Below are 72,089 nucleotides of genomic sequence, written 5' to 3' on the forward strand. Positions count from 1 at the left end.
GTGAAACCCCGTCTCTACTAAAAAATACAAAAAACTAGCCGGGCGAGGTGGCGGGCGCCTGTAGTCCCAGCTACTCGGGAGGCTGAGGCAGGAGAATGGCGTAAACCCGGGAGGCGGAGCTTGCAGTGAGCTGAGATCCGGCCACTGCTCTCCAGCCTGGGCGGCAGAGCGAGACTCTGTCTCAAAAAAAAAAAAAAAACGAAAAAGACAAAAAAAAAAGAAAAGTCTTCCAAGGGGTAAAGTTGATCATTTTAAAAGTAGCCAAGCAAGTAATCCTCCCAAGAGTAAAAGTATTAATTCCATCAAACTAGGATGGCGGGTGGGGTCGGGAGCATGGCTGGGGGGAAAGAAAATTAAAGAGTATTCTGTAAGGAATACATTATTACTAGTGATAACTATTTTCTTAGATACTGAGGGAAAGCCAACCAGACATGAACTAATCATTCTTTGTGAGAATAGAATAATGGGAAGGATTAGGTAGAATGTTAGTGAGTGATCTTTTCTTAGTGCATCCTTCTATCTAATATACTTCTCTCTTGATTCATACGGTAGTGATAGATTTCTATGAACAATGCCTTTGAGCAGGGTATAAATAACCTTAAGCTGACTTTCTGAATACATCTCCAAATTGATAACAAAAACCACAATCTTTGAAGCCCAGTTGTTTGCAAAACATGAGCATTTTGAGATACATACATGCCTGCAAACACATAATTATCTTTAAAATTTACCTATCTTTATCAAAATGTAATAATTTGTAAAGCCTTTTGTTTTCTATTACTATTGTAACAAATCACCTCAAACTTAATAGCTTAAAACAGCACAAATGTATGAATATTTGGGGCACCTTAGAGTTCTGGAGGTCAGAAGTCAGAATGGGTCTCACTGGGCTAAAATCAATGTGTCTCCGGGCTGTGTTCTTCCTGGGGGCCCTATGAGATGGTCTGTTTTCTTGCCTTTTCCAGCTTCTAGAGGCCGCCTACCTTCCTTAGCCTGCATTTGGATTTGAAGCATGTCTATCCCTAGTTCAACTGCTTGTAACAGTGTTTCAGTGTTTGCTTCACCTTCTGTTTCAGAATTAATCAAATTTATTTCATCACCTTTGATTTTCCATTCTTTACAGCTTTTATATTTTGATTTTTGCCTCTGTTATAAATATTTTATAGCTAAATGATAAACTCAAGGGAAAGAAAGACTATTTCACACCTACACTGCTGAAAATTAAACAGGCATTCTTTGCACACATTTCAGCATCTTTAGTGTGTGGCCTTGCATCTTTAATTTCCTATGAAAATCTCCTTTTATGAACTATAAGTAGTTATGATTACATAAACTAAAGTCAGAACATTTTAAATGAGTCAAAGCAACAGCAGGGCAAACCTATTTACATTTTGAAATATGTATATTATATATGTGTACATGCATACAAATATACACTCACACACACTTAAATTATAATGGTATTTACAAACATGATGGTTTAAGTGAAAGGATAATGTCTATTCTTTATGGATTAAATATAATTATGTATGATAGTAGAAATGTGAAAATGTCTATACTATAAGTTATTGACATTTACATAATGAATGTAAACAAAAATGGATTTGAAAGCCATAGAAATAAAATAGTCAAAAAATTATTTTCATAATATACATAATGAAGTATTTTCAGGAGATTATTCCTTTGTGTCTCTCTTAACCTTGGGTAAACAAAGGAATGGTGTTTGAGCAAATATAGCTCTCTTTATGGATTGTTTGTTACTCAAAGAATAAATGTTTGAGTGTATGGATACTCCATTGGCCATGATGTGCTTATTTCACATTGCATGTCTGTATCAAAATATGTTATGTACCCCATAAATATATACACTTACCATGTACCCACAAAAATTTAAAAAATAATTTAAAAATTAAAAATAGATAACGATGATATTCCTGAAGATAACTTAAGGCTGTAAGTCTGCCTCCACTAATATTATTATTTTATCTTATCTGGAAACTATTAATATATCTAGTTTAGAACCCAGACCCTTTTGTCTCACATGATCAATGATTGAAAAGGAATCTTTAAAAAAAATACAGATACTGAGTAATTTAGTAATTAACAGGCAGTTTTTATACACAATTATTTGTTATGGGCAAGATGAACATAAGTATTAGTGTACTTTGAAGGATTTATATTCCTATAAGTATATAAAATAATATAAATATAAAAAGAATATTAGAAAATGATTTAAATATATCCTTCTTATATTCCTTTTCTTATATTTTATCTTTCTTTTTTTATATTTTATCAAGCTTCTCTCAATTTTCATAAATCCAAAGCCATCACATTATATCTGGATCAGCTGTATTATTTCTTGTAACTAAATTCCTTTAATAGGATGAGTTTGCTTGGGAATGCAGAAGTCTGATTATGCATAGTGAAGCTGCCACTTTGACTACTACAAATAATTCACCTGTGTACCCCTGCCACATTAAGCAAATTAGATCAATTATGTCAAAAGTGCTTGATAGGTTAAGTCAGGTGAAAACTGAGACTTCATCATTGGAAATTACTACTAACAGTAAAATAAAATTTTCAGTAGCAATAGGTATGGCAAAGGCCTGATTGGATTGGTTTAAGTAAAAACAGAAAGCGAACAATAGGAGATGGTATGGATAGAAAATTATTTAAGATTATTTTTCTAAAAAGGGAGAAGAAAGTGGGGTTTAGCAGGAGGGGTAATACATGTTTAGGGTAAGTTTTGTGTGTCACCTTGTTAATTTATATAAACTCTGGAAATAGGAACTTTTTGTATGATAAAGGACTGATCCAATGAAGTATAGGTACCAAAACAAATAAAAATGGTGTTGTTGAAAAGATGAGAAGGTCCAGGTTTTCATGCACATAAGGAAAGACTGAATTTAGTGCATCCAAGAGGAAAAAAATTACATAGGAAATGGTTGTGATAAGGAAGTTTTACAGGATCTGTTTTTGTTGCTTCTGTTTTGCAAGTGAGTTAGGAAAAAAGACAATCAGCTGAGAGTATGGAAAGAGAAAATTTTGGAGGATTGGAAAGAGAAAAATAATGAAGTAGTTATCCAGTAGAGTAAGAGAATAAATAGAATAAAAGCATGTTGTAGTAATCCATGGCAGTCATCTGAGATCACGTAAGGTTAGTATCACAAAGTTGAAGGGAGTCCTGTCTGCATTGTTTTGTCTTTTCCTTCAGCTAAGTTCAGCTGAACTTAGTTTCAGAGGTCTATGTAGCAACAATGCAATTGGGGCTAAAAAAATGATTGTGAAGATGGACCCTGCAGAGAACAGGAAGGGAGACTGATTTAGACTGGAGGTAGGAAGCATGATCCCTAATTGGCTTTGAATTGTGAAAAATGCTTAGGAATTAGCTCTGAAAAGTGGGGGATATTCCAGGTTGATGGTTGTTGAGATGAAACAGATGAAGCAATTGGGAGCAATGAATTGGAAGGAAAGGAGGTTGTCAATAACAATCTAAAGAGTCTGGCCTTAGGAATAAATTAGAATTGAGGAGTTTTGGACCTAAGAGGCCAGGCGGTAGATGTGTCATCCTTAAGAACAACATAGAAAAATTATAGAACTTAGAGTGGAAAGGAAAAGCATGAACTGGCACTATAGCCCAGGCGGGAGTACAGTGGCACGATTATGGCTCACTGCAACTTCCATCTCCTGGGTTCAAGTGATTCTCCTGCCTCAGGCTACCTAGTTTATAGCTGGCATTACAGGCACGTGCCACCACACCTGGCTATTTTTGGAGTTTTAGTAGAGATGAAGTTTCACCATGTTGGTAAGACTGGTCTCTAACTCCTGACCTCAGGTGATTCACCTGCCTAGGCCCCCCAAAGAGCTGGGATTACAGACATGAGCCACCACTTCAGGCCAAGTCTTTAATGAAAAAGAGATTGAGTAGCTGGTAGAAAATACTTATAAACAGGGGGATTCTATAGTGTTACAGTACAAACCTCTACATTACTACCTCACAAAGGGTGAGTAGAATGTCAAGAGATGGCATTAAGTCTTTTGTTTTTTCACTGCATGCAATCAATTGCTGCTTGCTTTTCTACTTCCTAAATATTTGGAACTCCCCCTCACTTTTGTTCTTCCATTTCATACTTCTAATTTAAGATTTGGTCCTATTTATTTTACTCCATAATCACTGTAAAAACAACTATTTATTCCCTATCACTCCTTCTCTTTAGCAATTTTTTTATTCTTCCTACTCCAAATAATTCTATCACTCCCTAATACATGAAGTGAAATATTCCAAACTCCTTAATATATCTCATAAGACCCTTCATAATATGTCTTCAGCCTGTATTTCCAGTTTGATCTCATGTAATTCCTTGCTCTGTACTTTAAGCTTATGAAATAATAGTTCTAATATTCTTCATTAGACCATATAGGCTTATCTTGTAATACATTTGCTTATTGCTGCACTTGACATACAGAAGATCACATAGTTATTTACTTTTCTATCAATCTGTAAATTCATTGAAAGGAGATTATGTATGTATATGACTAGCATACTGCCTGGAATAGAATCACACTTAAAACAAGTTTATTTGATTGGGTTGGATCTAGTTTAAATCAAATTACTATAATTAATATAGATATATTATGTATTATAATTTATATAAATATATTGATACAAAATACCTGAGACTGGGTAGTTTAAAAAACAAACAAACAAACAAAAACAAGTTTCATTGGCTGATACTGTTTGGCTCTGTCCCAACACAAAATCTCATCTTGATTTGTAATCCCCTTGTATTAGGGTTCTCAGTAGGGACGGAGATAATATGATAGATATATACATATATAAAAAGGGAAACTTATTAAGTAGTATTAACTTAAACAATCACAAGAGCTGAGGAGCAAGGAAGCCACCTGAATTCCAAAGCTGAAGAACCTGGAGGTCGATGTTTGAGCACAGGAAGCATCCAGCACTGGAGAAAGATATAGGCTAGAAGGCTAAGCCAGTCTAGGCTTTTCATGTTTTTCTGCCTGCTTTGTATTCTCTGGCAGCTGATTAGATGGTGCCCACCCAGGTTAAGGGTGGTGATATTAAGGTCACTGCTGCTTCCTCAGAGAATGCAGGATTAATCTCCTCTGACAAAGGTGGAAAGGCTGATAGCAGCCTGGGTTGGGGAGGGGAGGTTGCCACCACCGGGGATAAGGAAGCCATTTCCTCTGGCAAAAAAGGCCAAACAGAATTTGGGAGCTTAGTGTCTCCAGCGTCATCAGGGTCCTCCCATACATCCCCACCACAGATTACAGGGTCCCACTTTTTTCCCCAAGCAATGTCCTCTTTTTAACAGTAGCCCCCTGGTGAGGCTGAGCATTCACCTGATACGGTTTGGCTGTGTCTCCACTCAAATCTCATCTTGAATTCCCATATGTTGTGGAAGGAAACCCGTGGGAGGTAATTAAATCATGGGGGTGAGTCTTTCCTATGTTGTTCTCATCATAGTGAACAAGTTTCATGAGATCTGAAGGCATCATAAGGGGGAGTTTCCCTGCCCAATCTTTCTCTTTGCCTGTTGCCATCCACGTAAGACATTACTTGCTCCTCCTTGCCTTCTGCCATGATTGTGAGGCTTCCCCAGACATGTAGAACTGTAAGTCAAATTAAACCTCTTTCTATTGTAAATTATCCAGTCTTGGGTATTATGTTTTTATAAGCAGCATGAAAATGAACTAACACAGTGAACTGGTACCAGTAGAGTGTGGCACTGCAGAAAGATACCCGAACACATGGAAGCAACTTTGGAACTGGGTGACAGGCAGATGTTAGAACAGCTTGGAGAGCTCAGAGGAAGACAGGAAAATGTGAGAAAGTTTGAAACTTCCTAGAAACTTGTTGAATTACTTTGACCAAAACCCTGATAGTGATATAGACAATAAGATCCAGGTTGAGGTGGTCTCAGATGGAGATGAGGAACTTGTTGGTAACTAAAGCAAAGGTGATTCTTGTTATGTTTTAGCAAAGAGGCTGGCAGCATTTTGCCCCTGCCCTAGAGATTTGTGGAGCTTCCAAGTTGAGAGAGATGATTTAGGGTATCTGGAGGAAGAAATTTATAAGCAGCAAATCATTGAAGAGATGACTTGGGTGCTGTTAAAGGCATTCAGTTTTATCAGGGAAGCACAGAGTAAAAGTTTGGACGATTTGCAGCCTGGCAATGCAATAGAAAAGAAAAAGCCATTTTCTGAGGAGTAATTCAAGCAGGCTATAAAAATTTGCATGAGAAATAAGGAGCCGAAGGTTAATCCCTAAGACAATGGGGAAAATGTCTCCAAAGCATGTCAGAGGTCTTCACAGCAGTTCCTCCCATTACAGTCCTGGAGGCCTAGAAGGAAATGGTTTCCTAAGCCAGGCCCAGGGTCCCGATGCTGTGTGTGGCCTAGGGATTTCATGCTCTGTGTCACAGCAATTCCAACTATGGCCGAAAAGGGACAACATAGAGCACGAGCCCTGGCTTCCAATAGTGCAAATCTCAAGCCTTGGCAGCTTCCACGTAGTGTGGAGCCTGAAAGTGCACGAAGTCAAGAATTGAGATTTGGCGACATCGGCTTAGATTTCACAGGATGTATGGAAACTCCTGAATGTCCAGGTAGAAGTTTGCTGCAGGGGTGGAGCTCTGAAGGAGAATCTCTGCTAGGGCAATGAAGAAGAGAAATGGGGGTTGCAGCACCCCCAACAGAGTCCCTACTGGGGCATCACCTAGTGGAGCTATGAGAAGAAGGCCACCATCATCCACACTTCAGAATGGTATATCCACCAACAGCTTGCACCACACACCTGTAAAAGCCACAGACTCTCAATGCCAGCTCGTGAAAGCAGCTGGGAAGGAGACTGTACCCTGCAAAGTCACAGGGGTAGGGCCACCCAAGACCATGAGAACCCACGTCTTGTTTCAGCATGACTTGGATGTGGGACATGGCATCAAAGGAGATTATTTGGGAGTTTTAAGATTTGACTGCCCTACTGAATTTTGAACTGCATGCTATGGCCTTAGTTGTGGCCAAATTCTCCTATTTGGAATGGCTATATTTACCCAATTCCTGTACCCCTACTGTATCTAGGAAGTAACTAACTTGGTTTTGATTGTCCAGACTCATAGGCGGAAGGGACTTGGCTTATTTCAGATGAGACATTGGACTGTGGAATTTTGAATAATTGCGGAATGAGTAAAGACTTTGGGGGGCTGTTGGGAAGGTATGATTAGTTTTGAAATATGAGGACAAGAGATTCAGAAGGGCCAGGAGTGGAATGATATGGTTCGGCTGTTTCCCCACCCAAATCTCATCGCGAATTCCCAAGTGTTGTGAGAGGAATCTGGTGGGAAGTAACTGAATCATGGGCCAGGTCTTTCCTGTGCTGTTCTCATGATAGCAAATAAGTCTCATGAGATCTAATGGTACCACAAGGGAGAGTTTCCCTACCCAACCTCTCTCTTTGCCTGCTGCCATCCACATAAGACGTTAATTGCTCCTTCTTGACTTCAGCCATGATTGTGAGTCTTCACCAGCCATGTGGAACTATAAGTCCAATTAAAGCTCTTTCTATAGTAAATTGCCCAGTCTGGGGCACACTTTTATCGGTAGTGTGAAAACAAATTAATACAGGTGGGTCTCCCTTCCCCAGCCCACTGACTCAAATGTTAATCACCTCTGGCAATACCCTCACAGACATATCCAGGATCAGTACTTTGCATCCTTCAATATAATCAAGTTGACACTCAGTATGAACCGTCATACTCCATAATCCCCGCATGTCAAGGGTGGACCAAGGGTGGAGGTATTTGGATCATGGGTGTGGTTTCCCCATGCTGTCCTCATGATAGTGAGTCTCAAGAGATCTGATGGTTTTGTAAGCATATGGCATTTCCCCTGCTTGCACTGACTCTTTCCTGCTGCCCTGTGAAGAAGGTACCTGCTTCTCCTTTGCCTTCTGCCATGATTGTAAGTTTCTTGAGGCCTCCCCAGCCACGCAGAACCGTGAGTCAATTAAACCTCTTTCCTTTGTAAATTACCCAGTCTCAGGTATTTTTTCATAGCAGCATGAGAATGGGCCAATACACTGGCTCACGGTTCTGCAGGCTGCACTGGAAACATGGCTTCTAGTGAGGCCTTAGGAAGCTTTTACTTATGGCAGAAGGTGAAGCAGAAGCTTGCATGTTCCATGGTGAAAACAGGAGCAAGAAAGAGTGAGTCCAGGAAGAGGTGCCACACACACTTTCAAATGACCGGAAGTCCCGAGAACTCACTATTATGAAGACAGCACCAAGCCATGAAGAATCTGCCCCCCATGATTCAAACACCTCCACCAGACCCCACCTCCAGAACTGTGGGTTACAATTCGACTTCAGACTTGGGCAGGAACAAATACCCTAGCTATATCAGTAGATATGAAATCGTTTGTGAGAACGGAAGAGGAAGACAACAACTCTGTCTTCAGAACTGAGGCTACCTGCAAGTAGCACTAATGTTTACAACCAGACCTTGAGGGACAGGCAGGATTTTATTTGTTGTACAGTTAAAAAGAGAGTATTCCAAAAATGAAAATCGCCTGAACAAAGGCATAGAAGTAAAGTAGGTGACACGGTGGCAGGACTATTTATGGTCTGTATTGCGGGAATATAGAGCCTAGAATTTCCCAGCAGTGTAGAGTAAAAGATACAGCTAGGTAAAATAAGATCATGAGGATAGATTTAGAGACAATAACAATTAAGTTTGCATTTATTTATATATATTTATGGATGAAGTTTAACTTATTTCTGGTAATTTTTTAAAAAGTTTCACTGCGGTCAAACATTTCTAACTACAGTAATGGCATTACCAGATGTGTGTCTGTTTTTAAGTACAATCATACAGGTAACCATGTGAAGTTTGCCATTAGATTTATAACCATAGTTGGCAAAGCCTGTATTTTGACCAGACAACTTTCATAAGTAATGTGATAGATACCTATATATCAAGAGATTTCTGACAATATTTTCAGTCTTTTTTTTCTTCCATGTGCTTGGTCAGATTGAGTTTTAGCAATTGTAGCATGCCAATGAGCCCTGGCATTTAAGTTAATAAGGTAAAAATGAAGACATAGCTTGCTCTCTGAATGGTTATAACAGCCTGCTGGATCATCAATCATGAAGCAGCTCATGCTAGGAATAAACAACAAAGAAAAATACAAACAACTGTTGGGAGGAAAGGGGTGTCACTGCATTGAAACAGGCATAAGAATATATTTGTAACACTAAAATATCAGAAAATAGCATATGTATACTCATAGAATGTTTGAAAGTCTCTGTTATAAATGTTTGTATTATAAGGGTAATAATATACAATATTTTAAAAAAATTATTTTCCTAGCTCACTAAAAAAGCTGAATAATTCTGTAAAATTATATTTAACAATTCCATTTATGTTCAAATGATTTCATTATTTTATGATGTCACCTGGCATGTTGAGCAATATTTCCATGAGACTCTTATTTCAAATTACGTTTTGTTTAAGAAAGAAAATTGTTTGATCTTATTTAACAGAAATACACTTAGTAGAAATGCCGTTTCAAATCCTTTCTAATATTAAAAATAGTTGAAAATGTATTTCCTTCCGATGATCCAAAATAATTATTTCATTAATAAGAAGTTTAAAATACAGTTAGCTTTCCCAGTAGAAAAAGATTATTTTTTATGCCATTACGTTAAGTACAGTTTCAAACTCTCACATCCTTAGAAAAATATTATCTTATTTTTCTGAAATATTTATCTAACATAGTAAAGAACTAGCCATTTCAAAAGGAAAACATTCAAGTAAAATAAGAGGAATCTAAAACACACATAATTTTAATTATCAAATAAGATATAGCACCTGAATTACATGTGAACATTGTAAGTTAATGATGGTAATACTGTAAGTTTTTTTTTCTTGTAATATTTCCCTACCAAGTCAAGAAATGTTCATTTGTTAATTTTTATTCATTAATTCATTCATTTATTCAACAAAACTTACCTTTGGGAAAATAGTAGGGATGTAACACACACAACAGTAAAGCAATTATAGGGGTTTCCGCTATAAATACAAAAATAAGGTAAATATGCTTTATTTACAAGATGGTGTTATTAGATTATGTTGGGGAAATGTCTCTCTTCTCCATTACTGCAAACACATAGCAATGGTTGATGAATTAAAACAACATAGTACTATATTTAAAAACGAGAATATCTGTGATTTAAAATTCACAGCATTGAACAAGGCAGAAAGTATAGGCTGCTGAGGTATGGCTACCAAAAGCAGATAGACATGGCAAGAAGTGTAGAACAATGGAAATTCGAATTTATTCATATCAGTGGCAGACAGACTAAAAGGGCTTGATACAGAATACCTGCATCCAGAAATGGGAAGGGATTCCCCTATTCAAGAACACGTCTAAAGAAAAATTCAAACTAAGGGCTATTTGAGCAATGACTTACTTGGAGCTACAAACATGGACAAGAGTACAACACATTACATCCAAAAGTTGGCAAATTTACTGATGGCTTGCTCATTGGGTCTAATTTATTTTCAGTATTCCCATCCCTATAAGAAAGGGGAGATAGTCAAAGTCCATCAATTCAGTTCAAAAGAGGCAACTCCCCAGAAACTAAAAATAAGCAAATACAAAACGATTAGACAAACAAATGTCAATGCAGAAAGACAGGAGAAAAAATAAGTGTTCCACCCCTAATAAAGCTGAAAATCAAAATTCATGAATATTTTGAGGAAACAGATGAATAAATATATTACCAAAACAAGAACTGAAATATAATTTTGACAAAATTAAAAAGGTATATATATGAAAATAAAACTTGAAATAAGTATGGTTAGTTTACTAAAACAAAAACATGACAACTAAAATAAGCAAAACAAACGGAATCAAACAACACCACAAAATTCCAAGATTTTATGAAACAATGCTAGGAAGTAATAAAAGAAATAAGAATGGATATAAAAACTATTGGCTGGGTGCTGTGGCTCAAGCTTGTAATCTCACCACTTTAGGAGACTGAGGTGGGTGGATCACCTGAGGTCAGGAGTTTGAGAGCAGTCTGACCAACATGGGGAAACCCCATCTCTACTAAAAAAAAAAAAAGAAGAAAAAAAAATAGCCAAGCATGGGTTCACACCTGTAATCCTGGCTACTTGGGAGGCTGAGGCAGGACAATCTCTTGAACCCGGGAGGCAGAGATTGTAGTGAGCTGAAATCACGCCATTGCACTCCAGCCTGGGTGACAGACAGAGCAAGACTCTGTCTAAAACAACAACAACAACAACAGCAATCAATTACTTATCATGGAAATGAAAATGAATCATCGAAAAACAAATAATATATCTGTGTGTGTGTGTATATATAGGTGTGTGTGTATGTATTATTTTTGTTTTTCAGTGATTGTTCATTTTAATTATATTTATATATTTGTATATATTTTACTCTGTTTAGGTATATGTGCATAACTAAAATTCAGTTGATAACAATGGGTAGGGAGGGGTAGAGGAGATTAGGATTAGGAGATAATAACGATGTCTGTAACACTGTGTTCCTCAATGAAAAGCAAATATGAAGCACATTTAGCAAAATGACAATATTTTTTGAAGTGTGTGAGTAGGGCCACAGGAGGTTTTATTTTATTAGGTTATCTTCTACACATATCTGTATTCTTGAAACTATAACATTGATAACAAAAAATGGAAAGACGGCACGCACGTTGTTAACAATTTGGATGATTACACTTTCCTAAAGTGGGACATCTGCATAACTGAACTTTGCAGACAATGAAATATTTGGTATTAAAACAAGCAGGAACAGTAAAAGTATAAAATTATTATGTGTGTGTTTGTGTCTGTGTGAGACTGTTAGTCTGTGAATTATAATATCTCATTAGTTTATAATATAAATGTATTATTACCAGTGTACGTATGTGTTGATGTATAAATGTATGCATGTTTTTTTGTTGTTTTTTTTTGTTTTTTTTTGTTTTTTTTGCGACGGAGTCTCGCTCTGCCTCCCAGGCTGGAGTGCAGTGGCCGGATCTCAGCTCACTGCAAGCTCCGCCTCCCGGGTTTACGCCATTCTCCTGCCTCAGCCTCCCCAGTAGCTGGGACTACAGGCGCCCGCCACCTCGCCCGGCTAGTTTTTTGTATTTTTTAGTAGAGACGGGGTTTCACCATGTTAGCCAGGATGGTCTCGATCTCCCGACCTCGTGATCCGCCCGTCTCGGCCTCCCAAAGTGCTGGGATTACAGGCTTGAGCCACCGCGCCCGGCAAATGTATGCATGTTTGTATACAAGTATAAATACAAATGTATTTGAGAAGTGGAGACAGAGACAGGTAATCAGTTGCAAATGGGAGAGCACAAAATCTGCTCTAGCATTAATCAGGCTGGAATGACAGGTGAAGATAAAGCTAGCTACTGAGTTAATAAGAAACTTTTTTTTTTTTTTTTTTTTTTGGCAAGATCAATCAGCAACTTTAAAGAATCATAGCAATACCTTCGAGTGACTACTTCTTTCTTATTTATAGCAAAATTGTGTTCTCTATTTCCAAAATGGAAGACTACCAGAAACTCTGTTGTTTAAAATTATATCAGTGTAAATGCACTATCTTAGTCTTACCTGGGGGATCTACTTGGGGCTTTGACACAGAGAAGCAGTCTTGATTTCCAGTCCTGTTGGAGAATGTCAGATAAGGGGTTTATGAACACAGCATTTCACGTTCATCATTAGTTTGTAGTTTTCAAAGGAATACAAGACTGGGTTCCCCTTGCAGTCCCATGTTCAGATTGACACCTTTACAAACAGCCCTACTTTGATTTGAACCAATTAAAACACTACATTTAAATCTTACATAAATTCAACTTTTCTCCAAAGTCTCATAATTACTTTATGTTTTCCAGTTTTTCGTGAGATGTCCATGGTGGGTTTAGACTTTGATTTCTTTTATAAGTCATCATCCCTGGCATTCTTAAACTACAGGTTTATCCTTGATTGTCCTAAGCTAATTAGGCCCCAAATAAATACAGAGATAGAGAGATAATCTCAATCTCATTCACTATTCAAATATAGACATTCTAAATAATAGTTCAAAAATATGGAATCAAAAAATGGAAACAAATATTGTTGATGGCATAGAAATATAGTTCAAAAATCCGACAATGTAATACATCAAATTAACTGACGTTAAAAAAGATTACCTCAATACATGCAGAAAAGCACCTAATATAATTCAGTACTCATTCATGGCATTAAAGACAGTTTCTTAGCAAACTGAATCAAAGGGAACTGTATTAACATAATTAAAACCATCTAATATATACAGAAACCATGACTAATAATAAAGATACTATGGAATAAATTCCTACTAAGTTTAAGAGCAAGACATGGAAGCCATATTTCAGGGTTTCTATGATGTACTGTTCTGAGCAATGCAATGAAATAATAGAAAAGTAAATGTTGAAAACATAAATATAAAAAGGAGAATAGGCCGGGCGCGGTGGCTCACGCTTGTAATCACAGCACTTTGGGAAGCCGAGAAGGGCGGATCGCGAGGTCAGGAAATCGAGACCATCTGGGCTAACACGGGCTAACACGGTGAAACCCCATCTCTACTAAAAATACAAAAACAGCCGGGCATGGTGGCGGGCGGGCGCATGTAGTCCCAGCTACTCCAGAGGCTGAGGCAGGAGCATGGTGTGAACCCCGGAGGCGGAGCTTGCAGTGAGCCGAGATCCAGCCACTGCACTCCACCCTGTGCTACTGAGCCAGACTCCATCTCAACAAAACAAAACAAAACAAAAACCAAAAAAAAAAAAAAAAAAAAAAAAAAAGAAAAGAAAAAAGAAAAAGGAGAATAAACTCTAATTTTTATATGAGAACTTTTAAAATGTTAGTATAAGATGAACAAGTGAACTAGATACAAGATCAACATTTAAAATTTGATAATTTCTATTTAGCAGGAATTTAAAATGTATCATCAACAAAATGTTTTATTCTCATTTTTGTGTTTGTGTTTTTAACATTTACTTTTCAATTGTCTCATTGCCTTGGTCATCACAATACATAATAGAAACCATGAAATGCAGCTCCCATGTGTTCTTTTTAAAGGAACTCAAGAAGCGTATCCTAAATGTAACATAAAAGTAAACGGCTAAGAATAGGCAAGATGATTTGCAAAATAAAATATGCAAATTTTTCTGTCAAATTTAGAGACATGCTATAAAGCTTAGGAATTAAAACTATGTTATTATGAAATAAACATAGAGAAATAGATCAAAGATACAGAAGAAAGAACCTAGAGGCAGACCCACACATTCAGAGGAATTTCATCTATGACAGAGATGATTTTACAAATCAGTAGAGATTAGCTTATCTAATAAATGGTTCTGAAACAATGGGTTATTAAGATAAAAGGCCGGGCGCGGTGGCTCACGCCTGTAATCCCAGCGCTTTGGGAGGCCGAGGCGGGCGGATCACAAGGTCAGGAAATCGAGACCACGGTGAAACCCCGTCTCTACTAAAAATACAAAAAATTAGCCGGGCGCGGTTGTGGGTGCTTGTAGTCCCAGCTACTCGGGAGGCTGAGGCAGGAGAATGGCGTGAACCCGGGAGGCGGAGCTTGCAGTGAGCCGAGATCGCGCCACTGCACTCCAGCCTGGGCGACAGAGCGAGACTCCGTCTCAAAAAAAAAAAAAAAAAAAAAAAATAAAATAAAAAAAAAATAAAAAGATAAAAGATGATATACTGCTGAGCCCTGTTAATATGTACCTGGTTTTGTTTAGAAAGAAAATATTTCACTTTTGTTTTCATTTATGAACAACTTTCTTAAGCCTTATAATATAGTTTCAATGCATCTTTAATGAAGGAAGTACAGTGACTGGGACATCTGAAGTCTATATTTAATACCCAGAACCTTTTTGAATTATTCTAAGTTCGGAATCGTGTCTGTGTTTCAAGTTGCCAAGAGTCTGATCTCCAGATGGTGAGATCGTAGGACATTACTATATTTTGCATTAGGATTTTAGAACTTTTTACAGTAGCTCTTTATTAAATCAATAAGCTGTAACTTTTTCTGTCACAGAATATTGTAAACAATATTTTTTTTTTCAAAAGAATGACCTGAAGCCTAGGCAGGTATAATTATTTGCACTATTTGACTCAAGTGTGTGTGTGAGAGAGAGTAAATAGTTCTCTGTCTTCTGGATCTATTTCATTATTTTCCAACCTAAATTACACATACTATTTTTGTATCAGTTTGTACCTAAAATTTGAAAAGAAAAAAATAAGTATGTCCTACACATTTTGCGAGGGTAGATAAAAGGTAAAGTGGGTAAGGAAAGAAGACTGTCTTTTGAATTTAAGGTTAGAATTGCTGAAAATAGGGCTATGTCTTAAGGAATTGCAGGGTAAGTGTCTGGATGCAGATCAGCAGCCATTCTGCCATCTGGAAGCTTTAATTCCCTGCAGTTAGACACTTTGAAAAAGCTGCTCATCCCTTACGGTAAACTTAGCATTTCTGCTGTCCTGGCATCTATTTGGTGTGCAGGCTGCCTCTGGCTATTAAGTTATTCTTGTCAGATTATCTCCTCCCCCAGGCTGGAGCCCATGGAGTGTCAGGCCAGGTACAGCATGCAGCAAACCTGCATCAAGGTCAGATATAGCTGAACAACTCACTGGCTGCCTTTCCTGAAGATGTGGGGAGCAAAGTAGAACTAGCGGCTTGGGGGGAAAACCACAGTTATGCTCAGGAAAACCTTACAATCAAGCTTTCATATGCAAAGAACAGGGGAAAGGGGAGAGGGCAGAGGTACAGAGATTGAAAACCTAATTATCAAAGAAAGAAATTGAGGCTGGGAAACAAAAACAAAAAAGAATTTAGTGCTTAAACACAAATTGTAGGATAAAATCTTAAGCTTAAAACCATAGTATTAGGTGTCTTAAATAAAGTACCCATGGTGTTAGGCATGGAGAAAAAGTGAACTATTTATAAAGTAGAGGCATTGTCTGGATAATTCAATTCATTCCTCAAGATACTTGACTTGAAAAATATTTAAAGAGCCTCTTTCCTTTATTTTACTTTTTAAAAAGTCCTCTCTTTATAGACAGCAAGATAGATGTTGATATAGATATATCAAATGTATACAGTCATCTCTAAGAGGGAATTGGTTACAGGACTCCTATGGATAACAAAATGTATGAAATGTCCATGTTTTTTACATAAACCTTAAATCATCTCTAGATTACTTGTAGCACCCAATACAATGTAAATGCTATGTACATTTATTTTATAACATTTAGTTTTTTATATTTTTATTGTTGTTTTATATTTTTTATAAAGATTTTTCATCTGTGGTTAAAGTTGTGAGTGCAAAACCTGCAAATACAGAAAGCAGACTGTGTACATAAATGGATGCTAACAATGGCAAACTCACTGGTTATTGATATAATGATATAATGAAATATATCAATTATGAAATAAACAACAGATAAAGAGAGAATTTTACAAAGATGTTTTTATAACAGCTTTGACTTGAAATAAAGCTGGTCCCTTTAGGGAGTCACATGAGAAAATGCTTTCCAGTTGTCAATAAGCAGTTAGAATCTAGTTAAAAATAAAAGAATAACTACAATAAAGCATGAGAATCAAGGTACTTCAAAAATTGTTATCTCTACCATAGAAAGTCACATATAATAAGTGTATATCCCATTTGTTTATATAATTAAGGACATAAAAAGTTTTGAACTATGGGAAAGTTTTATTTTTAGAAGACAGTGTTTTAAGTATTTTAATTAATCTGTGTCCTACATTCATCAGGATTATTAATTGCAAGCATCAGATATTGGTTTTGGCTAATTTAAGCAGAAAGGATATTCAGATAAAAATCTTGATAGCTCATACAAGTTATGGGGGATCTCTGGAATCAACTTCAGAGTCGATGTAGCCAAGGGTAATGTCAAAAGTTGGTTATATCACATAATAAATGCACAAATGCTCCTTTGCTAATAATGTTCTTGTGTTAGTCCATTTTGTTCTGTTATAATAGACTATCATAGATTGGGTAATTTATTAAAAAAAATACTTCTTACAGTTGTGTAGCATGATAATTCCAAAATAGGGATGCCCAAATTTGATGAGGGCCTTCTTGATGCATCATCCCATGGTACAAGGCTAAAGGCTAAGAGAGCCAGAGAGCAAGAGGAAGCCAAACTTCCTTTTAGAAAAAGCCCACTACTGTGATGACTACACTCATGAGACAACAACATAAATTCATTCATGAGGGCAGACCCCTCATGACCTATTCACCCCTTATTAGACCCCACCTCCCAACACTGTTGCGTTGGGCATTAAGTTTCCAATGCATGAATTTTGGGGGATACATTCAGACCGTAGCTGTCATTCAGTACAGACACTTCAATATGCATCTCTGATTCCACCAGCTCTGCATACTAAGAGCATTGCTCAAATCATTTCCAGTACTGCCACCTGAATGTAGATATAGCTGCCTTCCCTGGTACAGACCTCAGGAGAATAGCTTCCTCACACTTACTACTTTTTGTATCTTCAACTCCAAAAGGCATAAGTGATTGCAGAGGTTTATGTCATATGCCAGCACCTTGACTGCTGGTGTGCCTAAGAAAGCAAGTAACAGACAATTTATTCTTCAATATTGGGAAATGGACTATGCCTTATTACTTGTGGTAATTCATGGTCAATGGCTCTACAGCCTCTTAATTGTATACATGGATATGATTTAGAGTAAACTTTTGTTTATAGGATGTATCAGTTTTACTCAAAAAACATTCTTACCTTGTAAGAGTTTAATGTTCTCAAATTTGATTCAATATTCTCAGAGATTCTGTTTACCTTCTAGTTCCAATTTTCTTGCTGGCCTTTTACATATTACTAGTATGCCCAGGAATATTTTAACACATAGCTCAAGTATTCACAATGGATTTGTGCCATACACTTTTAATTAAAATGAATATATTTTACTGGAGCCAAATATTTCACTTTGGTTTGATGGAAACATTTACAACCCTCAGTCAAGTCGTTTACTAAAATATCATCTTATAAGCCAGCCACTGCAGCCCAGCTACTTGTGAAGCTGAGACAGGTGGGGGGATTTCATGAGCCCCATATTCAAGTCCAGCCTAAGCAATATAGCAAGACCTCTGTAAAAAACAAGCAAACAAACAAACAAACAAAACAAAAAAAAAACCTTCTGTGACTAGATAACGATGAAGTTTTGGAGTGATATAAACATTATTTTTGATTTACAATTTAAAAATAACCATCCTGGCTAACACTGTGAAACCCTGTCTCTACTAAAAATACAAAAAAAAAAAAAAATTAGCCAGGCGTGGTGGCGGGCGCCTGTAGTACCAGCTACTTGGGAGGGTGAGGCAGGAGAATGGCATGAACTCGGGAGGCAGAGCTTGCAGTGAGTCGAGATCGCCCACTGCACTCCAGCCTGGGTGACAGAGCGAGACTCCATCTCAAAAAAAAAAAAAAAAAAAAAAAAAAAAAAAAAAAAAGTTAGTTTCTCATTTCTGAGTTTGATCTTTTTCTCTTCTTTGATTCCATTCCTAATATTTTTAGCCTGTGAAAAACAGCAGCATTATTCTAACAAATATTAGCATTTCTATCAAGTACACAGTCTCACTAAGTAGAAATTGGCTGATAGATATGAATTATTGCAATGAAACATTCATTGGAACATGCTATTTGTCTTAATTGTATAGGTCAAAGAATGCTATGTGGATTTGATAAAGGTATAAACCAAATGTAGACAGATTAATGCTTTTATTTCTCTACATTCAGGTAATTGAACATAGTATCCCATACATTTGTGTTAGATCCACACAAGTTTTTAATTCATTGTTATTATCAAAACTACAGTATCATTAGAACAAAGTTCAGGCAAATGTTTAAAGTTTTAATAAAAAATTAAGAGTGTACCGTGATAGTGATTCTATACCTCGTAGAATTTAGTCTGGGATGAACTCTCTGCATAGATACTGGTAAGAGGAACCACTATCGTGGCCCTCACACTCTAAAGAAACCTGTATATCACAAGCACATATATGAAATAAATACATTGAAGAAAATATAGATGACACTTAAATTCAGTGCTGAGCTCAAGGACATCATATTTTGGAAACATTTTCTGTCATTACCAACATGCAGATTCACACCCTGAAAGCCAAAGGTGATAATCCCAAAGCATGAAAATCTGTGGGTTGTGCTGCTACTGAGCGTGGAATCAGACACTGCTTGTGAATGTGGAGGATCTGAATTACAGAAACAAGTAAAAGATATTACTTTTGTGTTCCAGTTTGTCTGAAGGAATTGAGAATCCTTTGTACAAAATGGCTGAGGAACATTTTTCCCTATTTTATAAATCACAATATTCTGAAAGTTGGATGGATAGATCTGGATAAAACATTCAAGAAACATGGTCCCAATTCTTAACATAGCCTTCTATAGAGACATTGAACATTAGAATAGTAAGTAAAGCCATTTCATTTTTATCAAGATATTTTAAAAGATACGTAGTTATGTTTTTATAAATTCACTTTTAAATATTCAATTTCAATTATTTAGATAAAAAAGTATGACTCAACTATAACATGTATTTTCCTTTTAATATTAATATAACATTTGAAGAAAAACATATATAATAGTTTATTTTTAATTTTAAATTTATTTTACATTCAATTTGTATATTTCAAACACAGTTATATCTTGTTTTTGGCTTTTTTAAAGAGCATTATTTTTAATATTGATTTTGACTAAATAAATTAAAAAATGTAATATTTTATAAATAATGCATATTTTTATTTTATTACTTATCGAAGTAACAAAAATAAGCATTCTGTTTTCCTCAGCTTGACTAAACTATGGTCACATTTCTTCCCGTCTCTAGACCTTGTTCTCACCCTGACCATTACAAAATCTAAATCCAAATAAAATAATCTCAGATGTCTCTTCCTTCTCTTTTCTTGAAGTATTTACTTTAAAAAACTTGTTATTATAAATTTTCTCTGCCCCTATGAGATGTAAATCTTTGTGAAAAGCCTCTGGCCAATTTTATAATCCAGGACTGTCTTATTCAAGAACATGACAGCCATGCCTTTGAAATATAATTATGAAAGAAGATAGAACGCTTATCTCTTATTCTCTGTGAGTAGGAGCCTATCTTCTGTGGATACTTTCTTTTACTAATAAGACTATTTTCTATTATGACAATATGAGAAAGTTTACGTTTAATAAACACACATGTCCTACAATCCTTCCCTATTCCCCATCCTACCTTAGGTCTTTAAAACTCTCCAGGCCTCTGTTTCAGTGGAGTGGAATTCAGGTTGCAGTCTCTCTCTCTCTTAATGCATTAGCCTTGAATACATTTTTCCTTGCCTGTTTAACTTTGCCCAGTGTAATTTTTGCTTTGACATGGGTGTCAGCAGAATCAAAATAATTAAATATACTTAACTTTGATAAATTCATGTTTTAAGTCATAGTACATGTACATATTTTTAAATTTTGTATAATTAACATATTTACCAAGGCAGAATGAATGTTTTAATAACTTGTTAGCATTACTTACATATTGAAATATATGGATATATGGTATGAAGTCCTCCTCAGTCCTGCAAATACTTAAATGTGGTTGAATCCTAAAATCTCTATGAGCTCTTAAGTTAGCCTGTGGATGTCTTTATAACATTGGCCATTAGGAAAGAAAAAAAATATATACACACACACGTATACATATATGTACATATATGTACATACACATACCTATATGTACACACACACATACACATACACATATATGTATATGTGTATACACACACACATACACATACACATATATGTATATGTGTATACACACACACATACACATACACATATATGTATATGTGTATACACACACACACACATACACATATACGTATATGTGTATACACACACACACACATATATGTATATGTGTATACACACACACACACATATACGTATATGTGTATACACACACACACACACACATATACGTATATGTGTATACACACACACACATACACATATATGTATATGTGTATACACACACACACACATATATGTATATGTGTATACACACACACACATACACATATATGTATATGTGTATACACACACACACATATGTATATGTGTATACACACACACATACACATATATGTATATGTGTATACACACACACACACATACACATATATGTATCTGTGTATACACACACACACATACACATATATGTATCTGTGTATACACACACACACACACATATATGTATCTGTGTATACACACACACACACATACACACATATGTATCTGTGTATACACACACACATACACATACACACATATGTATCTGTGTATACACACACACATACACATACACACATATGTATCTGTGTATACGCACACACATACACACATATGTATATATGTGTACACACACATACACATATATGTATATGTGTACACACACATACACACACATGTATATGTGTGTACACACACATACACATACACACATATGTATATATGTGTACACACACATACACACACACGTATATATGTGTACACACACACGTATATATGTGTACACACACATATGTATATATGTATACACGCACACACATATATGTATATATGTAGACACACACGCACACACATATATGTATATATGTAGACACATGCACGCGCATACACACACATATGTATATATGTAGACACACACGTGCACACACACATATATGTATATATGTAGACACACACGCGCACACACACATATGTATATATGTGTACACACACGCACACACATGCACACACACGTATATATGTGTACACACACATATATGTATATATGTAGACATGCACACACGCACACACACATATATGTATATATGTAGACACACACACACACATATGTATGTGTGTAGACACACACACACACGCACACATATATGTATATATGTGTACACACACACACACACACACACACATATACGTATATATGTGACACACACACGCACACACACATATATGTATATATGTAGACATGCACACACGCACACACACATATATGTATATATGTAGACACACACACACATATATGTGTGTATACACACACACATACACATATATGTATATATGTGTGTATATATACCCAAAAGCCCCCTCAATTTCATGACCATTTGAGCATGAAGATTGCTTAAAAATGTTTATCATTTCAAGTGAATAGATTTCACTCAGGGATGTAAATCGAGGCCCAGGGGAGCTTAAAGTATATAGTGTATATATATACATATGTATATATACACATATATATACATATATATGTGTATGTATATATGTATAGGAGCACAATTTAAGATAAATATGAGCAATTTATGTGTGGAAGTAAATTTTGTATGAAGATGTTTTGGGAAATGATGCCTACTAATCTTGATTAAATTCTCATTTATCCAAGGGCCATGGATAGTTGTACAGACTTTCATAGCTGATGAGGAGACCTATTATGACGTTTCTCTTGTCTTCACATAAAAACACCTTCAAAAATAAAGCATTTTGTTTTGTTCTAAAAACTTAATGGTTTCAATTTAAAAAAGTATTCCTGAAAACACCATATTAACCAGTTTGAATAATTTGAATGGTGCCTTGTCCTAATAAGTCATTATGCTCTTATCAACACTGAAATATTCTTGTGTCAAAGTCAATTCTCCTCATATCCAACATCTACTAATATTACCAGTATTTGCTCTTAAAATAGTATTACTATCACCCAAATATTCAATCTTCAAACATCTTTCAACTATCAAAATGGAATGTGATATGTTATATAACAGAGAGAGTTATTAGTAGTTTCTTTCATATAAATTGCCTTTAAAATTGCACATAATCAACCAGGTGCAGTAGCTCAAGGCTATAATCACAGCTTTTTTGGAGACTGAGGCAGGAGGATTACTTGAGCTCAGGAGTCTAAGACCAGCCTGGGCAACACAGTGAGACCCCCTTTTCTACACAACATCATTTTAAAGATAAAGTTATTCATAATAATCATTGCTTAATATGCATTTTTTTAATTAAAATTGAAGCACATTAGTGTAGTTTACAAATGTAAGATATGAAATTGTACATAACTTGGACTTCATCTGGACTTCATCATTTCATATCTGTAAACTATTAAGAGAAACCTGGAAATCAAGTTATCTTATACTGTTTTGTTAAAAAAAGGACTCCAAGCAGATATTATTACTTACATATTGTTTCCCTACAAAAACAGTTTTTGCACTATTATTGATTATACTTATTGAATATTGTTATGTGTATGTGATATTGCACATTTGTATAGAGCCTTCTGGTCCATAAATAATTTATGAAGCTATATAACGTGTTGTATTTCAGATATTATCTACTTGGGTAATGTATTTTAGAGACAATGTTAATAGGAAAATGATGCATCATATAAACATTTCTTGAGTAACCATTTAAAAAATGATTTAGGAGTTCAAAACACTTTCCTAAAAGTTGTATTCCTGTAGGATTCTAACATAATGTACCAGATTAGAGACTTCAATGGCTTGAGTAAATCTTGCAAAATTTATCATCAAACATAAGAGGCCTGATGACATTATAAAAATGGTATTAACCTTATCCAAGCCTTACACACAGAGATACATTTTTTTGTAAAACCTTTTTTAAAAACAAATATGATTCTGGAAACATTACAATAGTATCTTCAACTTTCTCCTAATTTTATTCTCTTCCCATAAATCAGTCTCATGAAGTCTCTCTTTGTCATAGTCCTGACTGGTCCACAGAAAAATCGCAAAATAAATATATTTTTATCATGCATTATGATTAGCTGAATTTCATTTAGAATATGTGACCTCTCTATGTTTAATATAACATCATTGCATCATTAAACCTCGATAAAGTGTAGAATTCACACTATTTGTATTCACAACACATGCAAAAAAAAGTGAAAATCAATGCACATGTTACAGTTTAATAATCTTAAATAAAAACATATAATGACAAATATATGTGTAGGAATATTAACCAATTTTGAATAAAATTTTAACATAGACAATAAATAGCTGATATCATGTCCTGATTGATCTATTTTGAAGGAAATATGTAAGAAGAGAAGACAAAATATAGTGTGAGAATTAAGCACACTTAATCCAGAATTGGTGAAGGTTGTATGACTTCTCTAAATTTTTTCCCAAATCTGTAATATATAAATAATAATGATTTTGCTTTGGTATGTTTTTTGTGAGAATAAAAAAAAAGTAATACATGAAAAGCAGTAGGAAACAGCATGATGAGGCTATTAATATGTTATAGGAATTTAATAATGTTTTAATGTTAACAAAAGCATGACAGGCAATATAAAATAGAAAAGAGTGACATAATAGTGTCTATTATTTATAGTTTCTTTTGTTGGATTAATACTAATTATTGTCTTTGATCTCAAAATGAAGCAATGAAAATTTTTATTCTATATGTTTTTAATGGTGATGTTTTGATATAAGCTTTATATTTCATGGCATTTTGAATTGTTCTTCATTTCCTTTTAGTAAAGCTGAAAATAATTTAACATAAAATTCTTCCTAATGGTACCCACTTGCCAAAAGGATTCCCCTTAGTAACATAGGAACACATGCCACGTCTGCACAAAGAAAAGTGAGTTAAGGAGAACAGGAAATGTATACGACTTGCTGAACCTGAAAGCCCCCTCAATTTCATGACCATTTGAGCATGAAAATTGCTTAAAAATATTTATCGTTTCAAGTGAATAGATTTCACTCAGGGATGCAAATCGAGGGGAGCTTAAAACTTATGAAAGTTCATAACTTACAGATTCTGGGCTAGAATTGAAAAATACATTTTCTGTGAACATTTATTTTCTAATGTATAATTCAATAAAAAATCAAGAAATTTGGGCATGGTCATTTTTTTTAAAAAAACCCTTAAATAACAACCTTACAGTCATGTTTATATATACCATCTATCAGATTAATTATGCAAGGTTCATTCTTCATGTCACTGACACTTAAAATTTGTATGCACATGTGTGAACATATAAGCAAACATATACTCATCATTAAGTAATTACCATGTACATAGCTAGAGTTAATAGTAATGAAATCGAATAGAGGAAAATTACGGGATGCAGGGAATATGAACTCAAAATATCTTGGATTTGTTCTCAAAATATGAAGTCAGTTATTAGGAAAAAGGTAATGGGCAGCCTCATTACCAGTGATAATTACCAAAAATAATAGTGTCACTTGGCAAGGCGCGGTGGCTCACACCTGTAATCACAGCACTTTGGGAGGTCCAGGCGAGAGGATCACCCGAGATCAGTAGTTCGACAAAAAACTGACCAACATGGTGAAACCCCGTCTCTACTAAAAATACAAAATTAGGCGGGCTTGGTGGTGCATCCCTGTAATCTCAGCTACTGGGAAGGCTGAGGCAGGAGAATCGCCTGAACCCAGGAGGCGGAGTTTACAGTGAGCCGAGATGGCGCCATTGCACTCCAGCATGAGCAACAAGAGCAAAACTCCGTCAATAAGCAAATTAAAAATAATCCATAGCTCAACAGACAGATATCTTGAGGACTATCTCATAGTCTTTTTCAAAAAAAATAGAAACAGAGAGGGTAAAATATGTACATAAAATGTTCATCCAAGGTAAACATGGAAGAACTTTACTTGTGTATCAAGTAGTTCCCAAATTACAAAGATTATGATAGTGGTGGTTGTGGGGAGACTTCAATAAGTTTCTTCTGGTTATTAACTTCTAATTAAGAGTTAACATTGATGTAATAAGCAACTCTGTAGTGCTAGACATGGAAGAAATCCAGGCAATGGACTTTGCCTCCACTAATGAAACCATAGTGGGGAAAATCAAGAGTGGCACATGGAATTCATGGATATAATTCTTCAAACGATAAACACATTTACTTTATGTTTCTTATGAAATTCTTAGGAAGCCAAGATCATTAATAACAAACCATATTGGTAAATATCAAGACTATTTACATCTAACTGCAGAAAAGACAGTGTTTTCCTGTGATTAGATCAAGATACATGTTTATTTGGTGATATATTTTGTATATGAAGAGCCCTGCTAAATAAAGAGTAAAAGTAAAAGGGCCTCATTTTCTTATATAATAATAACTCACTGCTTCTAGATTAGGGAGCAAATGGAATCCAGAATAGTAAATTCCATGACAATAATGAAATATATGAATGATTCTCTCCTTTAAATGTCAGCAATGAAGTTTGAAGAGTTATAGTTGTCTCAATTTCTGATCATGTGTTACTGGCCAGAAAGTTGTTAAAAGAATAAGAAATATAAAGAGATCATCCCCAAACCCATGGTGACCCAACAGTGACCTCTGCTATCTAATATTGCCACTGCCAAATCTATTGACTTAGAAAGATAAACCCACTATATTGCACAAATCTTGATTAGTTGTATTTTCATTTTACTTAGTTCAAAATATTATTTAAATTTCCCTTCAGATGTATTGTTCAAACCATGGGTTACTTAGATTTATGTTGTTTACTTTCCAGATATTTGGGGATTTTTTTCAGCTATTTTTCTGATTTCCCATTCTATTTGATGCCTCTGTGATATGAGAAGATACTTTGTATAATTGCTATCATATTAGATGTGTTACTTTGTGTTTTATGACAAAGAATATGGTCTTTTTTGATGAATGTCCAAATTCATCTTGATGATCCTTTGAATTGCAGTTGAATCGTTTGTAATGTCTCATGTTTCATTTCTGATTTATTTGAATCTTCTCTCTTTTTGTTTTCGTCAGTTTTCTTTGTCTTTTAAAATAGTGATTTTTCCTTCTGTTCACCTTTGTGTTGTTTTCTTTTATTCAATATCATTTATTTTTGCTCTTTTGTCATTTCTTTTTCCTATAAATTTTGTGTTTGGTTTGCTCTTGTTTTGCTCTTGCTTAGGTTTTTCTAGAAAAACCTAATATACATCAATAGGTTGTTTATTTGAAGTTTTCTACTTTTTTATTCCTTTAGCATTATGAATTATCTTCTTTAACCATTATTATATTCCTTGTTCAAAAGTCAACTTTGCCTGAAATTAATATAGTAACCCCAGCTTTCTTTTGATTAGTGTTACCATGGTTTCCTTTGCCCTTGATTTTAACTCTCTTAGTATGTAGGTTTAAAGTGAGTTTCTTATACAAAATATATAACCGAGTCTGTCTTGTTTTATTATTTTACCTACTCTGACAATCTCTTGCTCTTCATTTGTATATTTAGGCAGTTCAGATTTAAAGCAATTATCGATCTACTATGATTGTGTTTTCTATTTGTCACATTTTATTAGTTGTTTCTTTCATTTTCTCCCTCTCTTTATACATTCTCTCGTGCAAAAATCACAAGCATTCTTATAGACCAATAATAGATAAATAGAAAGCCAAATCATGAGTGAACTCCCATTCACAATTGCTACAAAGAGAATGAAATACCTAGGAATACAACTTACAAGGTAGTGAGGGACCTCTTCAAGGAGAACTGCAAACCAGGACTCAAGGAAATAAGAGTGGACACAAATAAATGGAAAAACACTCCATGTTCATCGATAGGAAGAATCAATATCATGAAAATGGCCATACTGCTCAAAGTATTTATAGATTCAATGCAATCCCCATCAAGCTACCATTTACTTTCTCCATAGAATTAGAAAAAAACTACTTAAAATTTCATATGGAACCAAAAAAAAGCCCGTATAGTGAAGAAAATCCTAAGCAAAAAGAACAAAGCTGGGGGCATCATGCTACCTGACTTCAAATTGTACTACAAGGCTACAGTAACCAAAACAGCATGATACTGGTACCAAAATAGATATATAGGCCAAAGGAACAGAATAGAGGCCTCAGAGATAATACCACACATATACAACCATCTGATCTTTGACAAACCTGACAAAAACAAGCAGTGGGGAAATGATTCCCTATTTAATAAATGGTGTTGAGAAAACTGGCTAGCCATATGCAGAAAACTGAAACTGGACCCCTTCTTTACACCTTATACAAAAATTAACTCAAGATGGATTTAAGACTTAAATGTAAGACCTAAAACCATAAAAATCCTGGAAGAAAACCTAGGCAATACCATTCAGGATATAGGCATGGGAAAAGACTTCATGACTAAAACACCAAAAGCAATGACAATAAAAGCCAAAATTGACAAATGGGATCTAATTAAACTAAAGAGCTTCTGAACAGCAAAAGAAACCATCATCAGAGTGAATAGGCAACCTACAGAAAAGGAAAAAAATTTTGCAATCTATCCATCTGACAAAGAACTAATATCCAGAATCTACAAGGAACTTAAACAAATTTATAAGAAAAAAATGAACAACGTCATCAGAATGTGGGCAAAGGATATGTACAAACACTTCTCAAAAGAAGACATTTATGTGGCCAGAAAACATATGAAAACAATGTTATCGTCTCTTGTCATTAGAGAAATGGAAATCAAAACCACAATGAGATACCATCTCATTCCAGTTAGAATGGCAATCATTAAGAAGTCAGGAAAAAACAGATGCTGGAGAGGATGTGGAGAAACAGGAACACTTTTACACTGTTGGTGGGAATGTAAATTAGTTCAACCATTGTGGAAGGGAGCGTGGCAATTCCTCAAGGATCTAGAACCAGAAATACCATTTGACCCAGCAATCCCATTACTGGGTATATACCCACAGGATTATAAATCATTCTACTATAAAGACACATGCACACAAATGTTTATTATGGCACTGTTCACAATAGCAAAGACTTGAAAACAACCCAAATGCCCCTCAAAGATAGACCAGATAAAGAAAATATAGCACATATACACCATGGAATACTATTCAGCCATCAAAAAGGATGAGTTCATGTCCTTTGCAAGGGCATGGATGACACTGGAAACCATCATTCTCAGCAAACTAACACAGGAACAGAAAACCAAACACTGCATGTTCTCACTCAGAAGTGGGAGTTGAACAATGAGAACACACGGACACAGGGAGGGAGACATCACACACTGGCGCCTGTCAGGGGGTGGGAGACTAGCGGAGGGATAGCATTTGGAGAAATACCTAATGTAGATGATGTGTTGATGGGTGCAGCAAACCACCATGGCATGTGTATACCTATGGAATGAGCCTTTACGTTCTGCAAATGTATCCCAGGACTTAAAGTATATTAAAAATATTAATTAACTGACCATTTCATGTGATTTTATGTTATTACTTTAATCAGTTTTGTTTCCTTATTAAATTTTTTGGTATTTGCCATCAAATCTATAATGTACATTTGGTACATTTTTAACAAATATAAGCCTACCTTCGAATAACGGAATATCCATTTATGTGTAGTGCAGATGCCTTATAGCAGAGTATGATGGCTAATTTAATGGGTCAATTTGACTGGGCTAAGGGATGCTCAGATCGCTGGTAAAATGTTATTTCTTGGTGTGTCTCTGATAGTATTTCCAGAAGAGATTTAGTAGACTGAGTAAAGATTACTCTCACCAATGATCTACCAATGCAGGTAGGCGTTATCCATTTTTTTCAGGGCCTTAATAGAACAACAATAACAACAAATCAAAAGAGTGAATTTTTTCTCTCTACTTGAGCTGGCACATTCATTTTCTTTTACCCTTGGAAATCAGGACCTTCAGGTTCTCAGACCTTCAGATTCAGACTGGATCTCACACCATTAACTCTTCTGATTCTCTAGCCTTTGGTCTTGTACTGAAACTATATCAACAACTTTCTTGGGCCTCCAGCTTGTGGACAGCGTATCATGAGACTTCTCCGTCTTGATAATACATGAGTCAATCCTTCATAATAAATCTATTTCTCTCTCTCTTCCTCTCTCTCTATGCATATCTAGGTAGATAGATAGATATGCATATTTTATTGTTTTCCCCCTAGAGAACTTTCAGTGATACAGAGTATTTTTACTTTTCCCCCATCTTTTGTGATACTGCTGTCATTCACTTCATTTTGCCATGTGCTATAATCACAGTACACATATTTTATTAGTAAATATTACTTTAAACATATATTTTTAGATCAATTATGAATAAAAACAATAAATGATGTTATTGTACCCACATTTTTTCTATCTCTGATGCTCTTCTTTTTAAATGTAGATCCAAAGTACTAATTATACCATTTTACTTCTGCTAGAACACTGTTTGTTAGCATTTATTGCAATGCAGTTCTGCTGGTGATTAATTCTGTCAGTTTAATTTATCTAAGAAAGTCCTTATATCTCCTTCATGTTTTAAGAATAGTTTAGCTTGATATAGAATTCTAGATTGTGTTGTTTCTTCTTTCAATAGTTTAAATAATTTATTCCACTCACTTTTGGCTTGCATGGCTTCTGACAACAATTGAGGTATGATATGTATACTGCTTCATTGTTAGTCGAGTTGTTCTCATCCCTCTGAATTCTTTCAGGATTTTCTCTTTGATTTTATGTTTTTCAGGTTGAGTATTATATGCCAAAATTTTTTTGTTTTCATTTTTATTTGTGTGTGTGTTTATTCTTCTCATGTGCTCCACTCTGTTCTCTATTCTTTTTAGATTTGAATTGTGCATATGTTACATCTTTTGAAATTGTCCTGTATTTCTTGAATGTTTTATTCTGGGTTTTTTTTTTTTTTTTTTTTTTTTTTTTTTTTTTTTTTTTGGTGGTGGTTGTTGTTTTTGCAATGCAGTTGGAGAAATTTTGGTTGAACTATTTTTAAGCTCACCAATTATTTGTTTGACTGTGTTATGTCCAATAATGAGGACATTGAAACCTTCTTCACTTTACTGTGTTTTTCAATTCTTGCATTTCCTTAGGATTTTTTCTTAGAGATTGCATTTCTCAGCTTAAATTGCACATCTTGTCTTACTTTTTATCCACTTTTTTTGTTATAGTCCTTAACATGTTCATCATAGCTATTTTATAATCTTTGTCCGATAAGTCCAACATATGTCAGGTTCTGATCATTTCTATATTATAGATAGACTGTGTTTTTGTTGCTTTTTGTCATGTCTTGTATTTTTTTTTTCTTAAAATCTGAGTATGTTACATTGGGGACTAAGAACAAACATGAGGTAAAAAGGTCTTTAGCATGAGGATTTACAGTAACCTTAGTAGGGGTCAGACTGTGTTTAATGTTTCCTATATGTAGTTATAAGTGCTTGAACTTTCAGATTCCTCTTGTGTCCTTATTTGTGTTTCCTTTCTTGAATTTAGACTTCGCTAACCAATTCTACTCAGCAAGAATCTGTGCTTTAGATCATATTTGGCTGGTATTAGACTAGAACCAGTTAGTGTGATGATAAAGTGTGAAGAAAGGGAATATTCTTTCATCTTCTGTTTAAATTTCAGTGTTTTATAAACCTCTGTCTCGGGCTATGACTGTCACAAATATTTTCTGAGTTGTAAAGCTTTGTTTCTCATGCCCATTAGCTCCTTCCTTAGCTGCAACATTCTCAATCTATTTCCTTATTCTCAAACTCTTTTTGACTATGTTTCTCCACTCCCTTAGATGAAATGATATAAATATAAGTGACTGAATTGGAAAAATACATTTTCCCCCACTGGGATAAAGCTCTGGAAAATTATTTTTAACCTGGAGTACAAGTCTTTAAAAACAAACAAATAACAACAAAAAAAAAGTTTTAGGTGTATTTTACAATGACTACTTTCCCCTTATTCCTGACAAAGACATCACATTTTTCTTAAATTTTCAGTGAAAAAATGTTAAGGTTCTTGGAGGTAAAACTCACAAAAGTGAAAGCAACTCCAAAGAGCAAGTTCCCCACAAATTTCTCACTCTCACACAAGTTTAAATTCAGCCTCCAATAATTCATCAAAACTACCATTTAAGTGCTCTTTGTACCTTCTGCTCCAGGTAAGCAGATCTTGATTATGTCCCTGTGAGAGTTTGTGTCTCCAGATTTTATAATGCTAGTTTACCTGACAATTTAAACAAAATTGATTTTCAATTTGTCTCCCCTTCTTGGTTGTAAGGATGGGAATGACAATGTCCAAGTTCTTTGTCAGAGCTGATTCTGGACATTCTCTTTAAGTTCCGGTTTTCTTTTAGTTTCTTGGGCTTTGAAATAACATGTAACAGTATGAATTTTACATTCATTAAGACATCCTACTTGTTCAATGTCAAAAAATTCTAATACTATATAGATGATCATGTTACTCAAATTAGAACCCCCCATTATTGAATGTTTAGCTCATTTGTCCACAGTAGAGTTTGATCCTCTTCTTTCCCAGCAGGGGACCCTGCATTATTATTGAAGAAGAAACACTCCACCTTGCCTTCATACTTTCATTTCATCAGTAAGTCAGTAATAAAAAATCATCTACTTCTTTTTCTTTGCAAAGATGAATGTCTGTGTATAAAGGATATTGCAGGAGTTCTAATTCAACTTATAGAAAAGTCTGAATGTGACCCTTGAATTCTGTTTTTGGAAAAAACTATATGTTTAATTTATCCACACCTTCAATTAATTACTAGTGATTTTGTATGGAAACAGAAAGTTTAAAATTTAAAATATGGCAGCTAAATTTAAAAATTCCTTTGCAGTTATAAACACTCTACTGAATAATAATAATAGTAATAACATTAATTAATTTATTCATTAATAAATGATATTTATTTATTCACCAATAAATAATAAATATCAAAATTTATAATTTACTCCCATGTAATAAAGATAATAAAAATTTGATTTTAAAATATTATAAATACAGAAGATATAACTATTAAATTAAGAAAGAAGAGGGTCCGGCGCCGTGGCTCACGCCTGTAATCCCAGCACTTTGGGAGGCCAAGGCGGGCAAATCATGAGGTCAGGAGATCGAGACCATCCTAGCTAACATGTTGAAACCCTGTCTCTACTAGAAATACAAAAAAATTAGCCAGGCATGGTGGCATGCGCCTGTAGTCCCAGCTACTCGGGAGACTGAGGCAGGAGAATTGCTTGAACCTGGGAGACAGAGCTTCCAAGGAGCCAAGATCTGGCCACTGCACTTCAGCCTGGGCGACAGAGCCACACTCTGACTCAAAATAAATAAATAAATAAAATGATAAAATAAATAAAAATAAAAAACAAAAGGCATTTTTAGAAGAAGGAACAGAATACCAATGAGATAAAAGTTATTAAAAATATAACATAAGCCGGGCGCGGTGGCTCAAGCCTGTAATCCCAGCACTTTGGGAGGCCGAGATGGGCGGATCACAAGGTCAGGAGATCAAGACCATCCTGGCTAACACGGTGAAACCCCGTCTCTACTAAAAAATACAAAAATCTAGCCGGGCGAGGTGGCGGGCGCCTGTAGTCCCAGCTACTCGGGAGGCTGAGGCAGGAGAATGTCATAAACCTGGGAGGCGGAGCTTGCAGTGAGCTGAGATCCGGCCACTGCACTCCAGCCTGGGCGACAGAGGGAGACTCCGCCTCAAAAAAAAAAAAAAAAAAAAAAAAAAAAATATATATATATATATATATATATATATATAAAACATAAGAAAGTTTTTTGAGATAAAAATGATGAATATTTTTAAATTTATCAAGCTAATTGAGAAATACGTTTCAGGCAAAATTATTATTATTATTATTATTAGTAGTAGTAGTAGTAGTAGTATTTTATTTTTTATTTATTTATATATTTTTTTGGGGGGGGTGAGACGGAGTCTGACTCTGTTGCCCAGGCTGGAGTGCAGTGGCCGGATCTCAGCTCACTGCAAGCTCCGCCTACTGGGTTCACGCCATTCTCCTGCCTCAGCCTCCCGAGTAGCTGGGACTACAGGCGCCCGCCACCTCGCCCGGCTAGTTTTTTGTATTTTTTTTTAGTAGAGACGGGGTTTCACCGTGTTAGCCAGGATGGTCTCGATCTCCTGACCTCGTGATCCGCCCATCTCAGCCTCCCAAAGTGCTGGGATTACAGGCTTGAGCCACCGCACCCTGCCCAGGCAAAATTATTAATAAAAGGTATCTACTTTTATATATAGCCGAATTTAATGGTCAAGTTTTAGAGTAAAAATACAATCATAGAAGAAAAATCCATTTTTATTTTATCTACAAAATAATAATTATCCTACTTGCCCTTGTTCTTCTCGCCCATCAGGAGAATAACAGCCTAAACTAAAGCTGTATTTACTGAGATTTAAGAGAGAAAGTTTGGCATTAAGACATTTATATCTTTACTAGTTACTAATTCATTTGTGAAGAAACAGAAAAAATATTTGTAGATATTTCAATATGCAGAAAGAGATGCGGCAGAAACTTACGTAGTCGCTGACAGGTTCTCTCTGCATACTGCACCGACAAGAATCACCTCACTGAGACCATGGCGTTGCAGTAAAGGAAGAGTTTAATTCCAAATTTTGTTTACTCAAAAGTAATGTTATCCATGGACTGAATCACAAGGGGCCAGATCCTTTGTTGAAATAAAAAAAGCAAAAGACAGAGAAAGAAGGAAAGTTCCGTGTGTATCTTGCCTATCAATCAACCAAGCAGAGTTCCCTGTCTTTTATTATTTTTGAGTAATTTTGCAATTCTGTAAGTTGTAGATTATTGATAGCAGTGCCAGCTGAATTGTTCCTTCACGAAGATATGCAAACTAATGATTTATATTGGGAGGAAATATAATTCCGGACCCTCAACGCAGTTTTGCATTTATTTGTAAATTCATATTAGCAATGTTTACTTTCCACTCTCCAACCTGCCCCAACTCCTCTCCGTGTCTTTGGGTGTAGATGTAAAACTGAATTATTTTTGGAAACCATTGTAACATCTTGCTAGTTTTCTAACTAATTAGTGAAATAAAATATTTGGTATTTTTTTTTAAATTTGTGTCAGAGCCATAATTATATTTTCTTTTAAAATTTACTCTTTCAGAGTTTACCCCTAGGGAGATGTTTCCTGTTGAAATAGTAGACAACCAAACTTATGTATATTCAAAAAGCTTCCTATGAAGCATAGGAATAAAAATATTATATGAGAATAAAAATTATGAGTCTTAAAATACTAGAATTCAAAGGATACAGCATAAAATTTTGGGAAAAGTAATGAATATAAGTTATTTAATCTGACAAAAACATTCTTTTATTTAAAAATGGGTGTTTTTATGAACATTAATTAACAATGTTAGTTAACATTATCAGTTGTAGAAAAATCTTCAATGTAGAAAGCTCAAACTAACCCCACACAAAGAATAAAAATTTTAAGTTATGTATTAACTTAAAAGTATGAGAAAAAGAAAATATAGATAAATTTGGGTCTTATAAAAGTTTTTGTTTAATCCTAAATTTTTAGATAGGTTTTCTTTGTATTTTTAATCTTTTCATTCTGATTATACTGTTTCTATTAAGAATGTAAATGTGGGCAAAGTAATTTTTCCAAAAAAAAACTTAAATAGAATTTTTAAGTAAATTGCTATATAAAACAAAAATTATGCTCATTACGCTTTATAAACCTGTCAAACCCTCAATAAAATACTTGCTATGCAAGTTCAAACTACAGTTTATGATAAGATAACTCTATCTGGTTTGGCCAGATGTCCACCTTTGACAAAAGAACAACAAAGGAAATAATCTAAAAATTATGAAAAATTATAATTAAATAATATGGGTTAGAAGTAATGGTAGCATAGCAACAGAGAGATATTGCTCTTAGAAACATTCTTAAATCTTGAAGTACCATTTTATTCAGTAAGCTGATAATTATAAAATGCTTCATGTAGTGACAATCTGAAAGAATTATTTTTGGAAAAAGTAACGTGTAGCTAATATATTCTTGAAGTGTCCTTAGTTATACGATTTTCAACTAAATTCAGCAAATTAAAATCATAATGAGCTCTAACTACATTCTAATTAGAATAGCTAAAATTGTGTGTGGGGGCGGGGGTGTGTGGGTGTGTGTGTATACGAAAGTTACACCAAATGCTGGCAAGAACTCAGAAGACTTCAGTAGCAAAGAACATACATAGTACCTGGTCTTGATTTCTTCATACCACTCTTCAATAAAAGGACAAAATATCCTTGGGAAAATGGCTTATTTTAGGGCCCTGAAGCACATTATAGGGCCAAAAAGTGATAAATTGCTAAAATAAATAACATGTAATTAAAAAATACAAGCAGCAACTTGAGTGTCCCCGGTGATAAAAGCTGAAACAATTTAAGTAATAAAATACATATAGTGTTGGATTCAAACCCTAAGAAAGTAAGAAAGATTCATAAGTCCACAATGATATAAACGATTGAATAAATGTATAAATTCAGGAGAAATCAAAAAATTCCTACAGATGAATTCCAAATAATAATTGTAGGAGGAATGAAGACAATAGAAATTCACCACTATAGGTCCATAATAATAGTTGCTGCAGGCAGGACCCACCGATAACTGTTGAGAAGAAATAGGATATTTGCATATTCTCAGACTCTCTGTCTGTATCAGCAAAATAATTAATTAATGTGATAATTTTAGCATATATCCACAAATTCTTTGATAATTCTTCCCCATGAAGATAGAAGTTAATTCTTATCTTCTTGAATGTACACTGGATTTGGTGACTCACTGTTTATGAACAGAGTGTGGAAAGGAAAACAAAACTAACTAAAATGGTGAAGAAACCTGGCAGACAATACCTTAACCAAATGATCAAATTTAACATTTCCAGTACTAATAGTGATCATGTAACTTCTGATATGGTCGCAAGAAAGGCACTTTACCTGTTTTACATTATTTTCCAAAATCTATATGCCTAGTTCAATCTTGACAAAACATTAGGCAAACTCAAATTGAAAGACATTCTACAAGATAGCTGACCAGTAATCTTCAGTTATAAAAGGCAAGACTGAGAAATTCTCAAAAATTGGAGGACAATAAGAAGATATCATGATTAAATACAGTATTGTGTCCTGGATTGGATCACAGGTCTATCAAAGGATAGCAGTGGGAAAACTGGTGAGATCTAAATGAAGTTTTAGTTTGTACCTTAACATTGCACATTATTAGTTTCCTGTTTTGATAAAGAATCCATGGTTATGCAAGATATTAACCTCAGGAAAATACTAGGTGAAGTGTGTAGAGAAATTCTCTGTAATCTCTTTGCAACTCTTCTTTAAACCAACCAAATGTTATTTCAAAATAAAAAGTTCAAATGTGAAAAGAAGTCTACTTACATCCTCACAAAATAAATAGGCCTTTTTCTTGCATTTGCCTGTCACCCCTCTTTATAGCCAAATAGCATTTTAGTCATTAACTCTCATCATAAACATAAATATTTTCTTAAATTACTTGGTCCAAAGGCATTTGTTTATAGAATGCATGATGTCTATATAGGGATAGATAGTGTTCCCTCCATTATTATTATTATTATTATTATTATTTTTGCCATTTCCTAGCTTGTATAAACGTGAAGCCTGGAAAACAAATCATTTGGGTAAGCAACATAACCTGCTCTCTTTCTGTGCATAAGAGAAAGCAGTATCAAGTACAGAACACTAATACTGGTTTACTTAAATGTTGATACTTTAATGCATGCTGTGGAATAACTTGTTACTTCAAAATTTCATTTATTATTCAGTATGGAATGTGCAAATCTAGAATAAAACAATGTGCATGTAATTTACATGAAGACATGTGGGTATTAACAATATTTTTAAAGTAATTTCAGTAATGTCTACTTACGAAGTTAAAGAGATCTTTCATGGTGATTGGTGGGATTACAAATATTTCTTATTCAACAGTTACACCTGACTGTAACATAAACAGAAAAGCATTGGAGTGGCTAAACATTAGTTTTACTAATACTATATTGTTTAGCATATACTGAGAAGAAATGAAAAGGAAAATTTCTATTTAATTTGTTAGAAAGTTTAATATTAATAATTGAGTATGTTTGCACAGTAAATGAAGAGAAATGCTGTTTTAGGTAATGAATTTCCTATCTCTGATGTTCAATGTAGAATGAAAAACTAAATTATGTACTCAAAAACACAGAACTCTTAAATGTACACGTTTCATCTCTGATCACTGTGATAAAACAATGAGGCCTTTATTTCCACTAAATAACTTTAGGGAGAGGAAAAAGGATGAGAATATATTTAGTAAACATTAAGATGAGTCGTTAAAAGAAAAACACTTCAAAATCATTTGGAATGGAGAGTGGTTGAGAAGTACGGTTTGTTTACTAGTAATAAGGGCCTGAGAGAGAGAACCACGGAAAGACACATAACGACACCTGTGTGGATCAAGACTTAAATTTTTGTGGATTTGGTAGTGGAAAAATCTCCAATCAGCTACAAGAGACTTTGAATTAACTGTAGGACTTAGTGTGAAACTAGCATCTGTGGAAAAACTGGGCATGTTTCATATATACGCTGCTTTCTTATAAACAATTCCTGTACTAAAATGTTAGATTTTTGCAGGGGGAGTAATGTGAAATTTAATAAGTTGTATTTCTCAAATATTTCATTGTTTTATTGTGCTTTTTAAAATCTTACTGGTTCAGTCAAAGTATTATTGCCTAATAGTCATGAACCACCGTGTTTATCACTGAGAATTCAATTGTGCCCAAAAGAGACATGATCTCAGCCACTGCAGAACTCACAGTCTAATGAAAAACATAAATTAAAAAGAAATACAAATTAATTCTGTGTTTATAAAATTAATACAGTTTTTGAAAGAGACAAGCAGAAAATTAGGTCTACAACACTGAAGAGGTTGAGCTGGAAAGTCTTCTCTGTGAAGTGTTAATTAAACTAAGACAAGAAAAGCGAAAAGAAGTCATAATTCAAAAATTTCTGCAGAGACAATGGCATGTTCAAAAGCTCCATAGTAAAAAAGCCTAGAAATTGTCAGAAAAAAAAATGCATATAAATTGTGGTAGGCAAGGGGAGAGAAATGGAAAGGAATTCCACTAATAAATTCATTAATTAGTTATTTAATCCAATGAATAAATAATAATTTACTAGTAAAACAATTTTGGAGAAAAATGTATGTACCATGCACCTTTGAAAAACTTAGAATCAGTGAGAAAGAAAGAGTAACATTTCATCATGCACACAAATATAAACGCATCTGGTCCCAGGCAAGCACTATGAAGCTTTGGTCTTTATGATAAGAATATTGACCTAGTCAGGGGTGTTAAAGAAGATGACTGGGGAAGTGAAATTTATGCTGAAATCTTAAAATGAATACAAGTTAGCTTGATCAAGAGAGAATGAAAATATTTTCTAAATAAAAAATATCGCTGTATAATTATTTTTTACCAGAGGAAGTATAAGCTCAAAGAAGTGAAAAGAGGCCAATGTGGCTACAAAGAAAAGAGCAAAGGGAGCTTGTGTGACCAGGATGAAGAGGAAGGCTGTGACTAGAGCATCATGGCTTATAGTCCCTGCAAAAGAGTTGCATCCTGATCATAAGAACAAGGGGTCATCTTTAAACAGGAGAGATTCACATGCACTGATTAAAGTTCAATAAAATTCAGTACAAAGTACAGAGAGGAGATAAGAGGGGCCCATCCTGGGTGTTCTTGCAGCCTCAATTCTCCAAAAAGATGATGTACTGTGGTGGAGTTGCAACAGTGGACTTGGAGAAAGGTGGTAGGATTCAAGGTAAATATATATGAGGATGGAATAGGTAGGCATAAAACATGACATACATGATTCTAACTTGCATTGGTTAATGATAGTGGTATCCACTGAGATGGCCAAGTGCAGTGGTTGGGCAGCATGTCTGAAAAGAGAAATTAAAAGTTCCATTTTGAGTTGCCTGTGAGAAATACAATTGGAAACATTTCAGCTCACTTATTCAGTTCATATATGTGCCTGGCTGAATGCCACCTCCTCAGAAAGTCCTTCCCTGATGATTATCTAAACTTACCCTCGTAGCTAGTAGTTCTATCACTCCAACTACTCTATGGCAGTTTCTGAATTCACATTATAAATTTACTTCTGATTGTAATTTTCCTCCAGTAGAGGTTAAGCTCCATGTGGGTAAAGAAATCGTATGACTTTTAAATGTTAAAGTACCTAGTAGAGTGATGGGTACATGGTAGGTAATAAATATGCCAGTTAATAGATGAACGTATGGATGAATAAAGGAATGAAAAGAAAGAGCAATCAGACATATAAATCTACCACTCCTGTATAGAGCAATATCCTCTTCTATGAAGCGGTAGAAAAATAATTGACAGAACTAAACCACACAACGATTGCAATGTCTGGAGATGCTTACATCAAGAGAATAAATAAAGGAGATGCATGTTGTTACTCTACCTATGAATTTCTTATAAAAAGAAATACTGGTTTAGTCCTAACTGAAATAGCACCATTATTTCTAAAATGTGGGTGTATATTTTATGATATAGTAATATTTACGAGTTGATCTCAAATGACTTTCTTAAACTCCAGGTGTGAGTCAAATAACTCTCTTAAACTCCAGATGGTGGATTTCTATTTAGGGAGAATATTATAAGGGGAATGTAATTCCTTATTTCTATAAGTGTCTTAAAATTGAAGACTAAAATGTGATACAAATACAATCAATACTAATGTTTTACTGAATAAACAATAAATTTGGTACAGACATTTTGGGACAAAATTCTGTCATTTGATTGTAAGAAAATGTATTTTATTAGTGCTAATAAAGTTGAAATAGGATAGCTATCGTCACAATGATAATTAAGGACTGTGTAGCTGAAATAGTTGATTCAACTGTGTTGTTGCACTACACACTATTGGCCAATTTTTTGCACTTATTTCCAGTAAGCAAGAATTATAACAAAATGACATAGGTGCTATAACTGAATTTTCTATGACAAAAACATCAGAGGAAACAAGAAGAGGTCACACTGGCCCTACTTAGTCGAGTACAAAAGTGTTAATGTGAGCAGAGTATTGGGAAATCAATAGGAATCTACTAAAATGAAAAAGTGTAAAGAGAGAACAAAAGGAAACAGAAAAGAGCTTGTGAAAACTCAGGGAGATATAAAACACCTGAAACACTCAGAATGTCTTCACATATTTACCACCGTATAGGTCTGTTTGGAGGAATGGTTGGTCATGTGTCTAAGCAAATGGAAAGGAACTGCTTAGGGAGGGACTGGCACAGTCTGCAAAGTACCACGGACTTTACACTTTATTAGATGTAGTGCCATTTAGGATTTTAAATGTCTTGACAGCATTTGTGTTTTAGAAAGGTCACCTCTAATTTGATTTGAAGAAAGGTCTCTAGATGAATAAAGAAAGATACTGTTTAAACCTCTCTTTAAATATTACCACAGAATCATTAGTAAGAGCAGAGGAAAGTAAATCATGCCTGCGGGAACTGGTATGGGAATCCAAAAGTCCCCACTGGTTGTGAAAAAAAATGGGGAGTTCAGCACTTAAAAAAATAAATGTGGCCGGGCGCGGTGGCTCAAGCCTGTAATCCCAGCACTTTGGGAGGCCGAGACGGGCGGATCACGAGGTCAGGAGATCGAGACCATCCTGGCTAACACAGTGAAACCCCGTCTCTACTAAAAAAAATACAAAAAAATAGCCGGGCGAGGTGGCGTGCGCCTGTAGTCCCAGCTACTTGGGAGGCTGAGGCAGGAGAATGGCGTAAACCCGGGAGGCGGAGCTTGCAGTGAGCTGAGATCCGGCCACTGCACTCCAGCCCGGGCGACAGCGAGAGACTTCGTCTCAAAAAATAAATAAATAAATAAATAAATAAATAAATAAAAATAAATAAATGTAGGTAAATATACTAATCTACTTTGTGAAAATTATATTTGTAATTATTCACTAATTATACTACTTCATTCTCCTCTATAAAAAAATTATTTTGAGAAAAGTAGACTCAGAAAAAAATCTCAGTTCTCACTTGGCACCCCAGTGTGTAACCACTGGAGAGCAGACCATTCAGTTTAAAAAGCAGAACCACAAACATAATTTTACAAATAGAAGAGCTATGCTTAACAGAAAAGTTTTGTATGGCATATGCAAATAATTGAAACAAAACAACACAAAATAAAGCAAAAGAGCAAAAGCAAAAATGTTTGTTACCCAATTAGAATATGAAAAATTGTACAATAAAACTTTATGTAACTTGAACCCTGTATTAATAAATCCTTATGCTATATGTGGAAAAATTATATTTAAGAGATACTTTCCTTGAAGTTTTTAATTTGCCCATATTTTTAAAGTCATCTTTAAAAAATTCACATGTAAAACAATCTTTCTCTCTGCTGATTGTGTATTATATAATAAAACATTCTTGAATTTTAATTTACATCACAAGAAATGTTAATTTTTTAACACTAAAGAGGATACAATCCCAGCTCCATACCTCTGCTTCCAGTGTTATTCTAAATATTAAAGTGTGCTTAGCAAAAACAATTATTATATTCCATTTTGTCAACAAAACTTCTCTTTTCTAAAAATTACAAAATATATTGAAATTTAGTAATAAATATAGTTTCATTTTTTGCCATACTCTTCTTCTATACTACCAGGAATTTTTAACTCCTCCATGAGATTTAATCAAAAAATTCATGCACTATCTGATTTATCAGACCTGAAATCTTATAATGTTATGATATATCTATATGTATTTCATGTATTAAAATACACTTAGGTAAATATCTGCTTGGCTGAGAAAGACAGCCCCAATACAGAGTAGTGTAAATAAATATCACCAAGTATAAATTGATGCTATCTCTGTCATCAAAACTGTTCTTCAGAATTATTCTGGTATTCTTGAGGAATACCATGCCTTTTGCTTTCTAAATACCAAATGCTCTACACTCCAAATATCTTATACTCTGTAATCTTTAGGTCTGTGGACAACTGTGGAAGGGGTGGAAATTGCACAGTCAGGTAGTATGAAGTTCGGCTTCACATTTATGCTGAAAGCAGTGTCTAGGTCAAGGTTTATTCCAGAACATATCCAAGGATTCAGTTTCCTAAAAGAGATGTATTAAAATCTAACAGGAAATGAGAGTTATGTACATAAATAATTGTAATAAGAAATAACGACTAATTATGTCACAGGTAGTTGTCAAAGTGTTGTAGAAAAAAAGAACTTATTTATTATGATAACAAAGAAAGTAGAAACAAAATTTTTCCAAAAAAATTGAGATTCTTTTTAAGAAAATGCCATTTGACTCCTTTTTAATTAAAAAAGGAAAGAAAAGCAATCCAGGCAAAGAGAACAGCAAGACCAAACCTTTTTTTTTTTTTTTTTTTTTTAAGATAAATGTTTGGAAGAATGTTCAGAGAGATGGCTCTCAAATTGTGCTACTAAGTATAGATTATCAGCATCACATAGGAACTTATTAGAAATGCAAATCTTGAGCCCAGTCTAGACCAATGAGGTAAAACAATTGGGGGATCATAGGGTAGTAATCTCTGCATTAACATGGTCCCCAGATAATTCTGAAGCATATGAAAATTTGAAAACTAGAAAGTAAGCCTTAGGAAACACAAAAAGTAACTTTCATGTAGCTCAAATGTATAAAGATAAGTGTTAAAAACAAGTTTCAGTTTTATTTAAGAAGCTAGATGACATGTTCATAACAGTTTTGTAAAGATAACTTTGGTGCCATTATAGAGGTTTAATCAGGTTGGTGAAGAAATGAGACCACCCATAAGGGGAAGAATAAAGCTTCAGCATGAATAATAGTAGCAAGGATGGATAGTAGGAGTTAATCAAAAGATAAAATGGAGATTTAGAATTTCCCAGGTAATGTGTAATCTTTCAAAAGGATTTCCTGGTATCAAAGTTTTACACCAAAGAAAATACAGTACAGAAAATTGTAAGCATTTGAACATATTAATGATGTATGTTGCAGAATGGGAAGGATTATATTTTCTTGAAGAAAATATGTGCTACCCTATAAAGCACCTACTAATAGCAACGTGCATTATGCAATGTGGAGAAAATGAATCAGTTACTGTCTTGTGTTCTTTGTCTTCTTCCAGTCTGGATAGATGGAATATGGAGGTTCTTCACTATAGCATCATATTTCATGTCTGTACCTATAATACTAACTGTGACATCAGTCTTCTTTTAGTAGAAACTAACGCTTGCCTATCTATTAACCAATAAAGTATTTATGTTAAAATACATATATTTGAAATTTATATATAGTATATAATATATACAAATTTATATAATATTAAGTGTAAATTAAATTCAATAATATATATGTATATATTAAAACATGCTCTCCAATGCAGAAATGGGAGTGCCAACTGGTAAGATGAAGTAGGTGAGATAAAGAAAATAAAGCAATAAACCACTCTGCCATCTAAAATGATATAATTTTTAAAATATATTTTTATAAAACTGACTTTTTTTAAATCACTATTTAATCTCAAACAAAACAAGTCAGTCTGTTTCTTGAGCTCATTTTTATTTTTTATTGCAATATCAGTCCTTGACAGAGCATTTTGGTGCCATCCAAATATTTTCATTTTCAGTGTTTTGATAACATAATATAAAGAGATATTTACATCTCATAAGTATAACAATTCTGATCACAAAAATATTGACACTTTATTTAATTTTTCTTATACGCTTCACATACATTTATAAAGAACTTTAGAAAAACCCTTTAAAGATGGCTGCTTTAGCTGCAAGGTATGTTCTTTTTGCCCTTCCTCTTCAGTTCCTACTGAAAATGTAGACAAGATTGCTGGAGCTTCAGCAACCATCTGAAAAATGAGATCACATTGGAGGCAAAAACCATGGTGGCAAAAAGTAAAGATAGAAATTAGCTGGCCTGTAATGTTATGGTGCTTCCTTACAAGCCTTAGATTGTCTATGTGAGACTCTAACAAGAAAAAGAAAATTGTATTTATATCACTGTTATTGACTTATTTCACTTATCACAGTGTTCTCTAGATTCATCTATATTGTCACAAATGGCAGCATTTTTCCTTCTTTTTTAAAGACTAAATAACATTCCACTGTGTATATACACTACAATTTCTTTAACCATCTATCTGTTTATGGACATTTGGTTTGTTTCCATATTATTGCCACTGTGAATACTGCTTCAATAAACACGGGGATGCGGATATCTCTTCCAGAGTCTCATTTCAATTATTTTATAATAGAAATGTATTCAGTAGCTGGATCACATGGCAAGTCTATTTTTAATATGCAAAGAAACTCAGATACTGTCTTTTACAGTGGCTGTATCATCCTACATTTTCACCAAGAGTGTACAAGAGTTTTAATTTCTCTACATCCTTGTCACATTTATTTGTTTTTATTATAGTAATCCTACCGGATGAATATAGTTAACAATACAAACTTATTTACTGAAAAATGTGTTAAGAGAATAGATTTCATGTTAGGTGTTCTTACCATACACACACATGTACACAAAAAGAACAGAAGAAAAATTTTGAAGGTGATGCATATGTTTAGTTCCTTGACTGTGGTAATGGTGTCATGGGTGTATGCATAGGTCCAGAATCATTAAAATGCATATATTGTAATATGTGTAATTTTTGTATATTAATTACACTTCCAAAAGGCTTAACATTTTCAAGAAAATTGAAACCTAACACCCAAAATTCCAAAACACTGTTAGCAGGGTTTTCTATTACATGAAGCCATACAATTCTGTGATATATTAAGATTAACCATCAAATTTCTGGACCATGTATTTGTTTCCATTTTTTTTCTCATTTCAATCATACTCAGTGGGATATTCTTATATTTAAGTATAATATAGTATTGTTCTTTTTCATTAACTTTTATATTGTAAATCTTTCTATGCCATATTATTCCATACCTTTGTTTTCAGTCTCATACATTTGCTGTAATTTATTAAACCAATCACGCATTGTAGAATAGTCATTTTTTCTCATTTTTCCTCCACTGTAAACAAGAAGATGTAAAAACACTAGATTTTCAAACTCTAGTCAGCATTATGTACTATTGAAAAATAATAATTAATTGAAATTCATTTGACCAAATAAGGTTTAATGCCAGGCAACTTTGTCCCCCACAAGAATGCAGTGTTTGTGAAGGATTCTCTAAGGTCAGGTCCAGTCATATTAGGGGGCAGTGAGTGCCAGGCATGAGTAACTGATAATCATGGTCACATGTTATGAAGGCTCAATCATGTGCATGACTATACAAAGACTCATTTTGTTCTTACAGAGCTCCACGAAACATAGAAGAAACAAATGCATATTTAGATGGGAACGTTGAGACACAGAAATTTGTTATTTCCTCTCTAATTGCTTACAATATCAAGTGTCTTTTGCAGCCAAAGTAGCCATATTTTGCATAGGACATATGACATCTTCTGTTTGTTTTGATAGTTTGAGTGTAATGAATAAACCACTTTGCCTATCTTTCAGAAAAGAACCAGTTTTAGATTCTTCCAACACTACATTTGCTGTCTCATACATTTAATATGATGCTCCAAAATGAGAAAATTGACAAGCAAGCAGAATAGATATAATTGCCTGAGATTTAACTTCAGAAAGCAAACATAAGTTTCCAAAATATCAAAAATATTTTGTGTTGTTTTATTTGTTATTATATTAACACATGATTTGGTTTTATTTAAATAAAGTAATACATTTTATATGTTCAAGGATCACTTTTTTCTTCCTTTATCAAATTTCTAATTGTTTGCAGGTAAAGCTAAATTCACAACAAATTCCTTTCCTTGAGGTTATTCTAATGCCTCTAATAAAAGAAAAAAGATCTTCTTCCTATTACATATTATTAATAACTAATACCACTGATTTATTAATAGGTGTCAGAAATCATTGCTGTATGTTATTTTGCACATGAGTGGTTTGTAATTATTTATTTATTTATTTATTTATTTATTTATTTATTTTTACTTTTTGAGGGGCAGGGTCTCTCTATGTTTCCCAGGCTGAACTGGAACTCCTGGACTTAAGCGATTCTCCTATCTTAGCTTCCCAAGTAGCTGGGACTACAGGAGTACACCACCACTGCACCTGGAAATTCTTATACTTTTTATCTTAAATATTGTTATATTTAGATTTGAGGCACAGGAAAAAATCTTTATGACTGATAAGATGTATTTAAATAAAGAACTCAGAGCTCAGGGCTTATCAGAGATGTAAGATTTCAAGGTCTTTAAAATCTAAAAACAACCAGTCTCTTCTTAACGTTTTGCTCTCTCCCTTTAATGAACTAAACTCAATTTTAATAATTTATTTATTTAAGTTTAATTTCATCTCCTCCATCACACTGTAAATCTCATAAAGGCACAGGGTCTTTATTATCATAGACCCAGTGACTAGCATAGTGCTTAGTACAAAGAGGGATGTTAAGTATATACATACGTGTATATATACATATACTTACTGCATTAACTCACTATAGTTTTGCCCTTTATTCTGCCAATCATTTATACTAATAAATGTCATGGAGCAAGGATGAGACAAAGTTTGTCTTTATGTGTACCTCAGTAGAATGTGACTAAAGTTGAATTTTGCAAGGCTGAAGATTGAAAAATATTAAATTTGTATTAACTTGTATTTTTACTTTTGTATTATTTTCCCCAAAGTAGAATGTTCTTGGGAACATAACCATATATCTTTTTTATTCTCCTTTTAATCAGGGTGAAACATGCAGTCAACTAAGTTTTTCAATGAATGCTTATTAAATAATTAAATGTATTTTTCTATTGAATAATTAAAAGAATATAATATTTTACCTAAAAATATTATTGCTTGTTGCATTTGTATGTATAGTTTCTATTGCTCTTGACTAAATTTTAATCTTAAATAATTTATTTGATAAATCAAGCAAATTTTCATATTTGCATGTTTTCACAGGATATATACTAGTGCCCTTTTATGTGCCTTGTTGTTTCAAAAAATAATAGCCAAACTTGGAATGCATGGCATATTCTCAGTTAGCATTTACAATTTAAAATTGTTTAATGCTGACTGACAAGATTTTTTGCAAGGACAATGTTATTGTCACCATGCTCTGACTGGTAACTCAATATTAGTTTTAATAACTTAATCAAATACTATGAAACTTGATATGCTTTGCCATTGTAATAAGAAAAATGTTATCTTTTAATCTTATTGTTTTCATCTTTACAGGGTACAAATCTGAGAAGATAAAATAAACTATTAATACAAAATGGTTACCTGAAAAGTTCTAATAGCTCCAACATTTTCCTTTAGAGTTGATGACTACCTACCTATATATACTTAGTAGTATTTTCTAATAATATCACTGTTATACTATATTATTCATTAATTACTATCTAGGTATTTTTTGGTTCATGTCACACCCAAGTCTAAAAAGGCAGGCCCACAAAACTCTTAAAGAGTTTCTTATAGAGTTTCTCTTAAATACCTAGTAGAATGGTCTTGTGAAAAAATTAACCTATGATCTCAAACTAGATGGTAATCCAAAGAAACAAAGGAACTGATCATCACATTACATTCTTACATGGGTTTCTCCAATGCATTTACTCCGGACAGAGGTTGTACAATGGATCCACTAAACTTCCTGTGAAAATAATTGGTTGTTAGAAAAAGAAGCACTTCCTTGTGTGTTTCTTATATTTTTAAGAAGCACGTGTAAACCTCTTTTGGAGTTTGACAAATCCTCAAATCATAAAAATAAATCAGTTTGTCATCAAGTTTCTTTGTACTGACATATTAATGGAATAAAATACACTAGCAGAAATAAAAGTTATTCTTCATAGTTTTGTGATTCAGCTTTGCCATATGAACCAGGATAATAATGGCAATGAAAAGCTTGCAGATCTCACTACTAGAGAACAACGAAAAGGAAAACTGACATAAAATCACCATAACTCTTAAGATCTATAGCAGTAGTTTATGGCAGTATTATGAGTGAGTATGGCACTTTAACATATTAACATATTTTTAAAGCGTCTTTATAATAGTGTAGCCAAATGTAAGGAGTGGAGGGGAATGAAACATTAGTGAAAAAAGAAAACTTGTTTCCTTCACAGTCACTTGATTATTTTTTCCCACAAATGATAAAAACAAAGTGCATCTCCATTAAATTTTATAGACACAATTTTGAGTAAAATATTTCTCCCAACAACTTAAAAGTAAAGTAGGGGTTTGAGAGTTCTGGATGAATTTGGATTGGGAGGCTAAATAATCCAGATGTTTACAAAATTTGATAGGGAAATTTTACTTGAAGTTGATCCTATTCTATAAACAAACAAACAAATGAAAGACTAAATAAACTTAAAGTACTAAATTGAAGAGACCTATGCATTTCGTAGAAATATGAGCCACATAGTAGGAATTTGGCTCAGAGGCAATCTCTATTTAAACTGGCATTAGTAGTATCAAGTTCTATATAGTGTTAAACTGTCTGGATACTTGAGCAAACTAACTGGAATCAAAGCCTGCTTCTGTTGCAAATAACAGGATAACTTTCAACTCTTTAAGCTCTTTAAGTTTCCGTTTCCTTTTCTGTACTGGGATAAAATGATTAAAAAACAACCAACACTATTAAGCCAATTTTGTATTCATTAAAAAAAATATTGGACACCACATAGTGGCAGTTACTGTTCAAATAACAGAACAGAGAAAAAGACACTTGCCCTCTTGCAACTTTCATGGATTGCTGTGATTATTAAGAATTCAGATAGGCCGGCCAAGGTGGCTCACGCCTGTAATCCCAGCACTTTGGGAGGCCGAGGCAGGCAGATCACCTGAGATCAGGAGTTAACCAGCCTGGCCAACGTGGCGAAAGCCCATCTCTACTGAAAATACAAAAATTAGCCAGGCGTGGTGGCGGATGCCTGTAATCTCAGCTACTCGGGAGGCCGAGGCAGAAGAATTGCTTGAACCCAGAAGGCAGAGGTTGCAGTGAGCCGAGATCATGCCACTGCACTTCAGCCTGGGTGACAGAGCCAGACTTCATCTCAAAAAAAAAAAAAAAAAAAAAAAAAAAGAATTGTGATAATGTACTTCAGACCACACCAATAATTGTATTATTGCAAAAGAGAAGCTCCTGTGATAAAAATTGTAAAGATTCATATTATTATTTCAGTGAATAGTGATCTAACATAAAATCCTTTTCATCATGATGTTGTGTGATTTCATGTAGTGCAGAATTGATCCACACTTGATGGCTGATAACAATAGTACTTTTCATACTTTCTTACATAATATGTGTGACTTTGATGATAAATAAAATGTGATCTGAGTTCACACCTACTGATTCTGGCAACCTAAAAAAATGTATTTAATCATTTTATTTAGACAGGTCTGGAAGTTAAGTATATTTTCTGAAAGTTTACTTGTCTTAATTTACAAAATACTTTCGGAACCAAAATGTATTTTTTTTTTAAATCGGGTTAACATAAAAGATATAAATTACAGTGTTCATGTAGTTCTTTATATTGGCTACCCTAATTTATAATAAAAGCACATTTACAGTTACCAAATATATTTTTTGCATGGAATCTATGGGAAGTTAATAAAGAATTACGTACACAGAATTATATTGAGGGGATAAAATGTAAATGCAATGAAAGAATGAACTTCATTCCATCTCAATGACAAAAGAACTAAAAAATAGCTCTTGTTTATTATTAGAATTGTAAATTCTTGCTCGGAGAGTTCTATTAAACTTTATTTCCTCCTTCATTAGGTTCATTTTATTATTTCTCTCAAATGCTAACTTTTCGAACAGATAAATATATCATTGCGTTTGTATATATTATTTACCTTTGGGTGATGTAACAAACTAGCACAAACTTGGTGGATTAAAGTAAAACAATTTATTAATTTAGGTTTCAGTAGGTTAGATGTCTGATATGAACCCACTTAATAAAATTCAGGGTGTCAGCTAGGCTGCATTCCTTCTGGAGGCTTAGAAAAGAAGCATTTGCCTGCCTTTTCCCACTTCTAGAAGCCACTTATATTCCTTATCTAGTGACCATTCTTCCATCGTCAAAACCAACAACAGTGGGTAGAATCATTCTCAGAATGCCATCTCTCTGGTTCCCTGAAGCCAAAAGAGGTTCTCCACCCTTAAGAATCCATGTGATTAGATTTAACTGAACTGGGTAATCCAGGATCTTCTTCCTATTTCAAGGTATTTATCTTAACGACAACCGTAAATTCTCTTTTGCCATGTTCTGAAGATTAGGGTATGGGTATGTCTAGGGGCCATTATTTGCTGACCATAATGTGTGAAATAAGTAAGTACAATAAGAAATCACACACAAAAAAAATAGCTAAGTGTATGAAAAATTATTTTCCAAGAGAACATTTTGTTAATTTTTCAAATAAAATAGCAAAGAAATTCATGAAGAATATAGTGTTTGTTAGAAATTAAACATTTTATGCTCAAAATTTTCAGGTGATTTTACAATTCTTTTCTTAATATAGATTAATTTTTTATCATGATTATTTTCTCGTTTATTCAGTCTCTGTTCTTCCTATTTATACACAGGGAAACTTGGAATAAGAAACAAATATATTGGATTTTGTGAATGTGTTATATAGGTAATATCTGTCATAATCATTGAAATGTGAACCATATCACATCTTACACATACGTCCTTATACTGCTACAGGCATAGAATTATTTTAATGTTTTAATGAAGGAAAACACCTCGAAATGTGTAACAGCATGGAGAGCATAGAGACTGCTTTAAGATGTGGATAAAAGTCTTATTTCATTTTCTTTTCCTCTCCTTCCATTCTTCCAATATTTCTATCCGAGAAAACATTGTCTCCTATTTTGGTGGTATCTTTTTCTTTCTTTCTTTCTTTCTTTCTTTCTTTCTTTCTTTCTTTCTTTCTTTCTTTCTTTCTTTCTTTTTTTTTTTTTTTTTTTTTTTTTTTTTTTTTTTTTTTTTTTTAAATTTGAGACGGAGTCTTGCTCCGTCCCCCAGGCTGGAGCCCAGTGGCGAGATCTCAGCTGACTGCCAGCTCCGCCTCCCGGGTTCACACCATTCTCCTGCCTCTGCCTCAGCCTCAGCCTCCTGAGTAGCTGGGATTTTTTTTTTTTTTTTTTTTTTTTTTTTTTTTTTTTTTTTTTAATTTGAGACGGAGTCTTGCTCCGTCCCCCAGGCTGGAGCCCAGTGGCGAGATCTCAGCTGACTCCAGCTCCCCGCCTCCCGGGTTCACACCATTCTCTCTGCCTCTGCCTCAGCCTCTCCTGAGTAGCTGGGATTTTTTTTTTTTTTTTTTTTTTTTTTTTTTAATTTGAGACGGAGTCTTGCTCCGTCCCCCAGGCTGGAGCCCAGTGGCGAGATCTCAGCTGACTGCCAGCTCCGCCTCCCTTTCACACCATTCTCCTTTCTGCCTCAGCCTCAGCCTCCTGAGTAGCTGGGATTTTTTTTTTTTTTTTTTTTTTTTTTTTTTTTTTTTTTTAATTTGAGACGGAGTCTTGCTCCGTCCCCCAGGCTGGAGCCCAGTGGCGAGATCTCAGCTCACTGCCAGCTCCGCCTCCCGGGTTCACACCATTCTCCTGCCTCTGCCTCAGCCTCAGCCTCCTGAGTAGCTGGGACTACAGGCGCCCGCCCCCACGCCCGGCTAATTTTTTTTTTTTTTTTTTTTTTTTTTGTATTTTTAGAAGAGACGGGGTTTCACCGTGTGAGCCAGAATGAGTCTCGATCTGCTGGCCTCTTGATCCACCCGCCTCGGCCTTCCAAAGAGCTGGGATTGCAGGCGTGAATCCCTGCGCTCGGGCCCTATTTTGGTATCTTCTTAATAAGGTAGTTCATTCTACTCAGGGTCACTCAAACACCTTGGGTCCACCTGGGGCCAAAAGAGAAGTCAAAGCCTGGTTGTTTACTGGATTTAACTGCAATTTTACATTCCTGACTTCTCAAAAACCCCTGACAGCATACAGAATATTCTCAAATTCCCTAGAAGGGAAATCATTCTTTTTTTTCTTCTCCTTTCTCTTGTTTTCATGTATTATAGCTTTATTTTGTTTTCAACAAACAGTGATTTATCTTTAGCCCTTTTTTATCTTCTACCATGTACTTTTCTGACACCTGCTCCCCTCCATCATGTATCTTGCTACTACAGAAACAGAGCATTCATGTATATTTTATATTGATTGAAAATATTTTCACATTGGAAATAAATTCCTTTTGGTATAAAGATCTTTATGACTTCTTGCCTTTTAAATTGTTCTGTTACTCTAGGAATTTATCTTTATCTTTTCCCTTAGGATCACTACTTTTTAGATTTCAGGGACTCTTTTTCTCATAATTAGGTTGATCTTTAATAAGTCCTAGTTTAATAGCTCAAGTGAGCCCACATTAATTCCACTTTTGTGGAATTCCACTGGTCTATTTGTGCAAATGGTAATTTCCTTTCTTTCATGAATGTCATCTCTACACTGACTCCAATCTCCACTTACTGATAGTCTCCATCTGAGTTCCACCTAAACTCATAGGTTAGTCTCTGATAACCTTTTTTCTAAACCTCTCAAACACCAACAGACTGATTGCTGGATTCTTACAACTTGCCTCTTTAAATTGCTCTCTCCTTTTGGAATTTTGCAATGGCTTCAATAATCACTTACTACATGTCACTATACTCAGAATGTTCACCAGACTCCATGTGTGCTTGTGTTTCTCTTACTACCTGCCTTCTAGCCTGATTCATGGATAGTTTCATTTTAAAAGTTTATGATTTATAATTAAGCAAATAATTACATCAATACTGTAGATAAAATATTTTCACAAATATTTAGAAGAGTTTTATAAAAATGTAGTTATTGAGCCCCTGTAATTACTCAGATGTTTTGCAGATTTGCAACAAGCAGAAAATAGAATCTTGTTCTCAACGAGTTGATAGCCCAGAAAAGAAAACAGATATGAATGGAATATTCATTATAATGGATATACAATGACGAACTGAGATAAAAGTTCAGCAGGAAAAATCACTTGGTTCTGTGAATGAATTGTAAAAAGGTTCTGTACCATACAAAACAATCAGAGAAATATTTTTGAAAAAATAACACCTGAGCGAAAGAAAAGGGATGAATAGTGGCTGAACATCCAAATGGGAGGGGTGCTGGAATTTAGAGAGTGTCTTCCTGGTAGATAAAAGACCACATGCAGCCCAGCGCGATGGCTCATGCCTATAATCCCAGCACTTTGGGAGGCCGAGGCGGGTGGATTATGAGGCCAAGAGATTGATACCATCCTGGCCAACATGGTGAATCCCTGTCTCTACTAAAAATACAAAAATTAGCTAGGTGTGGTGGCACGCATCTGTATTCCCAGGTACTCAGAGTGCTGAGGCAGAAGAATTGCTCGAACCCAGGCGAAGGTTGTGTTGCAGTGAGCCAAGATCATGTCACCCAGCCTGGTAACAGAGCAAGACTATCTCAAAAAAAAAAAAAAAAAAAAAAAAAAAAAAAGGACATGCTCAGTGATGGAAGAGTGCATGCCAAGTCTGAGGGACCAAAACAAAATGCCACTGTGGCAGAGTTTGTTAAACCAGGGGAGTGCTACATGATGAAGCTCCAGAGAGATGCAGGGACCAGATAACATACAGCTTTATAGGTCATGTTGAGCAATAATAGATTTTAAGCAGCATGAATGACATCACGAGTTTGCAAAGATCATCCTAACTGCAATGTGTGGAATAGATTGGAAAAGGACCAACTTGGATGAGGAATAGCACTTTGGTTATGGCAGAATTCAACTGTGGAACAATCATAGACTGGAGCATTCTGCACGCAGCCTTAGACAAGCCTGGCTAGTTACATGACAAATGTGCCAGAATTAAATATGGAAAACGTACTCAATACTCCATAGTTCCCATTTGGAATAACTCATATTTATAGCATTTTGCACACAATAAATCACATACAATAATGCTTATGTGTGCGCCTATGTATGCTCCTTTTAATCATCAGAAGCATCTTGTGAGGTAGCTATTTCTTCATGTCAAGATGTTTTCAGAAAGTTAAACATCTTGTCAAAGGCTACACGAATGGCAAATAGCAGAATCAGCCCTTCTGAACCATTACTTTCACTTCTTTCGCTTTCTACTTCATTGCATCCATTAAATTTAAACCTCTTCTCTTCCTTAAACAAACAAACAAACAAACAAACCATATACAGTATAGGAGAGTTAACACCTTTCTGCATATTCTCAGCTGCAGTTGCCAACTCTTCTACAGTTTCCTTAGCATCTTAATCTGCTAAACACTTAACGACAATAATAGATGACAACAAACCCAGAATACAATGTTGAGCCTTCTTAGTCGTTCAGTTTCTCCTCTTTGAATATGTTAATGAATAATTTTAATTCTACATGGTCAACAGTTTAAAAGCATGTTTGTGGCTCAAGCAATTTTGAAGTGTACTTTAGAATCCATAAATACATTTTGGACAGATATGATCTGGTGCTAATTCTGAGAATCTGACAGAAGGCAAACACCAGTCAGCATCATTTAAGAGTTATTTTCTTCATTAAATTTTCTCCCCAAAATGGTGGGTAATTCTAATTTTTTAAATGTCTAAAAAAGGCTCAAGGCTCCTATCAGCTATGGAATTATACAATCTGAAATTTAAATTTGTTACATAGTTATGAGAAAAAGGGAATAAGTCCTGTGCAATAAGCTAAAGTTGCTGACACAGTACTCATAATAGGTTCTTTCCCAGAGGTTTTATTGCAGTTATATAAAAAAAAAATCATTCATTTATGCTGTTCAAAGAAACTTTTTGGGGGATTACATTTTTGAGAGATGTAGCAGGAAAGTATTAGTTACTGTTTATAATAACTTAAGCAACAAACATTTGCGCAAGTACAAACACTGTGATAGTTTACATTTTCTTATTTGTTCAAACTTCAGAATTTTAAAAACTTCCTAATGTAAAAATTATTTTAAGTTCTGTAGGAACAAAATTATATCACTACTGTAAACAGAGGCCTTGTTTCTTATTATTACAGTCATGCTTTTTCTGACATTTTATTGATGTATACATAAAATATTCTTCAATATGATTGCTTTGTAATGCAAGTAATTTGAGGAAAATTAAATTTTACAGGTTTCTTTATGCTTCTGTCATATTCATATTCCTTCTTCATAATTAATTCAGGCTTGCCAGTAAGCTTTCTGTTATTTTTGCCTCTCTTGAGAAGCTTTTGTAATGGAAAGAGAAAAGAGAGAAATTTCTCAAGGTAAGCATATGCAATTCAAAAGAAAATCATCTTGGAAAATTATCATTATGTCATACATTATTTTAAGAGTTTCCCTAGGAATGACCTTCCTTCTAGAGAGATGAGAGTACATATTAAACATTTATAGTCTGAGAAATTAACTTTTAGCAGAGAGGAAAAAGGAAGAAAAAATGATTAAGACATAGAGTATGGTTCGATGAATTTGGCTATGAATAATTATGTTAACATTGGCTCTTTATATTTTGCACACTCTATAAAGTCATACATTTAACAGAAATTAATTTGCTTTGTGAAATAAAAGTAAATAATTAATATACAAAATCATAAATTATTTTACTAAATAAATTATTTTAAATGAAACAAGATATTATGGGGTAATATCTTTTATTTAATACCTATTAATAAATTATGTTTCACAAGGTATACACTTTTCATCCAAATTTACCATATCTAAAGACAAAATAATCCACAAAATGTTTAATTATCTCTTGATGTTTATTATTATTATTATTATTGTATTTCAATAGCTTTTGTGGTATAAGTTGTTTTTGGTCACATGGATGAATTCTATTGTGGTGAATTCAGAGATTTTAATGCACCTGTCATCCAAGCAGTGTACACTGTGCCCAATATGTAGCCTTTTCTCCTTAACCCCACTCTTCACATCCCCACCAGTTCCCAAAGTCCATCATATCACTGTGTATGTCTTTGCATCCACATAGCTTAGCTCGCACTTATAAACGAGAGCATAGCTTCTGAACATTTTTTAAGATGATAAAGCTACCCTTTTCCTGAGCCTCCGCGGTGTCCAAAGGAGAAGGGTCGACAATTATGAATATTTTCAGATACACCTGTATGACACAGAGATTTTTTTTTTCATCCACATAGCCATGTACAAAATTTGAAGAGGTGATAAGGCAGAAAATTGGCCCCAATTGTCATATTTCAAACTTAAACAATAAGATGTTCTTATTCTAATTTTTGTTAGAGTGTTTGTGCTTTGAGATGTTAATGACAATTCTACATGGTATTACAAAAAAGATTAAAGGCCTGCAATTGCATCTGAAGCAAAGTTTACCCTAAAGCTAAACTGCATTAATTTTTCCATCATAAAGCCATGACACATTTTATAAGTTACATTATTATGTAATGGTGTACCCCTTGCATCTAGAAGTGTCAAATTGAAATCAATGCCATCCAAATCTAGAACTAGCTTTTTTATTAACATCTTCATTTTAAAATAAATTGCAACATTATACCTCGTTATAAAAGATGAAAAATATTGCCTGAGATCCATCAAATAATTTCCAGATGCCAACCACATTTTAAGTGATTCTACAATACCTCTGCAATGAACGTGTCTTAAACCTTTTGTGTCCAAATTCATATGAAACATCACCATGGCAACATGATTCTAAGGAAAAGATATTTTAGAGCTTAAGAAGTCTGAAGAGTAAATGTCAGAGACCAGTAATTCTGAGCTTTTTGCTCTTTGAAGAATTCCATATATTTGCATCAATATTTAAACATTAAATCTTGCTTTATAAGATTAGTAAAAATTAATTTACTTATTAGTAAAGTTACCAGCCTTATCCCAACAATACATGTAAAATATGTTACCATTGTTTGATATTTCTGAAATGAATATAGATATAGTACCACCACATTTTTGTTTATGACTGTGTTCAATGTTCAATATTTGTATAGTGCTTTTACATTTTCAAATAATTTTGAATGACATTTTAGATATTTTTACAATGGTTTATTTTATATGAAGAACATTAGACACTATATAATTGTGTTACCTTTGATCACACACCTGTTTGGGTGTTAAGTAGACACAAAAGGAGTTTCAGAGAAGAATCTTAGTCTTTGGAGCTGTACTTGCCAGTCTCATTTAAAAGAAAAAATAATGAGTGGGTTTTCACATATTCTAATGCTGTCCCTATTAAATTCCTCATTTTCTAAAAAGATTCATAGTCATAGTCTCATATGCACAAATTGAAAATGTGTAACAGTCTTCACTTCAGTGAACTGACTGCCTTGAAATATTTCTCAAAGTATCCCTGGAAGTATAAATAAATTTTCATAACTTCTCAGCACACCTGTGCTAACGTTCTTTTAACCTTCTTTTTGTTTTTGTTTTTTGTTAGTGGAGACATTTCTATTGAAATATCCTGTGAACTGCAGAAATACAAAACATCTAAAATGCAGAGTAATTTATTTGAACACAACTAAATGTTTAGAATCATAGAGCATTTACATACTAGTGTGGAAAGACCATATTTTCTGAAGTTGTTACAATCTTGGTGAATAATTTACAAGTTTTATTTTAGAATGTTAGTAAGAACATAAGCAAAAAATCTACAGTATGTGAAATGTATTTCTTTAGAGTTTTAATACTTTTAAAAGTGTTCAATAATATTCTAATATAATATTTTGTTTTATAATACCAATACATTGGGCATTATGTGTGTTCATAGATAATTTGTTTAAAAAGAACAATATATAAAAACATTATACCAATGTATATACTTTCAAGAAAGCCAATTAATGTTTGTAAAACTTTCTTAAATTTCTTTAGGTTTTGAGATGATATTATCCTTTTTTTGAATGTATAATTTAAACTCTGGAAAAAATAATCTCTGTCAATCCTCTAATTAAATGATTCTCAGGTTATTTCATCCAGATAAGGCCTTTAGGGAAATAATACTTGAAATTATATTTGCAGGATGAGATAATTGTTTAAATTATACTACTAGATAAGAGTCCAGGGTAATTATTGGTTATTTGAAGACATCAGTCTCTTCTAATTCTGTAGTTAAAACAAGCTAATTAATGATTTTTATATGCTGGAAGCATATTAAAAACAATCTACAATAGATTTTTCACACGGTTCTAATTATTGAATCAATAAATGCTTCCAGAAGGTTTTCTTAAAAAATCATTTTAAAATTAGGAAGAGAGAATAAATCATTAAATTATCAAAGGAATAGAAAAGTTATATGTGAAAGGCTACTGTATTAGAACTCTTCTGCCTAGAATAACACATACTAGGGAATTTTGAAATAAAATTACACAGAAAAATAAAATGCCAAGTAAAGCAATAATATGAACTTGCTTGGCTTTGTTTTTCAAGTCTGAACTCAAGAACTGAAAGAATTACTTGAATTAAAATGATTTTACAAAGGAAAAACAAACTAAAACAATTTTGCTTTTTTTTGTGGAAAAGCAACTTTTTTGAGGAATAAGCTATTAATGGTTAGGATTATAATTTGAAACATTATATTATTAAAATTAGTATGCAAATGATTTCTGTAAAGTCTTTCAAAACATACCTTGTTGATTATAATATAATTATAATTATAATATTTTTAAAATTATTTTTATTATAAGAACCTTCCACAAATCATTTTTAGGAAAAGTGAAATAAAATTAAATCAAAACATTATGTATAATATATGAATTGCCTTACTGATTAAAAAATTAAATATATAATGCCCAAAATGTTATTACATCCTTATTAGTATCTTGTTTGAAAAAAGATTAAATACATTTGGATTTTAAAAACAAATAAATAATTTATGTATTTATTCACATGATCCACCTATTCCACAAATGTTTATTGAGAACCTACTGTGTGCTACATACTGCAATGCACTATGGAAATAAATATCACAGAACAACTTCTCTCTTAAAAAAATCATAAAATTATGCTTCTCTCAATAATTTTAAGATATTGTATAAATATTTTTCTTTGATTTTGAATGATCTGAAAAAGTACCTTAAGTGCTGACTTTGCATTGGTTATGTAGGTACAGTTTCCATGGGCTGCATTTTTCCAAGTGTCTAAATTTCTCCTGAGTAGTGTTTAGGCATCTAGGGCAGCAAATCTCTTCAGTCCACAAGGGAACCTCTTGGACTGTTATTGCTGCAGTTCATTAAGTGGTACTCTATTGGTTTAGAGTTAATAGGCTTTCTAAGCACATAAGTCACTACCTGTGATATATTATGCCCATAGAAATGTTTACACATGGATAATAAGGTTAACTGTTAAAAGGTTAATTTGTTTTATGTTCACAGGTAAAAAGGAACTACTAAGCTTATATTCAAACTAACAAATTGTGGTTTTATTCAAAAAACAAATAGTTTTAATCATCTGAACAATGGAATTACCTTAACTCAATCAGGATGCGCAAGAATATTGATAATATAGATGTCGACTATTTCCAAATTTACTAAAAATTTGCATTGGTGATCACAGTGTATTATGTTAAAAATCATTATTGTTTAAATATCGAAAATGTAAGTTTATTTCTGAAAAGACCCACATTAGTTTAACTTCTCTGAATGTTTATCCTAAAATGATATCATACAGTAAAAGATTATATGCAAAAGAAAAGGCAAGCCAAAAGAGTAATTATCACTATGTGACCATAGTTCTCTACCTAGATTTAGAAAGAGGGAGAAGAGGGAGACAAAGAGAGAACATGCTGTGTACAATATTGTATTACATGGCAAAGAACAGGAAGATCAATTCTTATTTGAATTAAAGCTATTTTACATCTTAATCTACATTTTACCTTCCATCTTTAATCATTTCTGAAAATGGAAGTTTTATATTTCATATTTTTTATATATATATATGTATAGGTATAATTTTGCTTTAGGGACAGGATTTGATTCTATTCTGGCTTACAAAAAGTGTCATTAGTTCCTTAGTTCAAATTGATTTTTTAATTTGCCAGACAAAAAGGGTTAATCTTTGACTTATGAGGTATAATACTACATAAAGTTTCTTATAAAAATTGCTTCAAAACTTTTTTAGAGAATGAAGTTTTAATAATTTGCCTCTAAATGTTACTTATAACTACTGTCCCTCAGCTATTCATTCATTTGCTTATTCCATCAACAAATATTTATTCAGTGCTTACTATGTACCAGGAAATACTTTTGACATCAAGGATGTACTTGTGAATTTTAAAGGTAGTTTTCTACTTTTCTGATACCTATATCTAAAGAAGAACTTGAAAAGTAAGATGAATGAATGAATGATTGGTCAAATAAATGAATGAATAAGCAGATACATGAAAGAATAAACAAACAAATAAGTTAATGAAAAAATAAATGGGGTACTATGAAAAACAATCATGACCAGTTAATATTGGGAAGGCAAGGAAGAGAAGGTGTCTCTGAGAAACTGAGACATAAACCGAGACCTTAGTAACAGTGGAATGTAACCATGCTAGGATCTCTGGCAAGGATATAGTAGACATGAGGCTCAGCAAATCCAAAGGCCTTGAATTTCAAACAAATTTGGGAGTCTTCAGGAACATACCAAAGCAAAGTCTAACTCGACCAATGCAAAGATCAGGGCCAGTGTTATAACACGAGGTTGGAAAGGGAGAAAATGACAAATTGTGTAGGGCCCTAAAAGTTAAGGTAAAGAGTTTTGGATAATATTTAAATGCAAACGAAACTCATTTGATGAATTTAACTTGGACGTAACATGCTTTGGTCGGAACTTTTAAAAGACCATTCTGGTTGCTGTAGAATGAATAACAAGGGACAAAAGAACAGAAGCAAGAAGATTAGTTAAAGGCAGAAATCAAGTAGAACATGTAGGTTTTTAGCTCAACCATCTGGGTATATTTCCTGAAGTAAGCAATATGTAAATGACTGCCTTAATGGAGTTTTAATGCTAACATTAATAAACATTTGAGTAATTGCTATGAAAGATAATATAATCTAGAAGACAAAATAAGGCAATTCTATGCCAATAGAAGTTTAAAATTGTAGAGTGGCAATCCCCTAACTTTTACAAGTATAAAATCTTGGAGATTAAAGAGGTAGGGGGGCAGAGCAAGATGGCCGAATAGGAACAGCTCCAGTCTCCAACTCCCAGCGCGAGCGACACAGAAGACCGGTGATTTCTGCATTTTCAACTGAGGTACTGGGTTCATCTCACTGGGGAGCGCCGGACGATCGGTGCTGGTCAGCTGCTGCAGCCCGACCAGCGAGAGCTGAAGCAGGGCGAGGCATTGCCTCACCTGGGAAGCGCAAGGGGGAAGGGAATCCCTTTTCCTAGCCAGGAAAACTGAGGCACACAACACCTGGAAAATCGGGTAACTCCCACCCCAATACTGTGCTTTAAGCAAACAGGCACACCAGGAGATTATATCCCACACCTGGCCTGGAGGGTCCCACACCCACGGAGCCTCCCTCATTGCTAGCACAGCAGTCTGTGATCTACCGGCAAGGCAGCAGCAAGGCTGGGGGAGGGGCGCCCGCCATTGCTGAGGCTTAAGTAGGTAAACAAAGCTGCTGGGAAGCTCGAACTGGGTGGAGCTCACAGCAGCTCAAGGAGGCCTGCCTGTCTCTGTAGACTCCACCTCTGGGGACAGGGCAATAACAAACACAGCCGAAACCTCTGCAGATGCAAATGACTCTGTCTGACAGCTTTGAAGAGAGCAGTGGATCTCCCAACACGGAGGTTGAGATATGAGAAGGGACACACTCCCTGCTCAAGTGGGTCCCTGACCCCTGAGTAGCCTAACTGGGAGACATCCCTAACTAGGGGCAGTCTGACACCCCACAACTCACAGGGTGGAGTACACCCCTGAGAGGAAGCTTCCAAAACAAGAATCAGACAGGTACACTCGCTGTTCAGCAATATTCTATCTTCTGCAGCCTCTGCTGCTGATACCCAGGCAAACAGGGTCTGGAGTGGACCTCAAGCAATCTCCAACAGACCTACAGCTGAGGGTCCTGACTGTTAGAAGGAAAACTATCAAACAGGAAGGACACCTACACCAAAACCCCATCAGTACATCACCATCATCAAAGACCAGAGGCAGATAAAACCACAAAGATGGGGAAAAAACAGGGCAGAAAAGCTGGAAATTCAAAAAATAAGAGCTCATCTCCCCCGGCAAAGGAGCGCAGCTCATCGCCAGCAACGGATCAAAGCTGGACGGAGAATGACTTTGACGAGATGAGAGAAGAAGGCTTCAGTCCATCAAATTTCTCAGAGCTAAAGGAGGAATTACATACCCAGTGCAAAGAAACTAAAAATCTTGAAAAAAAAGTGGAAGAATAGATGGCTAGAGTAATTAATGCAGAGAAGGTCATAAACGAAATGAAAGAAATGAAAACCATGACACGAGAAATACGTGACAAATGCACAAGCTTCAGTAACCGACTCGATCAACTGCAAGAAAGATTATCTGCGATTGAGGATCAAATGAATGAAATGAAGCGAGAAGAGAAACCAAAAGAAAAAAGAAGAAAAAGAAATGAACAAAGCCTGCAAGAAGTATGGGATTATGTAAAAAGACCAAATCTACGTCTGATTGGGGTGCCTGAAAGTGAGGGGGAAAATGGAACCAAGTTGGAAAACACTCTTAAGGATATCATCCAGGAGAACTTCCCCAACCTAGTAGGGCAGGCCAACATTCAAATCCAGGAAATACAGAGAACGCCACAAAGATACTCCTCGAGAAGAGCAACTCCAAGACACATAATTGCCAGATTCACCAAAGTTGAAATGAAGGAAAAAATCTTAAGGGCTGCCAGAGAGAAAGGTCGGGTTACCCACAAAGGGAAGCCCATCAGACTAACAGCAGATCTCTCGGCAGAAACTCTCCAAGCCAGAAGACAGTGGGGGCCAATATTCAACATTCTTAAAGAAAAGAATTTTAAACCCAGAATTTCATATCCAGCCAAACTAAGTTTCATAAGTGAAGGAGAAATAAAATCCTTTACATATAAGCAAATGCTTAGAGATTTTGTCACCACTAGGCCTGCCTTACAAGAGACCCTGAAGGAAGCACTAAACATGGAAAGGAACAACCGGTACCAGCCATTGCAAAAACATGCCAAAATGTAAAGACCATCGAGGCTAGGAAGAAACTGCATCAACTAATGAGCAAAATAACCAGTTAATATCATAATGACAGGATCAAGTTCACACATAACAATATTAACCTTAAATGTAAATGGACTAAATGCTCCAATTAAAAGACACAGACTGGCAAACTGGATAAAGAGTCAAGACCCATCAGTCTGCTGTATTCAGGAGACCCATCTCACATGCAGAGACATACATAGGCTCAAAATAAAGGGATGGAGGAAGATTTACCAAGCAAATGGAGAACAAAAAAAAGCAGGGGTTGCAATACTAGTCTAGGATAAAACAGACTTTAAACCATCAAAGATCAAAAGAGAAAAAGAAGGTTATTACATAATGGTAAAGGGATCAATTAAACAGGAAGAGCTAACTATCCTAAATATATATGCACCCAATACAGGAGCACCCAGATTCATAAAGCAAGTCCTTAGAGACTTACAAAGAGACTTAGACTCCCATACAATAATAATGGGAGACTTCAACACTCCACTGTCAACGTTAGACAGATCAACGAGACAGAAAGTTAACAAGGATATCCAGGAATTGTACTCATCTCTACATCAAGCAGACCTAATAGACATCTATAGAACTCTCCACCCCAAATCAACAGAATATACATTCTTCTCAGCACCACATCACACTTATTCCAAAATTGACCACATGATTGGAAGTAGAGCACTCCTCAGCAAATGTACAAGAACAGAAATTATAACAAACTGTCTCTCAGACCATAGTGCAATCAAACTAGAACTCAGGACTAAGAAACTCAATCAAAACCGCTCAACTACATGGAAACTGAATAACCTGCTCCTGAATGACTACTGGATACATAATGAAATGAAGGCAGAAATAAAGATGTTCTTTGAAACCAATGACAACAAAGATACAACATACCAGAATCTCTGGGACACATTTAAGGCAGTGTGTAGAGGGAAATTTATAGCACTAAACGCCCACAAGAGAAAGCAGGAAAGATCTAAAATTGACACTCTAACATTGCAATTAAAAGAACTAGAGAAGCAAGAGCAAACACATTCGAAAGCTAGCAGAAGGCAAGAAATAACTAAGATCAGAGCAGAACTGAAGGAGATAGACACACAAAAAACTCTCCAAAAAATCAATGAATCCAGGAGTTGGTTTTTTGAAAAGATCAACAAAATTGACAGACCACTAGCAAGACTAATAAAGAAGAAAAGAGAGAAGAATCAAATCAACGCAATTAAAAATGATAAAGGGGATATCACCACCGACCCCACAGCAATACAAACTACCATCAGAGAATACTATAAACACCTCACGCTAATAAACTGGAAAATCTAGAAGAAATGGATAATTTCTGGACACTTACACTCTTCCAAGACTAAACCAGGAAGAAGTGAATCCCTGAATAGACCAATAGCAGGCTCTGAAATTGAGGCAATAATTAATAGCCTACAAACCAAAAAAAGTCCAGGACCAGATGGATTCACAGCTGAATTCTACCACAGGTACAAGGAGGAGCTGGTACCATTCCTTCTGAAACTATTCCAATCAATAGAAAAACAGGGAATCCTCCCTAACTCATTTTATGAGGCCAACATCATCCTGATACCAAAGCCTGGCAGAGACACAACAAAAAAAGAGAATTTTAGACCAATATCCCTGATGAACATCGATGCAAAAATCCTCAATAAAATACTGGCAAACCGGATTCAGCAACACATCAAAAAGCTTATCCACCATGATCAAGTGGGCTTCATCCCTGGGATGCAAGGCTGGTTCAACATTTGCAAATCAATAAACATAATCCAGCATATAAACAGAACCAAAGACAAGAACCACATGATTATCTCAATAGATGCAGAAAAGGCTTTTGACAAAATTCAACAGCCCTTCATGCTAAAAACGCTCAATAAATTCGGTATTGATGGAACGTACCTCAAAATAATAAGAGCTATTTATGACAAACCCACAGCCAATATCATACTGAATGGGCAAAAACTGGAAAAATTCCCTTTGAAAACTGGCACAAGACAGGGATACCCTCTCTCACCATTCCTATTCAACATAGTGTTGGAAGTTCTGGTCTAGGGCAATTAGGCAAGAGAAAGAAATCAAGGGTATTCAGTTAGGAAAAGAAGAAGTCAAACTGTCCCTCTTTGCAGATGACATGATTGTATATTTAGAAAACCCCATTGTCTCATCCCAAAATCTCCTTAAGCTGATAAGCAACTTCAGCAAAGTCTCAGGATACAAAATTAATGTGCAAAAATCACAAGCATTCTTATACACCAGTAACAGACAAACAGAGAGCCAAATCATGAATGAACTTACATTCACAATTGCTTCAAAGAGAATAAAATACCTAGGAATCCAACTTACAAGGGATGTAAAGGACCTCTTCAAGGAGAACTACAAACCACTGCTCAGTGAAATAAAAGAGGACACAAACAAATGGAAGAACATACCATGCTCATGGATAGGAAGAATCAATATCATGAAAATGGCCATACTGCCCAAGGTAATTTATAGATTCAATGCCATCCCCATCAAGCTACCAATGAGTTTCTTCACAGAATTGGAAAAAACGGCTTTAAAGTTCATATGGAACCAAAAAAGAGCCCGCATCTCCAAGACAATCCTAAGTCAAAAGAACAAAGCTGGAGGCATCACACTACCTGACTTCAAACTATACTACAAGGCTACAGTAAGCAAAACAGCATGGTACTGGTACCAAAACAGAGATATAGACCAATGGAACAGAACAGAGTCCTCAGAAATAATACCACACATCTACAGCCATCTGATCTTTGACAAACCTGACAGAAACAAGAAATGGGGAAAGGATTCCCTATTTAATAAATGGTGCTGGGAAAATTGCTAGCCATAAGTAGAAAGCTGAAACTGGATCCTTTCCTTACTCTTTATACAAAAATTAATTCAAGATGGATTAGAGACTTAAATGTTAGACCTAATACCATAAAAATCCTAGAGGAAAACCTAGGTAGTACCATTCAGGACATAGGCATGGGCAAAGACTTCATGTCTAAAACACCAAAAGCAACGGCAGCAAAAGCCAAAATTGACAAACGGGATCTCATTAAACTAAAGAGCTTCTGCACAGCAAAAGAAACTACCATCAGAGTGAACAGGCAACCTACAGAATGGGAGAAAATTTTTGCAATCTACTCATCTGACAAAGGGCTAATATCCAGAACCTACAAAGAACTCAAACAAATTTACAAGAAAGAAACAAACAACCCCATCAAAAAGTGGGCAAAGGATATGAACAGACATTTCTCAAAAGAAGACATTCATACAGCCAACAGACACATGAAAAAATGCTCATCATCACTGGCCATCAGAGAAATGCAAATCAAAACGACAATGAGATACCATCTCACACCAGTTAGAATGGCGATGATTAAAAAGTCAGGAAACAACAGGTGCTGGAGAGGATGTGGAGAAATAGGAACACTTTTACACTGTTGGTGGGATTGTAAACTAGTTCAACCATTATGGAAAACAGTATGGCGATTCCTCAAGGATCTAGAACTAGATGTACCATATGACCCAGCCATCCCATTACTGGGTATATACCCAAAGGATTATAAATCTATGCTGCTATAAAGACACATGCACACGTATGTTTATTGCAGCACTATTCACAATAGCAAAGACTTGGAATCAACCCAAATGTCCATCAGTGACAGATTGGATTAAGAAAATGTGGCACATATACACCATGGAATACTATGCAGCCATCAAAAAGGATGAGTTTGTGTCCTTTGTGGGGACATGGATGCAGCTAGAAACCATCATTCTTATCAAACTATCACAAGAACAGAAAACCAAACACCGCATGTTCTCACTCATAGGTGGGAACTGAAGAATGAGATCACTTGGACTCAGGAAGGGGAACATCACACACCGGGGCCTATCATGGGGAGGGGGGAGGGGGGAGGGATTGCATTGGGAGTTATACCTGATGTAAATGACATGTCGATGGGTGCAGCACAGCAACATGGCACAAGTATACATATGTAACAAACCTGCACGTTATGCACATGTACCCTACAACTTAAAGTATAATAATAATAAATTAATTAAAAAAAAAAAAAGTTTTCCTTGTAAGGATCACTGGAAACTCACTAGCTATTCAGGAGAATTTCTCTAGCTCTGAAAGTGGTATATTTCCATTTGAATTTCTGGTTTAGTTTTTGTAATATTTTCATATTGGCCTAAAGAGATGGCAATACTTACATTAAAATTTTAAGACTGATAAAAAAAAAAAAAAAGAAAGAGGTAGGCTAGATGCACATTTCTCAAAATTCCATCTTTAAAAATTAATATATTGTATATACAAAAAAAATTAGAACATCCTACTCTAATATTTCTTTAACTGCACTGATGGAGATATTCAGGAATGAAATTTAGCTTGAAATATTCCATAAAGAAGTAATGGTCCCAATATCTAATGATTTATCCCACAATTCTCTGGGGATTTCACACTGCTAAAAGTTTTATAGGAAAATTAGCAGCTGGGAACTAATGTCATTCAGAGGACACATTCTGATCATCAGAGGGCCCTTGATTTTTGCAACTATGCTGAACCAAGGTTGTATAAAATGTACTCTTCCTAGCAGATGCCCTAAACAGCTTTGGAAATAAGGAAAAGTAAAATAATAAACTTAGGTTAACAATCAAAATACTCAACTGAAGAGAAACTTTTTTTTGACATCATGTTAAGTTCAAGAAGAGAGTTATCTAATTATTGAATAAAATAGAAATGCCATATTTCTCAGCTTTGTTCTTGTAACGCTGTATTTCACTTGCACTTTTACAATTCATTTTCTTATTTTCCTTTTTTCTTACAAACCTTATATTGCTTTAAAGTTAAAAGTTCAGATTTTGAAGAAGTTAGCCCTTTGACAATAAGAATTATTTCTAATGTCCCTCCAGTTTCTGAAGAAACATCACAGTAACTTCTAATGATATACCTTTTCATGCCAAGTGGCAGCTTTTAATCAACTGTGATTCACATTAAAAGCAGGAGTTGCTCTGTTGTTAATGAAGTTTACTAAATTTACAATTTTAAGTGAGTTAAGAATACTAATATGTTTTAAATCAGCCTATTAGTGTTAGCTTGAAATAATAAATATTTCATTTTTGGTACTTACTGTAGGAAAATAACTATGATAATTAAGACACACATCAAGTATCTTAGAGCATTAAGATAAGCCTTAATCCAAAGGCCAGTGCTTGAGGGACAGACCATTATGTAACATTCTCTCACTGAGATGCCTAGATCCACACCTAGATCGACCTTCCTTCAGCTTATGCATAAAGGCTAGGTAGTTAAAGGTGCATAAATAAGAGGGAGTGTTAGAGAAACGATGATGGCAGGAGGTGTAGTAACAACAATATGAACCTAAGTCATAAGCAGCATTATTGCCTTGGGGGAAGAAGATGCCAAAAAAAATATTCAAATCCATTTCACTAGATGCAATTTTTACTTAACATGATATCAGAGCTGGAATAGTGCTTGGATGGTACTACTGCTGGCCAACTTCCATTCAATTTCTTAGATTAATTTTTCTATTCTTGAATTTTCATTCTTTTGATTCAAGGACTCCTGCTTTGTTGAAATAAAAAAAAACCACAGGGAAGGGTAATGCATTAGGCAGTCTACAGCGATTTTCCAATAGGATTTACTTGTTAAATGGTTACTTACCAACTGATGCTTGAGTCAGTAGCTATATCTTACAATAGGAGATAAGCAGACATGAATTTGATTCCTTGCTTTGCTTTTTATTAAAGGAGCATCCTAGGCAAACTTAAGTATTTGAGCTTACGTTTCATGATATACACAAGAGATGAATTGTTTTGTTAGTATGATGAATGATACTATTAAATACAGTTATATGAAAGAACTAGAAGGACTTGTTTAATACAATAGGTAGTAAAAATATATTGGTTAAATTTATTTAAAAAATACCAACAAAACAAAGTTTATATATTGGTGATGTTTGGAGCATAGAGTATTATTCTGAAAGACCTTGGAAGACCTAATGAAATGAGGCTGATGGAATAAGCTGAGGCTTGTAGACCATATGACATAAATATAAATATATTGTGCATTTGAAATATTAGCACAGAGGATGAAATATACTGGAAAATATAATAGACAGTTTATCCTGGGGAAGTGGAAACACATCTTAATAAATAAACTCAGGCACACAAATGATAATATTTCCTTGTTTAAAATTATGTCCGGCTTAATCACAGAACTTACTATAGCCATCCCTTAATTTTTGAGTTTGCACAAAAATTTTGGAAGCTCAGGTTGTGCCCCCCAAATAGTAAATTAACCTCCAATTTCCAGTCTGTTGCAATAATTGATGATGGCTGTTTTGTCCAGGGCACTTTGTACCTGGAGTAGTGTCTACTCCACTTCTGTGTCACCCTTGAAGCATGGTTTATTAGTTTCTCATTGATGCCATAAGAAAATACCACAAACTTTTTTGGAGGGCTTCAGTTCCACAATGGTGAAGAAGCAAGCTAGCTTTATTCCTCACCACAGAAAACCTAAAACAGTTATGCAATTATACGGTACCAATATTATCACCAGCAATATTCCAGAACTAAAATGTGAAGATGAGACAGTTCCCAGGACCACAGAAAATTGAGAAAAATCCTGAATGGTATTGCCTAGACAAAAAGCAATGCTAAAAAAAAGCCAAAATTAAAAAAATGGGATCTGATTAAACTAAAGGGCTTCTGCACCGCAAAATAAACTATCATCAGAGTGAACAGGCAACCTAAAGAATGGGAGAAAAGTTTTGCTATCTATCCATCTGACAAAGGGCTAATATCCAGAATCTACAAACAATGTAGACAGATTTACATGAAAACAAACAAACAACCGGTCAAAAAGTGGGCAAAGGATATCAACAGACACTTCTCAAAAGAAGACATCTATGCAGCCAGCAAACATATGAAAAAAAAAGCTCATAATCACTTGTCATTAGAGAAATGTAAATCAAAACCACAATGAGATGCCATCTCATGCCAGTTAGAATGGCCATCATTGAAAAGTCAGGAAACAACAGATGCTGGAAAGGATGTGGAGAAATAGGAATGCTTTTACACTGTTGGTGGGAGTGTAAATTAAACCATTGTGGAAGACAGTGTGGCAATTCCTCAAGGATCTAGAACCAGAAATATCATTTGACCCAGCAATCCCACTACTAGGTATATACCCAAAGGATTATAAATCATTCTACTATAAAGACACGTGCACACATATGTTTACTGTGGCACTGTTCACAATAGTAAAGACTTGCAATCAACCCAAATGCCCATCAATGATAGACTGGACAAAGAAAATGTGGCCCATATAAACCATGGAAGACTATGCAGCCATAAAAAAGGATGAGTTCCCATCCTTTGCAGGGACATAGATGATGCTGAAAACTATCATTCTCCGAAAACTACCATAAGAACAGAAAACCAAACACTGCATGTTCTCACTCATGAGTGGGAGTTGAACAATGAGGACCCATGAACACAGGGAGGAGAACATCACACACTGGGGCCTGTCAGGGGGTGGGCAGCTAGGGGAGGGAGAGCATTAGGAGAAATACCTAAGATAGGTGATGGATTGATGGTTGCAGCAAACCATCATGGCATGTGCATACTTATATAACAAAACTGCATATTCTGCACATGTACCCCAGAGCTTAAAGTGTAATTAAAATAATAATAATAATAATAATAATAATAATAATAAATGAGAAACTCTTAACAGATGGTAGTGGAATTAGACTTCCATATCTGAGATTCCCCTCTCCCCATTCAGCCTGTCATCAATGCA

Source organism: Macaca thibetana, chromosome 2, assembly GCF_024542745.1.
Source record: "Macaca thibetana thibetana isolate TM-01 chromosome 2, ASM2454274v1, whole genome shotgun sequence".
In the NCBI taxonomy this organism is placed as follows: Eukaryota; Metazoa; Chordata; class Mammalia; order Primates; family Cercopithecidae; genus Macaca; species Macaca thibetana.